This window comes from Tachyglossus aculeatus, chromosome 8 (genome assembly GCF_015852505.1).
Source record: "Tachyglossus aculeatus isolate mTacAcu1 chromosome 8, mTacAcu1.pri, whole genome shotgun sequence".
Classification (NCBI taxonomy): Eukaryota; Metazoa; Chordata; class Mammalia; order Monotremata; family Tachyglossidae; genus Tachyglossus; species Tachyglossus aculeatus.
The window spans coordinates 32,654,746-32,726,834 of NC_052073.1; positions in this window are offsets into that span (position 1 = coordinate 32,654,746).

A 72,089-nucleotide genomic window follows, 5' to 3' on the forward strand; every position below is an offset into this window, starting at 1 on the left:
TTTCCCCTAACCTAACCTGTCTGTCTCCCACTTCTAGACTGTGAGCCCGTTGTTGCGTAGGGACTGTCTCTATATGTTGCTAACTTGTACTTCCCAAGCACTTAGTACAGTGGCCCGCACACAGTATGTGCTCAATAAATACGATTGTTTGAATTATTGACCTGCTTTCCAGTCCAGTGTTGGATGTGATATAAGGGACCTCAGAACACCGATCTTGGCCTCAGTTTCTCCTTTTTTATAGCAGGGAGGATAGCAATAGCTGGAATGTAGCTCTCTCAGGCTTTTTGAGGTTAACAAAGGCAAACATGCCCAGTGAATTTTGAACCTGGTGTCAGGCCCAGACAAGAGATCACTTTGTTCTGGGTTTATCTCTCCTGCCTTACCTTATAGTGACTACAGATGGGACCTCTGGACTGGGTTGGCAGAGCAGGCAACTGAGGCGGTGACAATGGTAGCCAATGCAGCAGTTGCAAGAGGCAAAGCAGCAGCAGTCTTAGCCTCAATAGTAGAGCTCCCATTCACCCTGGGGGATTAGGTCTGCCCGAACGAGCTGGCCAAGGTCACACAAACCGAAACACCTCGGGTAATTTTCCCAATATATTCCACTTTTGCCATCTTATCTGCTAATTCCAGGCCCTGCAACTCATCAGGGAGATACGCTAGGCTTATTAAATGTGCTCATTCATGGCCAGGACCCACGGCTTTATTTTGGTTGAAAAACCACGATGTTAGGATTCCCTCTCAAATGCTTGCCCCTTGCCCTCTTTGAGTAGAAATGAGAGTAGGGTGAGGATGCTAAAGGGTGGCCTTTGATGGCACTAGGGAATGCTGGATATGCCTCAACTGACCTAGGAGCAGCAGCAGGTAGGCGTTCTTTTTTATGCATTTCTTGGGTTATTGAATGTAATGCTGTCATGAACCGATAAAGAGAGGTTTTGCTTTCACTGGGTCCAAAGCCTTCGCATTCCCCTCCTAGGACCCTCTGAATGTGACATCACAATTTATCAGCTGTGTGACTTTGGGACTTCTCTGTGCCTCAGTTACCTCATCTGTAAAATGGGGATTAAGACTGTGAGCCCCTCGTGGGACAACCTGATTCATTCATTAAGGCTTTGAAAGTAGGGAAAGTTGGTATTTTGTTAAGTGCTTACTTTGTGCCAGGCCAGGTAAACAGGTTGAACACAGTCCTTGTTCCTCATGGGGCTCACAGCCTTAAATCCGTATTTTATACGTGAGATAACTGATGCATAGAGAAGTCAGCACTTAGCACAGTGTTTGGCACATAGTAAGAACTTAACAAAACAAATATTATTATTATTATTATGGGACTTGTCCAAGGTCACATAGCAGACAAATGGCGGGATTGGGATTAGATAGAATTGCCTGTCGGGTATGAAAAGGGAGGGTGTTTAGCCCATAGGTCAGAGGTAGAGTAATAGTGGTAGTGATAGTAATAGTAGTAGCAGTAGTAGTAGAAGTAATAGTAGTAATAGTAGTGGTAGTAATGGTAATATTAGTAATAGTAGTAGTAGTAGTGAAAGTACAACAGACTAAGAAGACACATCCCCTGCCCAAAAGGAGCTAACACTTCTAAATTCACATCCCCACGACCACCATTTTCTCCCCAGTGACCACCCATTCTGACTGCAGGCCTGGGAAATAATAATGATGGCATTTATTAAGTGCTTACTATGTGCAAAGCACTGTTCTAAGCCCTGGATAATAATGGCATTTGTTAAGCACTTACTATGTGCAAAGCATTGTTTTAAGCTCTTGGGGGGGATACAAGGTAATCAGGTTGTCCCACATGGGGCTCACAGTCTTAATCCCCATTTTTACAGATGAGGTAACTGAGGCACAGAGAAGCTAAGTGACTTGCCCAAAGCCACACAGCTGAAAAGTGGCGGAGCCGGTATTAGAATCCATGACCTCTGACTCCCAAATCCGGTCTTTTTCCACTGAGCCAAAGGAACCAAGCCCCAAAATCTCATGTGCAAATTTTAGGAGAATTTCTATTTATTCCTTCTATTCACTCATGTGTTTGTTCATTTTTCATTTTTGTTTTTATTAGTTATATCTGGTGTTTATTCTCATTCCTACTCTATGAGTACTATTATCTTCCCGTGTCTTCCTTTCCCTGTGTATATGCCTTTCTCCCCCATTAGATTATATTAGATTCTCCCCTTCGTGAGGGCAGAGACCATGTCTTCTACTTTTATGGTATGCTCTCAGGGGGGTAGTACAGTTCTCTGCACCCAATAACTGCTCAGTGAATACTGATGATGATCATAATGATGATCAATCTATATAGCATACCTTGAGCATTGACTGTGTGCAGAACACTATGCTAAATACTGGGGAGAGTACAGTACAGTACAGTGGAGTACAATAGAGTACTATACAGTAGAGAAGAAGCATGGCTTTGCACATAGTAAGCACTTAATAAATGCCATCATTATTATTATTATTATAGAGCACGGTCTTGGGAGTCAGAAGTACCCGGGTTCTAATCCCAGCTTTGCCACTTGTCTTCTCTGTGACCTTGGACAAATCACTTAACTTCTCTGTGCCTCCGTTACCTCATCTATAAAATGAGGATTAAGACTGTGAGCCCCATGTGGGACTGGGACTGTGTCCAACCTGAAGCAGCTTGGTTCATTGGAAAAAGCCCGGGCTTGGGAGTCAGAGGTCATGGGTTTCTAGACTGTGAGCCTACTGTTGGGTAGTGACCATCTCTATATGTTGCCAACTTGTACTTCCCAAGTGCTTAATACAGTGCGCTACACACAGTAAGCGCTCAATAAATATGAATGAATGAATGGGTTCTAATCCTGACACCACCACTTGTCAGCTGTGTGACTTTGGGCAAGTCACTTTATTTCTCTGGGCCTCAGTTTCCTCAACTGTAAAATGGGGATTAAGACCGTGAGCCCCACATGGGACAACCTGATTTCCTTGTTTCCCCCTCAGTGCTTAGAACAGTGCTTGGCACGTAGTAAGCGCTTAACAAATATCACAATTATTATTATTATTATTATTTACCCCAGCACTTAGAACAGTGCTTGACACATTGTAAGTGCATAACAAATCTTATTATTATTATTATTGGCAGACATAATCCCTGCCCTCAAAGAGTTTACAATCTAGTTGGGAAGACAGATATTAAAATAAGTTTCAGATAGGGAAAGCAGCAGGACTTTCTGTGCTGTGTGTCTGGGGTAAGGTGAATATCAAAGAAGCAAGGCAGATAGGGAGAGGAATTGAAAGGCTAATCAAGAAAGGCCTATTGGAGGAGGTGCAATTTAGCTAGCAATAAGAATGGGGAAGGCATTCCAAGCCAGCACGAGGGTGTGACCAAGCAATCCTGCATGTGAGCAAAGCTTACATCCTGCCTCTGGCCTGGAACAATTACTTTCCCCACCTTTAAAACCTTATTAGTAGCATATCTCCCCCTTCCTCAAAAATCTCCAGTGGTTGTCTATCCACCACTGTTTTCAAACAAACCTCCTCCTTTAAAGCTCTCCCTCACCTCGCCCCCTCCTACCTCACCTTCTTATTCTCTTTCTACATCCCAGCCCGCACACTCTGCTGCTCCTCTGGTGCTGTGCCTCAATCTTGCCTGTCTCACCGATGACCCTTGGCCCAGGTCCTACCTTTGGCCTGGAATGCCCTCCCTCCTCAAATCCACCAAACAATCACTCTTCCCCCATTAACAGCCCTACTGAAGGTGCATCTCCTCTAAGAGGCCTTCCCAGATGGAGCCCCCTTTTCCACAGGTCCCACTCCCTTCCACGTCACCTCAACTTGCTCTCTTTGGTCTTCCCTGCCCTCCCGGCCCCGCAGCATTTATGTGTATATGTATAAATCTATAATTCTATTTATTTATATTGATGCCTGTTTACTTGTATTGGTACCCTTCTCTCCACCTCTAGACTGTGAGCCGGGTGTGAGCAAGTATTGTCTTTATTGCTGTATTGTACTTTCCAAGCGCTTAGTACAGTGCTCTGCATATGATTGAATGTATGAATGAGTGACTCTCTTCTAAGAGATCTTCCCTGACTAAGCTCTTATTTCCTCTTCTCCCATTCCCGCCTGCATCACTCTAGCACTTGGATTTTTACCCTTTATTCACCTCTCCCTCAACCCCACAGCATTTACATACATAGCCACAATGTATTTATTTATATTAATGTCTGTCTCCTCCCATCAAGACTGTAAGCTTGTTGTGGGCAGGGAACATGTCTATCAACTTTGTTATATGGTACTCTCCCGAGAGCTTAGTACTTTTTGCACACAGTAACAATGAATACGATTGAAATAGGGGTCAGCGCGGAGACAGATGAGGTAAAGGGATAGTGAGTAGGTTGGTGTTAGAGGAGTGAAGAATGTGGCTGGGTTGTAGTGGGAGACAAGTCAGCTTAGGTAGGAGGGGGAGAGCTGATTGAGTGGCTTAAATCGAATGAAAGGAGTTTTTGTTTAGTGTGGAGATGAATGAGAAACTGCTGGAGATTTTTCAGAAGTAGGGAGATGTACATAAAATGATTTTTTAGAAAAATGATCTGGGCAGCAGAGTAAAATATGGAATGGAGTGGGAGAGAGACTTGGAAGCAGGGTGATCAGCAAGGAGGCTGATTCAGTAGGCAAGGTGAGATATAATAAGTGATGGGGCTTTCAGCAAGGATTCTTTGTCCACAAAATCATGGAGCAGTCCTCTTCCCAGGGTTGCTTGTTGACAGTTATATGGCTTTCAGATTGTTTTTTCTCCTTGAATGACTCATGAATGGGAAAAGTGCTGAAATGGAAATTAAGGATATGGGGCTTTGGTGGCATTTTCCCAATCATGTCCAGAGCAGGGGCCGACGCCAGAGAGATAAGCCCCACTGGAGGTGGGGAACAGAACTGGCTGTCATGTGCAAGAGGATGACACGAGGAGGCCTTGAGTCTTCTTGGAACTCCAGGATGAACTCAGCAGTGAGAGATCTAGGGGGGCCTTTCCTCTGCCCTCTAGGGTGGCCTGAAATCCCCAAGGCAGGGAGAGTTTTGCTGCCCCTAATGTCCAAAAGGACATCACCCCATTGTGCTCTTGGGGTACACAGCTTTTCAGATGATGCCACCACATTATTCTACTGGTATGTGTGGTAACATGATGACTCCATGCTTCAGTCTGTTGGAATCCCCCATCCTTGGGCGACTCTCTGGAGCAATCCCCAGTGCGTTCCCCCAGAGAGGCATTGCTTGTACCTCGGGCTGGGTTCTCCCCAAGTTTAAAGCATGACAAGTCTTTGGTCGCCCCTCTGATGTGTGCCCTGAGGCAGCTGCATTGCCCATTCACTGACCATGTGGAAGTGGCCTTGTCCCAGCCTGTTGTTGAGGAGGAAGGGGAAGAAATTGTTAGGCTTTCAGAGAGGATAAGCATGATGCCTCCTTTAGCCAGCCTCCCACACAAATCTAGCAATCAGCTACCAGCATTTTTCTGCAATGCTCTCCTTGTGCCAGGCATAGAAATACCTGGCATGAAGGAGTAACACTGGGGTTAAATGCCATGATGATAATGGTGATGATGATGATACAACATGGCTAAAATCTGCCCTTTCCTCTCCATCCTAACTACTATCATGTCACTCATCCTGTCCCACCTGGTTTACTGCATCAGCCTCCTTGCTGACCTCCCAGCCTCCTGCCTCTCCCCACTCCAGTCCATATCTCTGCTGCCCAGATCATTTTTCTACAAAAATGTTCAGGACATGTCATCCCTCTCCTCAAAAAACTCCAGTGGTTGTCTATTCACCTCCATATCAAAAAAAACCTCCTCAACATTGACTTTAAAGTACTCCATCAATTTGCCCCCTCCTACCTCACCTCGCTTCTCTCCTACAAACCAGCCCACACATTTTGCTCCTCTAACATTTTCCCTGTGCCTTGATCTCTCCTGTCTCACTTAGCCACTGTCTGAATTGGCTATTGGAGCACTGCAAGACTCTGTCCTGCCTCTGGCCTGGAATGCTCTCCTTCCTCTAATCCAACAGACTAATCCAACTCTTCCCCCCTTCAAAGACTTATTGAAGGCACATCTCCTCCAAGAGGTCTTCCCAGACTGAGCCCCACTTTTCCTCACCTCCCACTCCCTTTTGCATCGCCCTGACTTGCTCCCTTTGCTCTTCCCCTCTCCCAGCCCCTCAGCTCTTATGTACGTATCTATGATTTTATTTATTTGTATTGATCTGTCTCCCCCCTCTAGACTGTAAGCTCACGAATGTCACTAGTTATTGCTGTATTGTACTTTCCCAAGCACTTAGTACAGTGCTTTGCACACAGTAAGCACTCACTAAATACGACTGAATGAATGAGGAGATCTGTGTGCCAAACACTCTACTAAACACTGGAGTAGATAGAAGATAATCAGGTTGGACACAGTCCTTGTGCGGCTCTCAGTCTAAGGGGGCGACTCTTCACAAGCACTTCCAGGCTCTGAGCCCCAGAGGTAACTCAGCATGCTGAGAGCCCGCTGTTCTCAGGTCCATTAATGACACTCATTCAGTCTAAAACACTAAAATGGGCTCTGAAACAATATCCTAAGCACACACTTTGTGCCAAGCACTGTGTTGAACATTAGGGTAGACACAATATAATTAGATCAGGTTCAGTTTCTTGAATCAGTCATTCAATCAGTGGAATTTATTGATCCTTAACTGTGTGCAGAGCACTATCTGAAGTCCTTGGGAGAACACTACATTGTTGCAGAAATTATTCCTGCCCCCAAGGAGCTTAGAATCAAGGTGGAAAAACAGACATTAGACTAAGTTACAGGTATGGGAAGTGACTAAGTGTATAGATTTGTATATAAGTACTCTGTGGGTGAGGAGTGGGGTGACTTCCTAAGTGCTTAGAGGGTATAGACAGCATGGCTCAGTGGAAAGAGCACAAGCTTTGGAGTCAGAGGTCATGGGTTCAAATCCCAGCTCTGCCAATTGTCAGCTGTGTGACTTTGGGCAAGTCACTTAACTTCTCTGTGCCTCAGTTACCTCATCTGTAAAATGGGGATTAAGACTGTGAGCACCCCTGTGGGACAACCTGATCACTTTGTAACCTCCCCAGCACTTAGAACTGTGCTTTGCACATAGTAAGCACTTAATAAATGCCATGATTATTATTATCACTATAGAATCAAGGGCATAGGTGATGCAGAAGAGAGTGAAAATGGGGTGAGGAGATGAGATATTAGTCAGATAATAATAATAATAATAATAATGTTAGTATTTGTTAAGTGCTTACTATGTCCCAAGCACTGTTCTAAGCCCGGGGCCGGGGGGGTGAGGGGGGGGATACAAGGTGATCAGGTTGTCCCACATGGGGCTCACAGTCTTAATCCCCATTTTACAGATGAGGGAACTGAGGCACAGAGAAGTTAAGTGACTTGCCCAAGGTCACACAGCTGATATGTGGCAGAGCCGGGATTAGAACCCATGACGTCTGACTCCCCAGCCTGGGCTCTTTCCACTGAGCCACGCTGCTTCTCAAAGTCATACAGCTGACATTTGGCAGAGCCGGGATTTGAACCCGTGACCTCTGACTCCAAAGCCCATGCTCTTTCCACTGAGCCATGCTGTCTATACCCTCTAAGCACTTACGAAGTCACCCCACCCCTCGCCCCCAGAGTACTTATATGCAAATGATGAGCGATTAGATTTCTGCAAATATGATTATATTAAAGATGAGAGAATAGTGGTCTGTTGGATGTGCCGGGGGAGGAAATTCCAGGAGGGGATGGGGAAGGTTGTGAAGAAGGGGTCAATGATGAGAGAAATGAGAGTGATGCATAGTGAGAAGGTTGGTGCTAGAGCAGTGAAGCGCATGGGTTGGGTCATAGTGGGAAAGGAAAGAGCGTAGATAGTGGGGAGAGAGCTGATTGAGTGCTTAGAACAGTGCTCAGCTTAGAACAGTGCTTTGCACATAATAAGCTCTTAATAAATGCCATTATTATTATTATTATTATTATTATTATTATTATCTTTCTGACCTCCTTTCTGACCTCCCAACCTCCCACCTCTCCCCAGTTTAGTCTATACTTCACTCTGCTGCCCGGATTATCTTTCTACTGAAACGTTCTGGGCATGTCAACCTCCTCCTCAAAAATCTCCAGTGGTTGCCTATTAACCTCTGTATCAGAGAAAAACTCCTCACTATTGGCTTCAGAGCTCTCCAGCACTTTGCCCCTTCTTACCTCACCTCCCTTCTCTCCTTCTACATCCCAGCCCACACACTCAGCTCTCTGGTGCTAAGCTTTTCTCTGTGCCTTGTTCTCGCCTGTCCCACCCTCAATCCCTGGCCTATGTCCGACCTTTGGACTGAAACGCTCTCCCTCCTCAAATCCACCAGTCACGCTTCCCCCGTTCAAAGCCCTACTTGAAGGCTCACCTCCTCAAAGAGGTCTTCCCAGACTTAAGCCCCACTTTCCTTCAGCTCCTCCTCCCCTCCGCACTGCCCTGACCCCTCTCTTTGCTCTACCTACCTCTCCCTGCTCCTCAGCACTTGTGTATATATGTACATATCTATAATTCAATTAATATATATTGATGCCTGTTTACTTGTTTTGATATCTCTCTCCCCCACTTCTAGACTGTAAGCCCTGTGTGGGCAGAGCTTCTTTCTCTTTATTGCTGAATTGTATTTTCCAAGTGCTTCATACAGTACACTGCACACAGTAAGTGCTCAATAAATACGATTGAATGAATGAATGAATGAATGAATGAATGAATATCTTGAAGTCAGTGGTCAGGTGTTTCCATTTGATACAGAAATAGATCATTATTCCATATCAGGCTCGCAAACTAAGAGGGTCCAAGAACAGGTATCTTAATGCCATTCTACAGATCAGGAAACCAAGGAACATAGAGGTTAAGCAACTTTTTGTTTACTTGTTTTGATGTCTCTCTCCCCCCTTCTAGACTGTAAGCCCAGTGTGGGCAGAGCTTCTTTCTCTTTATTGCTGAATTGTATTTTCCAAGCACTTAATACAGTACGCTGCACACAGTAAGAGCTCAATAAATACGATTGAATGAATGAATGTCTTAAAGTCAGTGGTCAGGTGTTTCCATTTGATACAGAAATAGATCATTATTCCATATCAGGCTCGCAAACTAAGAGGGTCCAAGAACAGGTATCTTAATACCATTCTACAGATCAGGAAACTGAGGAACATGGAGGTTAAGCAACTTCCTCAAGGTCACACAGCCATAGGTGGTAGATCTAAAACTGGAACCTGAGTCTTCTGCTTGCTAGTCCCATGCTCTTTCCACTAGGCCACATTGCCTCCTGCCGTCTCTATGACCATAATGAATGTCCCTTGTTAGAATTTACACTCTCATCCATCATCATTTGGAATGGTAGATATTAAAATCCCAGCCCACGGTGGCCAACGGGTGTGGACAGATAACAATTAGTTTATGAGATTTTGTTTTGCTGGAGAGTGAATTCAGTTACGGGGTATTTGTCAAAATGGAATTACTGCAGGGCGAGCTTACAATTTTCCAAAGGACACTGTGATGGGAGGACAAAGCAGGCCCTGTCCATCACAGTGAATTTGTTGTCATCTCCTAGACAGAAGAGCAGGTGGAATTTAATTATTTATCAAAATGATTAGACAAAAGCATCTGTCAGAAAGTCAAAATTCAGCAAGCAGGGAAAATGGCAGAAAAACATTCATTTATGCAAACCTCAATGCCCTCAGGCTTCAATTCCCTCCAATGCAGAAAACTTCCCCTTTTGGGGGAGGTGAACTAAAAATATACCTTTATGGGCCCCTCTCTTTCCATTTCATAATTTATCTGAAGATTTTTGAGTCAGGCTAGGATGATAAATCAGCAATTTTAAGAGGAGCCTTGTTCAGTGGTGTATCTAGAGCCATTTATCAATTATTATTTTATTTCTGGGTCCTTGCTCTTAAAGCATACTGGAACTTTCTCCCAGATAAAAGTGCTGTCCTTCCTTAGCCTGCTTTTTTTTTCAATGGTATTTGCTAAGCGCTTACTATATGCCAGGAACTGGACTAAGCACTGAGGTAGATGTAAGATAATCAGGTTCGACAGTCCCTGTCCCAGATGGGGGTTGACAGACTTAATCTCCATTTTACAGATGAGGTAACTGAGGCACAGAGAACTTTAGTGATTCATCCAAGGACACACAGCAGATGAGTAGAGCAACTGGGATTAGAACCCAGGTCTTCCTACTCCCAGGCCTGAGCTCTTTCTACATGTCCAGGCTGCTTCCCTAGGCAAGCTTTTTCCTTCTGCTGCCTGCTGAATTTCCCAGTAAATTGTGTCAAAACAATGAGGCAACAGTTTTATCATTTCATCAGATGATCAGGGGAGTTATAAACGGTGAGCCTTTCGAGGGCAGGGAGCTTGGGTTTTGCTTCTTCTGTGATGAGTTCAGGGCTCTGCTTACAGTAGGAATTCAATGCTCAATTCCATTGATTGATTGGTAGATTGTAGCCACCCAGGGATTGTTTACTGAATGCCTAGGAGCCAGCTTCAACCAAGGAGCAATCAATCAATCAATCAATCAATCGTATTTATTGAGCGTTTACTGTTTGCAGAGCACTGTACTAAGCCCTTGGGAACTACAAGTTGGCAACATCTAGAGACAGTCCCTACCCAACAGTGGGCTCACATTCTAGAAGGGGGAGACAGAGAACAAAACCAAACATATTAACAAAATAAAATAAATAGAATAGATATGTACAAGTAAAATAAATAAATAAATAAATAAATAGAGTAATAAATATGTACAAACATAAATACATATATACAGGTGCTGTGGGGAAGGGAAGGAGGTAAGATGGGGGGGATGGAGAGGGGGACGAGGGGGAAAGGAAGGAGGGGGCTCAGTCTGGGAAGGCCTCCTGGAGGAGGTGAGCTCTCAGTAGGGCCTTGAAGGGAGGAAGAGAGCTAGCTTGGCAGATGTTGGTAGGGAGGGCATTCCAGGCCAGGGGGATGATGTGGGCCAGGGGTTGATGGCAGGACAGGCGAGAATGAGGCACGGTGAGGAGATTAGCTGCAGAGGAGCGGAGGGTGCGGGCTGGGTTGTAGAAGGAGAGAAGGGAGGTGAGATAGGAGGGGGCGAGGTAATGGACAGCCTAGAAGCCGAGGGTGAGGAGTTTCTGCCTGATGCGCAGATTAATTGGTAGCCACTGGAGATTTTTGAGGAGGGGAGTAACATGCCCAGAGCGTTTCTGGACAAAGACAATCCGGGCAGCGGCGTGACGTATGGATTGAAGTGGGGAGAGACACGAGGATGGGAGATCAGAGAGGAGGCTGATACAGTAGTCCAAACGGGATAGGATGAGAGCTTGAACTAGCAGGGTAGCAGTTTGGATGGAGAGGAAAGGGCGGATCTTGGCAATGTTGTGGAGCTGCGACCAGCAGGTTTTGGTGATGGCTTGGATGTGAGGGGTAAATGAGAGAGCGGAGTCGAGGATGACACCAATTTTGCGGGCTTGTGAGATGGGAAGGATGGTAGTGCCGTCAACAGTGATGGGAAAGTCAGGGAGAGGGCAGGGTTTGGGAGGGAAGACTAGGAGTTCAGTCTTGGACATGTTGAGTTTTAGGTGGCGGGCTGACATCCAGATGGAGATGTCCTGAAGGCAGGAGGAGATGCGAGCCTGGAGGGAGGGGGAGAGAGCAGGGGCAGAGATGTAGATTTGAGTGTCATCAGCGTAGAGATGATAGTTGAAGCTGTGGGAGCAAATGAGGTCACCAAGGGAGTGAGTGTAGATCGAGAACAGAAGGGGACCGAGAACTGAACCTTGGGGAACCCCCACAGTAAGGGGATGGGAGGGGGAGGAGGAGCCTGCAAATGAGACTGAGAATGAACAACCGGAGAGATAAGAGGAGAACCAGGAGAGGACGGAGCCTGTGAAGCCAAGGTTGGCTAGCGTGTTGAGGAGAAGGTGGTGGTCCACAGTGTCGAAGGCAGTTGAGAGGTCGAGGAGGATGAGGATAGAGTATGAGCCGTTGGATTTGGCGAGCAGGAGGTCATTGGTGACCTTTGAGAGGGCAGTTTCCATGGAATGTAGGGGACGGAAGCCAGACTGGAGGGGGTCGAGGAGAGAGTTGGTGTTGAGGAATTCGAGGCAGCGCGTGTAGACGACTCGTTCAAGGAGTTTGGAAAGGAATGGTAGGAGGGAGATGGGGCGATAACTAGAAGGTGATGTGGGGTCAAGAGAGGGTTTTTTTTAGGATGGCAGAGACATGAGCATGTTTGAAGGCAGAGGGGAAGGAACCAGTGGAGAGTGAGTGGTTGAAGATGGAAGTTAAGGAGAGGAGAAGGGATGGAGCGAGAGATTTCATGAGATGAGAGGGAACGGGGTCAGAAGCACAGGTGGCTGGAGTAGCACTGGAGAGGAGGGAGGAGAGCTCCTCTGAGGATACTGCTGGGAAGGATGGGAGAGTAGCAGAGAGTATTGAGAGCCGGGGGGTTGGAGAAGGTGGGGGGCATGACATTGGGGAGGTTGGACCTGATGGATTTAATTTTATTAAGAAGTACGAGACCAGATCGTTGGGGTGAGGGAAGGAGGCAGTGGCCTGAGAAGGGAGTTGAATGTATGGAAGAGCTGACGGGGATGATGGGCATGGGTGTCAATAAGGGAGGAGAAATAGTTTTGTCTGGCAGAGGAGAGGGCTGAGTTAAGGCAGGAAAAGATAAACTTGAAGTGAACGAGGTTGGCATGGTGTTTAGACTTTTGCCAGCAGCGTTTGGAAGCTCGAGCATAGGAGCAAAGGAGGCGGACAGTGGCAGTGATCCAGGGCTGTGGTTTAGTGGTACGAGAGCGGCGAAGGGAAAGGGGAGCGAGTGAGTCTAGCTGAGTAGAAAGGGTAGAGTTGAGCACAGTAATCTCATCATCAAGATTGGGTAGAGAGGAGAGGGAGGCGAGGTGGGGTGTGAGGCGCTCAGAAAGATGGATGGGGTCAAGAGAGCGGAGATCTCTGTGAGGGAGTAATATGGATTTACAGGAGAAAGGAGTGTGAGTGAGGAGGTAGGTGAGAAGATTATGATCAGAGAGAGGGATTTCAGAGTTAGTGAGGGTGGACACAGTGCAGCGGTAGGAGATGATGAGGTCGAGGGTATGACCAAGTTGGTGAGTGGGTGAGGTAGGGTGGAGCAAGAGGTTGGCAGCGTCAAGGAGAGATAGAAGGCGGACGGCAGAGGAGTCATCAGGGATAACCATGTGGATGTTGAAATCCCCGAGGATCAGAGTGGGCATGGAGAAGGAGAGAAGGAAGATGAGGAAGGGGTCAAAATCGTTAAAGAAGTTGGAGGTGGGGCTGGGGGAGCGGTAGATGATGGCTACAAGAATCTGGAGGGGGTGGTAGAGGCGAATAATGTGGGCTTCAAAGGAAGAGAAGGAAAGGGAAGGCGAAGGAGGGATAGTGCGAAAGCGACGTTTGGGGGCGAGCACATTGTGGGGTGTCGGCAGTCCTGGCTGCTTTTCCTCCACTTTCATGATGGGAGCGAGATCTGCCAGAGAAAACGATTTTGGGGAATGGAGGTTCTCTGTTATAACAAATTGAGGAAGAAAAGATGAACGAAACAAATTCCATTGCCCCTCACCCAGCTGACCACCAAGCAACCTGTCCTGTCCCTCCAAGCCAGGCAGCGACCACCTTCCCCCCATCCCCACCACTCCATTCCTCCCTGACCCCTTGACATATTAAGAAATGTTAAAAATGTTCAGAAAGCAGTATTTGAAGGCTGCAACAATGAGCCCTACTGAGAGCTCACCTCCTCCAAGAGGCCTTCCCAGACTGAGCCCCCTTTTTCCTCTCCTTCTCTCCATCCCCACCAACCTCCTTCCTCTCCCACAACACCTGCATATATGTTTGTACAGGTTTATTACTCTATTTATTTTACTTGTACATATTTACTGTTCTATTTATTTTGTTATGATGTAAATGATGTGCATTTAGCTTTAATTCTGTTTACTCTGATGACTTGACACATGTCCACATGTTTTGTTTTGTTGTCTGTCTCCCCCTTCTAGACTGTGAGCCCACTGTTGGGTAGGGACCTTCTCTATATGTTGCCAATTTGTCCTTACCAAGCACTTAGTACAGTGCTGTGCACACAGTAAGCGCTTAATAAATACGATTGAATGAATGAATCAATGAATGAATGATGGTCTGCTTCTCCCTCCCCAAGCCACCTGTCTCATCCCTGTTATTATTCCTGCTTCCTCTCCAAGCCCTTCCTCCTTCTCGCACATTGCCCTATTCTTTTTGCTGCCCTTACTTTTCTCTTCCCCAACTGCCCTCTCCTCCACTGAGGGCTGTAGAATACCTGCTAAGTCAAGGGCAAATACCTCTTCTTCTTTGACCTATTTCTGGCTCTCAGGTCATCAAAATAAATAAAAATAAAGCTAGGTGCATATTATTAACAAAATAAATAGAATAGTAAATATGTACAAGTAAAATAAGTAGAGTAATAAGTCTGTACAAACATATATACAGGTGCTGTGGGGAGGGGAAGGAGGTAGGGTGGGGGGATGGGGAGGAGGAGAGGAAAAAGGGGGCTCAGTCTGGGAAGGCCTCCTGGAGGAGGTGAGCTCCCAGTTGGGCTTTGAAGGGAGGAAGAGAGCTAGCTTGGCGGATGTGTGGAGGGAGGGCATTCCACGCCAAGGGGAGGATGTAGGCAGGGGGTCGACGGCAGGACAGGCGAGACTCACTGAGTCTTTATTGTTACTGCAGCAGATAGCCCACTGTTGGGTAGGGACTGTCTCTATATGTTGCCAACTTGTACTTCCCAAACGCTTAGTACAGTGCTCTGCACACAGTAAGCACTCAATAAATATGATTGATTGATTGATTGATACCTCCTTGTGGGGGGGCCCTCGTCTCCCACATTCCCTGAGGAGGGGGTGGAGTTGTCCTGCTCTGCTCCTCCCAATGTCACTTTCATTCTACTTTGCCCCCAACATCTCTCTCACTGAATCCCACCTCATTTGTCTTTAGCACTCTCTGCAGAGAAGCAACATAGCCTAGTACTAATAATAATAATAATGGCATTTATTAAGTGCTTACTATGTGCAAAGCACTGTTCTAAGCGCTGGGGAGGTTACAAGGCGATCAGGTTGTCCCATGGGGGGCTCACAGTCTTCATTCCCATTTTACAGATGAGGTAACTGAGGCACAGAGAAGTTAAGTGACTTGCTCAAAGTCACACAGCTGAAAATTGGCAGAGCCGTGATTTGAACCCATGAACTCTGACTCCAAAGCCCGTGCTCTTTCCAGTGAGCCACGCTGCTTCTCTAGGAAAAGCACGGGCCTGGGGGCCAGGAGCTCATGGATTCTAATCTCATCTCTGCCACGTGACTGCTGTGTGACCTTGGGCAAGTCACTTCACTTCTCTGTGCCTCAGTTACCTCATCTGTAAAATGAAGATAAAGGCTGTGAGCCCAATGTGGAACAGGGACTGTGCCCAACCCACTTACCTTGTATCTACCCCAGTGCTTAGCACAGTGCCTGGCACATAAGAAGTGCTTAACGAATACCAAAATTATTATTATCATTACTAATTGCTGCTATTTACCACCCTCCTGGTCCAACCTCCACATTTCTTGCTAATTTCAAGGCTTTTCTCACCTTCCTCCTGTCATTTTCTTTTCACACTCTGAACCTTAGGGGCTTCAACCTTCATATTCAAGCTCCAGTGCCATCTTTCTTTTGTTCCTCAACCCCATTGACATCTTGCTGCGTCACACTTCAGCTCACTATCCAGCACTGGATATACTCTTGAACTAATCATCTCCAAACAATGCCATGTTTATAGCTTCATCATCTCCAACTTACCAGTTAAATAATAAAATCTGTTGCATTTGTTAAGTGCTTACTATATGCCAAGCATGGTTCTAAGTGCTGGGGTAAATACAATCTAATCAGGCAGGCACAGTTCTTGTCCCATGTTGGGAATCATATTCTAAAAAAAAGATGAATGAACAGCTATTGAATCCCCATTTTCCAAATGAGGGAATTGAGGCCTAGAGAAGTTTAATGATTTGCCCAAGGCCATGCTGCATAATAATAATGACCATAATAATTGTAAGCAACATGGCTCAGTGGAAAGAGCATGGGTTTTGGAATCAGAGGTCATGGGTTTGAATCCCAGCTCCGCCACATGTCTGCTGTGTGACCTTGGGCAAATCACTTAACTTCTCTGAGCCTCAGTTCCCTCATCTGTAAACTGGGGATTAAGACTGTGAGCCCCCCCATGGAACAACCTGATCACCTTGTACCCCCCAGTGCTTAGAACAGTGCTTTGCACATAGTAAGTGCTTAACAAATACCATCATTATTATTATTATTATATGTGCCAGGCACACACTAAGCACTGGAGTGGATAGGAGCAAAAGGGGTTGGACACAGTCCCTGTCCCACATGGAGCTCACGGTCTTAATCCCCATTTTACAGGTGAGGTAATTGAGTTACAGAGAAGTGAAATGATTTTCCCAAGGTTACACAGCAGACACGTGGAAGAGCTGGGAGTTAGAATCCATGACCTTCTGATTCCCAGTCCCATGCTCAATCCACTAAATCATGCTGCTTCTCAACTTTCTACCTCACAATTCTGTGGTCAGGATTTCCTGACTTCCAGACAGGTCCAGCAGAGGAATCTAACCTTCCACCTCACCATACCCCTGTCCCTCAAATTCAGTCCTCACCCCCTTATGTCCACGCACTATATCCACCTATTCCAGGCTCTTCCAGCCCTTCTGGACACCCCACCAGACTCCCAACCCCCCACATCTACAACTCCGCCATCCACACACCACAACTCCCTTGCTCCTGTTTCCCTTTATCGTGGCACCTCCAGGCCCCAGCCCTGGGGAACTCTGCCAGTCAGCTTCCTCAGTTCCTGCCACTGTGCAGCTCAATGCAGCTAGTGGAAATCTAGCCTTATTATTAATAATAATAATGACAATGATAAGAATAATTGTAGTATTTGTTAAGTAGTTACTATGTGCCAGGCACTAAGTGTTAGGGTGGATATAAGTAAATCGGATTGGACACAGTCCCTGACCTACGTGGGATGCACAGTCTTAATCCCCATTTTACAACTTGTACTTCCCAAGCGCTTAGTACAGTGCTCTGCACACAGTAAGCGCTCAATAAATATGAATGAATGAATGAATTTTACAGATGAGGTAACTGAGGCAAAGAAGAAGTGAAGTGAATGGCTCAAGGTCACACAGCAGACTTGTAGCAGAGCCAGGATTATAACCCAGGCTCTTTTGACTCCCAGGCCTGTGGTCTAACCACTAGACCAGGCTGCTTCCCCATCTCAGCTGACGTCTGCCTCACTGCCATGCTCCAGCTCAGCACTATTTCCTGTTGGTCAGATCTACTCTTCTTCCCCCCTTGATTCACACACCCACAGCCCCCACCAACTTTTTCAAATCATCACCTCCCTTCCTAAGCTCCCAGTACCTCTCATAACCCTAACCTACCTCCTTCCAACCCCCATGACCTTGCCAACTCCCTCGTTGGTCAAACAGAAGCCACCAGACATGGGCCTTGCTGAAGCCCTGCAGCGTGGCTGAGTGGAAAGAGCATGGGCTTGGGAATTGGAGGTCGTGAGTTCTATTCCCAGCCCCACCACTTGTCAGCTATGTGACTTTTGGCAAGTCACTTAACTTCTCTGTGCCTCAGTTACCTCATCTGTAAAATGGGGATTGAGACCGTGAGCCCCATGTGGGACAACCTGATTACCTTGTGTCTAGTAGTAGTAATAGTAATGGCATTTATTAAGCAATTACTATGTGCAAAGCACTGTTTTAAGTGCTGGGGGTATACAAGGTGATCAAGTTGTCCCACGTGGGGCTCACAGTCTTCATCCCCATTTGGTTAGTGTTCTAACCACTTCCACCCCAGTGGTAAAAACAGTGAAGGAAAGAATACCACCCAGACTACAAGCTTCACAGCCACTGAGCTCAGGCAGCTCTCTAAGGAGTTTTTCCGGGACCCTGGGGAAATGGTGATAGGCTGGCTGGCCAGGGTATGAAGGGAGCAGCCACACAGGTGGACCTCAGCCCAAATGAAAGCAGCTGCCTTGATTTGGGCCCGGGGTGGATGTGACCCACACTCACACTCAAAGTCGTACCCTCTGGACCCTCGTGGTACACTGGACTCGGACAGTCCCCTGGAGTGAACAGGGAAGGGCTGGCACGCTCCGGTAGACCGATTAATCTATATTAAACCAGCATCTCCTGGTGCTTGGAATTGAACAACTCCTGGATGAGAGGGAGAAAACTCAGGGACCTAGCCCCTGGTCCCTCCTCACCCAAGAGGGCCTACTTCGTGAGGTAGTAATGGGTGCACCCCCAGGGCTGGCCCACTGTTTGAGGGATAGGGCCACTGGGGTACAAACCTAGAGCACTTTGGCCAACGTGGTTAACGGTGACTGGTCCCTATTCCACTCCCCTGAGGTGCAGATTACCCGGCGTGTAGCAGTCATGATTAGGAAAGGCCTGGGGTTCAGGAGGACAAAGCCAGTTCCAATGAATAGTAAAAGGGACCCCCACCGACCCCCACAGCGGGTTGGTTCAGGAAGATTGGACCCAGGAGAACGGGTGGCCATATGGTGGGAGTTAAGGGAGCAGGGCTTTCCTATGGATGAGCTGGATGGGCTGCCCACACAGAGAAGCAGCGTGGCTCAGTGGAAAAGAGCATGGGCTTTGAAGGCAGAGGTCACGGGTTCAAATCCCGGCTCTGCCAATTGTCAGCTGTGTGACTTTGGGCAAGTCACTTAACTTCTCTGGGCCTCAGTTTTCTCAACCATAAAATGGGAATTAAGACTTGTGTGCCCCTCGTGGGACAACCTGATCACCTTGTAATCTCCCCAGCGCTTAGAACAGTGCTTTGCACATAGTAAGCGTTTAATAAATGCTATTATTATTATATCGTGAAGCTGCTCACTCAGAAAGGTAGACCAACGGCCCCAACCACCACGGGGCAGGGAAACTACAAAACTACAAGGGGGATCCGGCGGGCCCCGGCCCTCTTACAACCCGGGTGCTCCCCGCATATGACCGTCCTAGTAAATGATCGTCAGGAAGTCTCCTTCCTGGTAAACACCAGGGTCCAGATATCTATGATTGGGAAGCATGCTCGGCAAGGGGGCTAACCATCGATTTCGGGAAATGTTGCCATAATTGGGGTCACTGGGAAACGGGGGACCGTCCCCATCACCCGAGCACCAAGCTACTCACAAGAAATTTGCAAGCTAAGGCTTGGGGGGAGGAAACTTAACCACTTTGCCTTCAGGGCGAGAGCTATCAGTTTGGGAGATCAAAAGGTAATTCCTTTGAGAGAAGGCACCTCCCACCAACAAAGGGTTGCCTCCCCCTCGAATGAATGGTTGCCTTCCTCAATCTAAGGCACCTTCCCCTAGAAACTACAATGGCTGTAATTAGGAGTGAATTGGGAGTGAACTTGCCATTGTTCTCCCAGCCTTAGGAACGTAATCCATTATCTCTGAAATGCTACTACCTTAAGCTTCGCTAAATTGGTATCAGATGCAGAAGCAAATCAAATACAAGACATCTTGAAATATTTGGGATGATAAATGAATCTGACTGGGCAAACCTGTGCAGCTAATACCGATGAGGGCTGCCCACTAACTTTGGTAGAGGCTTGAAGATCCCCTAAGACCTTCTCTTGTGCAGACACCACGCCAGGGAAAGGGGGAATGACGACACATAGCTCTATGAAGCAGTGTTGCTCAGTGGAAAGAGAGCGGGCTTGGGAGTCAGAGGTCATGGGTTCTAATCCCTACACCTCCACTTATCAGCTGCGTGACTTTGGGCAAGTCACTTCTCTGTGCCTCAGTTACCTCATCTGGAAAATGGGGAGCCCCACGTGGGACAGCGTGATCACCTTGCAACCTCCCCAGCGCTTAGAACAGTGCTTTGCACATAGTAACCGCTTAATAAATGCTATCATTATTATTATTCTCTGTGCCTCAGTTACCTCATCTGGAAAATGGGCATTAAGACTGTGAGCCCCATGTGGGACAACTTGATTACCTTGTATCTCCCCCAGTGCTTAAAACACTGCTCGGCACAGAGTAAGCGCTTAACAAATACCAAAATTATTATTATTATTACTATGAAACTGCTTGGCCTGCTCATCACTGAACATGTTAAATATTATTAGGAAAAAGCTACTATTTCAAACTTAATCGTATCTGGCTGTATGATGCTTCTGGGCATCACAATTCTGCGGTCAGGATTTCCTGACTTCCAGACTGGTCCAGCAAAGGAATCATCACTGAACTGCCTCCCAGAGAGTCTGTCTCCAGTCTTAGCTATGAATCATGGAAGGGAACCTGTTTCTACGAGACTACCCATTTCAACATGACTGGTGCTCCTCGCCCCTTGATTCCAGTGATTCGGGACAATTGGACATGATGATCTTTGGCAATGTACCATGCAGCTAATGAGGAGTCCACATCACCAGATAAGTTTGGGAATGGTCCATAGAACATAGACTTGTGAGGGGGGAAGCTCACTATTCCATGGGTTGCTCCTGGCAGGGGATAAGTGGGAGGATGGTGGTTACTAAATTGCTGTTGCTCGGCCTTATTCACACCGTTGCCGACAAACACTACAGTCGCCCCCGGCTCTCTGTGCTAGTGTGCTAGAGAAGAAGCGTGGCTCAGTGGAAAGATCCTGGGCTTTGGAGTCAGAGGTCATGGGTTCAAATCCCAGCTCCGCCACTTGTCAGCTGTGTGACTTTGGGGAAGTCACTTAACTTCTCTGTGCCTCAGTTACCTCATCTCTAAAGTGGGGATTAAAACTGTCTCAGCAGCTTCCCGGGGGAAAGGTGGAGGACTCCCTGGAGGCGCCCCCCCCCCCAGTCCCCACCGCGGGGCTGCAGAATAACCGCAGTTATTCTGCGGCTCAGTTGTTGCCGACTTGTACTTCCCAAGCACTTACTACAGTGCTCTGTACACAGTAAGTGCTCAATAATGTATATATGTTCATATTTATTACTCTATTTATTTTACTTGTACATATTTATTCTACTTATTTTATTTTGTTAATATGTTTTGTTTTGTTTTGTTGTCTGTCTCCCCCTTCTAGACTGTGAGCCCGCTGTTGGGTAGGGACCGTCTCTATATGTTACCAACTTATACTTCCCAAGCGCTTAGTACAGTGCTCTGCACACAGTAAGCGCTCAATAAATACGATTGAATGAATGAAAAATGCTGCTTGACTGAGGGAGGGGTGAATGAAGAGTGCGTGGGCTCCTGGCTACAGCCCAGTCCTGAGAGTCAAAAGGACCTGGGTTCTAATCCTGACTCTGCCACTTGTGTGCTGTGCTACCTTGGGCAAGTTACTTCACTTCTCTGGGCCTCAGTTCCTTCATCTGTAAAATGGGGATTAAGTTTGTGAGCCCCACCTGGGACAACCTGATCAACTGTACCCTCCCCAGCACTTAGAACAGTTCTTTGCACATAGTAAGCGCTTAACAAATACCAAAATTATTATTATTATTATTGTACTTCCCAAGTGCTTAGTACAGTGCTCTGCACACAGTAAGCGCTCAATAAATACGATTGAATGAATGAATGAATGAATGACTGTGAGCCCCACATGGGACAACCTGATCACCTTGTAACCTCCCCAGTGCTTAGAACAGTGCTTTGCACATAGTTAGCGCTTAATAAATGCCATCATTATTTTATTATTTATTTATTATGTATTATTATCTGTCCCACTGCTGCACCACTCTGCGTGCAGTGGATGCTTCAACCATCCCTGGCCCCTTACTTCAATGCAGTGCCTCAAAAACCATGGCGGGCCACCAACCACCCTCCATACCTCCTACTTGCAGGCCTTAAGGGGGGTGTCGCCTTCTGTTGCCCCTGGACATGGCACAGGAACCGTCCTCTGCCCCAACCCATGGATCTGCTTTCCTGGTTCCCGTGGAAAGCCAGGGAGGTTATCAGCCCATGCGGTCAGGGGAGGGACGGCGCCAGAAGGCACGGCTTCCAGTGCAACCCCACCACCATGCGGCCCTGAGGGGACACAGGAGGCAGTGGGGTCAGTTGGGCACGGATGGCGAGGGCCAAGGGGTGGTATGTCCCAAGGTGGCCCTGGGATACAGGCCATCTCCAGGTCAAATGCTATCTCGTGACCACCTGAGCCAGCAGGCGGAACTCGGAAGTGAGGGTGGGATACCGCCCCCCACAACCAAATCTGCTAGATTGACAGCCCAAACGAGGAATACAGAAGGCGTCCCTTGCCCCCGTGCCAATCAAATTAGGTATGGAGGAAGGGGGACGACAGAGATTGGATAAACTGAGGGCAGAAGCTGGAATGGCCTAGGAGCACAGGTGATAAATACTTGTCGCCTCTGACCTTCGGGGGCAGAACAGCGAGACACGCAGCAGCAGCGGACCATGTGTCTCTCTCTGCCCAGAAGGTCAGATGCCCGCTCTGCAACCAGAACCAACACACTGAGGCAAGGGCCATGGGATGGGTGAGTGTCTCATGGGTGGGACCCAGGTGCCCCACTGAGGATGGGGATCATAAGTGGATTCCTCCCATGTAGGGAGAGCACATGGTGAGAGCTAGCCGCCTACCATGTGTGCAGGTAATGTAATGGATTCGTCCTGTGTGGGAAAGTAAGTGGATTCTTCCCATGTGGGAAAGTAAGTGGATTCTTTCCGTGTAGGAAAGTAAGTGTATTCGTCCCGAGTGGGAAGTGCACATGGGTGAGAGAGAGCTAACAGCCTCACCCACACACGATTAACATATGATTGTGTTCCTCCTGTTAGGGAAGCTCGGATATTGCTAATTGATTACATTCCTCCTGAAAGGGAAGCTCAATCCATTGTGCCTGAACAATTAAAAAATTCAATTTCCCTCACGGAATAAATTTTATAGAAAACTCAGGTTTTCCATCCCTGGCGGGCCCCCTCCACCCCCACTTCTCTGTCCTTGCCGATTACTTAAAGAACCCATCCCCGGACGACGGGTGACACCTCCCCAGAGTACTTGTATATATTTGTACAGATTTATTACTCTATTTATTTTACTTGTACATATTTACTATACTATTCTATTTATTTTGTTAATGATGTGCACATAGCTATAATTCTATTTGTTCTGACAGTTTTGACACCTGTCTACATGTTTTATTTTGTTGTCTGTCTCCCCCTTCTAGACTGTGAGCCCATCGTTGGGTAGGGACCGTCTCTTTATGTTGCCGACTTATACTTCCCAAGTGCTTAGTACAGTGCTCTGCACACAGTAGGCGCTCAATAAATATGAATGAATGAGTGTGAGCCCACTGTTGGGTAGGGACTGTCTCTATATGTTGCCAATTTGTACTTCCCAAGCGCTTAGTACAGTGCTCTGCACATAGTAAGCGCTCAATAAATACGATTGATTGATTGATTGAATGAACAGTGCTTGGCACATAGTAAGCGCTTAACAAATACCATCATTATTATTATTATTCTCACCCCATCACCCCTTCAACTCTCCTCTGCTTCCTTGACTTCCTCCTGCTTTCCAGTTACATCTCAAAATGTCTCTCACCTGTTCTCTAATTGATCCTCCTTCCTGATCCTCTACTCCTATTCCACTCACCTCCTAAAATCACTGGTTCCAACTATCCTCCTTTCCATCATTGCCTTGTTTTCATAGCGTGATGACTCCTTCCCTCTCCCTTCAAACATGCTCTAGTTTTCCCCCTTCTAAAGTATCCCTTTCTCCACTACAAGGTCCCCTCCAGATATCTTCCCATCTTCCTGCTTCCACGCTTTGATACACGCTGTCTTGCCTTGTTTTATGCCGTCAAGTCGTCTTTGGCCCATAGCGATGTCATGGACACATCTCTCCCAGAATGTCCCACCTCCATCTGCAATCATTCTGGTAGTGTATCCAAAGAGTTTTCTTGGTAAAAATACAGAAGTGGTTTTCCAGTGCATTTTTCCACGCAGTAACCTTGAGTCATCACCCTTGATTCTCTCCCATGCCACTGCTGCCAGAACAGGTAAATCTTGACTTGTAGCAGATGGCCTTCCACTCGCTAGCCACTGCCCAAGCTAGGAATGGAATGGATATGCCTCTTCCTGACTCTTCCTCCTGTGGTTGAGACTGGTACAGTACTGGGAACTCTCCAGGTGTGACCCTGAGATGGGGATACAATAATAATAATAATAATAATGATGGCATTTGTTAAGCGCTTACTATGTGCCAAGCACTGTTCTAAGCTCTGGGATAGATACAAGGTCATCAGGTTGTCCCATGTGGGGCTCACAGTCTTCACCCCCATTTTACAGATGAGGTAACTGAGGCACAGAGAAGTCAAGTGATTTGCCCAAAGTCACAAATCAAACGTGGTGGAGCTGGGATTCAAACCCATGACCTCTGACTCCAAAGCCCGTGCTCTTTCCACTGAGCCATGCTGATACAAGCTATATATACCCACTATCTTCACTTCCTCTCCACACACCTTCTTCGCAGTGCATTACAATCTGTCTTTCAACCAGTTGACTCCCACTAGACCACTTTCGACCACTTAACTCCCCAGACTGGCTACCTAAGGTCAGCAATGACCTCCTTCTAGTCAAGTCCATAGGGTGATACTCCATCCTGATCCAACTCAATCTCTCAGCTGCTTTGTACATTCTCTACAAAAGACAGTCTGCCTTTGGTTTTGCAGACACTACTAACTTGGTTTTCCTCCTCCCATTATGATGGTTCTTCTCATTTTCATTAGCTGCCCTTCTGCCTTGCATCCTCTGACTGAGGTACCTCACATTCAGGGACTCTAGTCTCGATCTACACTCACCCCTTCAGGAAATTTATCTATTCATGGGGTTCGGGCCTCTAATTCTTTCTGGATGACTCCCAAATATCAATCAAGTCCTCACCTCTGACCCACAATCTTCTCTTACCTCTAAGCGTCTCCACTTGGATGCCTAAAACTCGATTTGTCTTTGAAGATAACTGATCATCTTTCCCTTTGATCCACTATTCCTCCTTCTAACATTTTCATCTCTGTCAATATTCATTCATTCATTCAACCGTATTTATTGAGTGCTTTCTGTGTGTGGAGCATTGTACTAAGTGCTTGGGAAGTACAAGTCGGCAACATATAGAGATGGTCCCCACCCAACAACAGGCTCACAGTCTAGGAGGGGGAGACAGACAACAAAACAAAACATATAGCCAGGATGTAGACAGTAGCACAACCTACCTTCTTTTCCCAGAAACCCACATCCTCACCATAATCCTTGACTCCTCACTGTCTATCAATTCCCACTTCCACATTCAATCTACTGACAAATACTGCCAGATCTTTTGGATATCCTGCTTCCTCTCCGCCCAGCGGTTTCCCACCCTGGTACAAGCTTTTGGTATGTTGTTGCTAGATTATTGCTTATTCATATTAATGTCTGTCTCCCCTGCTAGATTGTAATCTCGTTACAGACAGGGAATATGTCTGCTAATTCTGTTGTACTGTACTCTCCTAAGTGCTTAGTACAGTGCTCTGCACATAGTAAGTGCTCAATGAATACCATTATTTACACTCTATTAAATGTGGGAGTAGATACAAGATCATCAGGTCTCAAATTGGAGGAAGGAGAGAGTACAGGTATTGAATCCCCATTTTGCAAATGAGGGAAATTTAGTGAGTTGCCCAAGATCACACAGCGGACAAGTGGCAGAGCTGGGATTAGAATCCACAAGGCCACGTTGCTTCCCACTTTGCTACTCCTCCATTGTGAAGCGGTGAAGGAGGCATGGGTTTGACCAGAATGCAGAGTGAACAATCTTAACTCCAGGGTAGAAAAAGAGGATTTAGAAATGGTTCCAAATCATTCAGAGTCTGGGAAAAATAACAACACATCTGCCAAGCTTATTTCTTTAGTATCTACTGATCCATCCTTAACAGTGAACCTAAATTCTTCCAAGGATGTCTAGGGTCTGGCTCGCCAAAGGATAGCTCTATTCCCTAGTTTTTATGTGCCTCCATGGCTACCCAAATGAGAATGAGCCCAGTTTTCCTATGATGCAGGGAGCTTCCTTCTGGCAGGACCCTCAATTAAGGAAAACTGATTTTTTGTGTTACTCTGATATTTTGCAACACACCATGCTCTATTCAGACAATGTGCATTGTCACAAGAACCTTCTCTAATTCCACCATAGTGTTCTAGTCAAAACGTGCCATGGAAACACTCTGTCTGGCAGGATGGAATGTACTTACGGAAGGGCCGGAGACATCTCTGCTGTCTCTGCCGCCCCTGGGGAAGCACAGAAAACCCTACTGTTAATGAATCTTGGTCATCCCAGGGGGAGATTGATATTTGCTCATAGCTCCATGCTGAAATAACATTTCAGAGTGTATTAGAAACCTTTGTAAAGAAGGCTGGAGGCATTAAAAATGGTTGGTGCTCTTGGGCATTAATATTTGATTCAATATTTCATAGTTGTGTGTGGCATATTTTGATGGAAGAGGCACACAGTCATATAAATATAAATTGGACAGGAGTTGGGTCTGGTGCTACCTTGCTGAAAGACTTTCAGCTGGATGTAAGGCTTTTTATGGTATTTGTTAAGCTCTTACTTTGTGTCATGCACTGTTCTTACCACAAGAGTAGATGTTGGACACAGTCCTTGTCGCACTTGGGGCTCACGGTCCTAATCCCCATTTTAAAGATGGGACCAAGCAGGCTTGTCATATAGTTAAGCACTTAAAAAATACCTCCAGAATATCAGCATGGATGGCCCTATCACTCAACTAGCTTTCTCACATTTTCATGCTGTTGGCTATAAGAGATTCTGATAAGTGTGTGGGCATATCATTACCTTATTTATTAAGTGGTTCCTAGATATAAAATAATCAGACCAGGTACACCTCCTATCCCCCACAGTCGCAAGTCTAAGAAGGGTGGAGAGCAGGTATCTTAGCCCCATTTTACAGAGGAGGAAACAGGTTCAGAGTGGTTAAATGGGAGCAGAGAGCAAGGTTGGAACCCAGAACCCAGGTTTCCTGGTTCCTGGATTCATAATCTTTCTACTAGACCACAGTATTGTAAGGTACTCTTGCAAATGCTTAGTACAGTGCTCTGCACACAGTAAGCACTCAATAAACATGATTGAATGAATGAATGAGTGAATGGCAAATGGCTCAGAGGGACCCACTTCGGATGCTTGAATAGAAAACATGTTCTATTGATGGTGGGAGGGCCCTTTGTGTCCGTAACAAGAAGGAGGTTAATAATAATGGTATTTGTTAAGCGGTTACTGTGTACCAAGCACTGTTCTAAGCACTGGGGTAGATACAAGGTAATCAGGTTGTCCCACATGGGGCTCACAGTCTTAATCCCCATTTTAAAGATGAGGTAACAGACACAGAGAAGTTAAGTGACTTGCCCAAAGTCACACAGCTGACAAGTGGTGGAGTCTGGATTAGAACCCAGGACCTCTAACTTCAAGCTGTGCTCTTTCCACTAAGCCACGTGGGTTCTCCTCTTATCTCTCTGGTCATTAATTCTCCTTCTCCTTCTCAGGCTCCTCCTCTGCCTCCCATCCTTTAACTGTGGGTGTCCCTCAAGGTTCAGTTCTGAGTCCCCGTCTATTCTCCATCTTCACCCAATCCCTTGGAGAACTCATTCACTCACCTGGCTTCAACCACCACATCTATGTGCTCGGCACACAGTAAGCATTCAATGAATATGATCAAATGAATTCCCCAAACTACATCTCCAGACCTGATCTCTCTTTCTCTCTCTTTCTCTCTCTCTCTCTCTCTCTCTCTCTCTCTCTCTCCCTCTCTCCCTCTCTCTCTCCCTCTCTCTCTCCTCACATTTCCTCCTGCCTTCAAAACATCTCTACCTGGATGTCCCACCATCAGCTCAAACTAAATATGTCTCAAACCGAACTCCTTATCTTCCCACTCAAGCCCTGTCCTTCCCCTGACTTTCCCATCACTGTAAAAGGCACAACCATCCTTCATGTCCTACAGGCCCATAACCTTGGCATTATCCTTAACTCCTCTCTCTCACTCAACCTACATATTCAATTCATCATAAATCCTACCGGTCTGACCTTCTCGACATTGCTAAAATCCTCCCTTTCCTCTCCATCCAAACAACTACCACATTAATCCAAGCATTTGTCCTATCCCATCTTGATTACTGTATCAGCCTATTTGCTGACCTCCCTGTCTCCTGTGTCCCTCCACTCCAGTCCATATTTCATTCTGTGGCCCAGATCCTTTTTCAAAAAAAAGTTCAGGCCACGTTTCCCCACTCCTCAAGAACCTCCAATGGTTTCTCATCCACCTCTGCATCAAACAGAAACTCCTCACTGTTGGCTTTAAAGCACTTAATCATCTTGCCCCCTTCTACCTCACCTCACTACTCTTCTACTACAACCCATCCTGCATAAGTTGCTCCTCTAATGCTACTGCTAACCTTCTCACTGTTCCTCAGTCTCATCTATCACACCCATATCCTGCCTCTGGCCTGGCATGCCCTCCCTCTTCATACCCAAAAGACAATAACTCTCCCCACTTGAAAGCCTTGTTGAAGACACATTTCCTCCATGAGGCCTTCCCTGACTAAGCCCTCCTTTCCTTTTCTTCCACTCCCTTCTGCATCACCCTGACTTGCTCCCTTTATTCATCCCCCCTCCCAGCCCCACAGCACTTGTGTACATACCTGTAATTTATTTATATTAATGTCTGTCTCTCCCTCTAGGCTATAAGCTCATTGTTGTCAGGGAATGAATCTGTTATATTGTAGGCTCCCAAGCGTTTAGTCCAGTGTTGTGACCAGAATAAGCGATCAATAAATAAAACTGACTAACTAAATGGTGTGGATTATATTCTTTGGTTTCTATCTGCTTGCCTTTCCCATTGATTCTAACCTCTCTGAATACCTCCAAAGGGCCAAGTAGAATGTTCAATGTCCAACACTGTAGGCCTTCAGTAAACAGTCTGGAAGTGATATGTTCATATAGGTTTATATGAGAGAGAGAGAAAGAGCTGGGGGAGAAAGATGGGGAAGAAAAGGTGGGGGGGACATTGGGAGAGAGAATGTTAAAAATATTTAGTAGTTGTAAGAATAAATTTAATCCAGAACACTGGAAAAATAAATTTACTGACCTTGGCCCAAGTAATGATATGAGTTATGTTAAATGAGAACAGGTTTAAAAACCTCCATCATCTTGAAAGCACCTTTTCCAATCATATTCACATCTACCAACTCTGTTGTATTGTAATTTCCCAAACCTTTAATTCAGAGCTCTTCACGCAATAAGCGCTCAATAAATAAGAATGATTGCTGGATTGAAAATGTCCAGAAAGAGGACTTTTGTGATGGGGGTGAGGAGTTGGGTAGGAGTGGGAAGAGACTTCTTCTTTCTGGACATTTTATTCCCCATCTTTCTTCCCCAGCTCTTTCTCTCTCTCAGGGCTAGGCTTTGCGGGGAATCACTCGGATGTGGAAATTGCTCTTCCATGAGTCGATCCCTGTAACTGGAACTGTCAATGAAAGCGTTTTGGGAATAGCTTCTCTTTCCTGAGGTGGAAACATGGTCAGTGGGTGGTTGTTACTTCCTTGGGAGATGGAGGAATTTCATGGGAAGAGAAAAAGTTAATTGCTCCTTTTGAAATTTGGAAGTCTCTGAACAAACAGAGGTAGGTGGTTAGGGCACTGAGAGGTGGAGCCTGAGGTCAGGGGGCGGGGCATAAAATATGAAGCCATACATAAAAACATAAACTACATTTCCTGCCTTTGACCACTTAATTCTTTCCCTTGGGAAGTTTTTACTGGTATTTTATCTTGCCGTGAGCCCTGGCACTTCCTGTTATGAACTGGTTAAGAAGATAATTATAACAGAGTTACGGGAAATGGGAAAAGAGGATAATGAAATGTCCTTTGCTGCTCAGAAAACATATCTCATTCAGGAGGGGCAACAAGAACAGTCCCATCTGATTGGGTATATTCTAGGATACGGTTCATCACCTCCCCATCCCTGCCGCACCAAAATGGGGCAGCTTCAAAGGAGAGATCTCATGCTGTGGCTACTGGAAAAGCAGTTTGCCTGCAAGATTGCTATTGCACAGAGGGTGAGGGATGTTGGAAATAGGAAAGTCCATAATGTGCCCTAGGGAAAACCTGACTCTGCCAGCCCTAATGCCTGAACTAGAAGACCAGAGTCACCTTCTGGCTTTTGGCAGCCCCCTTCCCTTTGGTATGTAATGCCACTGTGTTCTGCTATATGTGCATTCATTCATTCATTCATATTGATTGAGCACTTACTATATGCAGAGCATTCCACTAAGCACTTGGGAGAATACAATATAACAATAAACAGACACATTCCCTGCCTGCAATAATAATCATCAATGGATCATTTGTTAAACGTTTACTACGTGCCAAACAATCTACTGAGCACTGGTGTGGATACAAGACAACTAGGTCAGACAGAGTCCCTGTCACGGAGAGAGAAGCGTCATTGAATCCCGATTTTACAGATGAAACAGAGTCACAGATGGCTTGTCCTGATGCCTTTTTCTTGAACCATTAGGTTCTTAGTCCTGGCAAATTCAAATTCTGCTTCTGACCATGGGCCCTTGCAGACAGAGGTGGCTACCTCACTCATGGTCCAAAGCTGGAGAAGGATATGCTTCCCCCTCTCCCCCTCACTGTGTCCACTTTCACTCCCTCTCCCCGACCCCTCTACTAGCCTCCTAGTGAAGACATCGAAGTAACAATCTCCCACTGATTGAATTTTAACTTAATTTCATTTCATTTCTTTGGGAATCACAGATGGTGCCACCCAGCAGCTAGAGGCTAAAAAGGGGCACTTCACAAACTGAATGAAAACTTATTAAGTTATAACAAGCAGCCAAAGCAAATGGAGGTGAAAATTTTACCGTAAACAACCTGTAGCTGTCTGATTGCATTGTGTAGCATCTGCATAATTTGGATCTCTGCTTATCAGCTCTGTGTGCCATGTACTCATTTGAAAAGCAGGTGTCTTCTAGACAGGAGTAGGGCTGGCCCTTATGAAAACAGGGTTTAAGACCCTATTCTTAGTTGGCAGAGAATGAAATTCTAGGGCATGATCTTATATCAGGGTGGAATTAAAATGAATTTGAACACAACCAGTGAGAAGGTTTAATATTAGGCGTGTTCTAAAGAGGCTGAAATTGCTTAGCCAATTGTGTAATCTAACCTCACTAATCTCTTACTACAACCCAACCTGCACATTCGTTCATTCAGTTGTATTTATTGAGCACTTACTGTGTGCAGAGCACTGTACTAAGCACATTCTGGTCCTCTAACACCACTCTGCTCTCTGTGACTCCACCTCACTTATCTTGGCCACCAAGCCTTATCCCATATTCTCCTTTGGGCCTGGAATTCCCACTCCCTTCATACGTGGGCAGGGATTATCTCTATTGGTGAACTGTACTTTCCAAGCACTTAATACAGTGCTCTGCACACAGTAAGCGCTCAATAAATGCAACTGAATGAATCTGACAGTCCACCCCTCTCCCCACCTTCAGAACTCTCTAAGAGGCCTTCCCAGACTGAGGCCTTTATTTTCTCATCTGCCCTTCCCTCTGCATCAACTATGAAGTTGGTTATGTACCCCATTAAGAACTTGGACACTCACCCCAGCCCCACTGTACTTATGTAAATAGTGTTATATTCTACCATTTCTCCTATCCCTAATCTATTTTAATGGCCATCTCCCCCAAGAGGCTGTTATCTCCTTCTGGGAAGGGATTGTATCTTCAAATTCAGTTGTATTGACCTTTTCCAACCCCTTAGTTCTGTGCTCTGCACACAATAAGTGCTCAATAAATACCACTGAGTGATTGGGTAATCATATGTGAAGATCTAAAACTGTTCTGTGGGAATGAAACCCAACTCTCCTTCCAGTTGTGTCCCTTTAAGGCAATGGGTTAACTGGCCTAACCCAGGTGAATTCTCCTGAGGAGTTAGATGTCTTTCTCCATCTTTCTGCAAGTGCCACCTCCAGCACCACATTCCCCAAATCACCTTCAAACCTCCAAAAAGACCCAGTGGCTGGAAAACATAGTCCCAGGAGTCCTGTGAGAATGTAGACACCAGTGGAAATGTTGGGTGACACTTTAAATGTACAACAATGTGAAAGTAAATGGCTTTGAATAATTGCATCTGGGTTGAAAAAGGAATAGGTAGGAGGGAGCCTCTGTGCAGGTGATTGCCACACCCTCCCCATTAGATAGCTGGGATCTCATTAGAGCAAAATATTGACTTGGAAAGGAGTTATCTATTGTCTACAGAATGTGTTCTTTGGGGTGAGAAAAGAAAATATTTGGATCAGAGCCTGAATCTTTTCATTTGGCTTAGTGCTATTAAGAAGGAAATTTCCAAGAGAAAAAGAGGGGACAGATGAAAATAACAAAAATGTTTAGTGGAAGATGAGAGTTTCCACCTAGCCTCTGTGACCTTAAACATCATGCAAACTGAAGCGGCAGGGGGTTGTGGCGGGGAGAGAAGGGGAGTAGATTTTAAATCTCCTGATTACTCCTGGTTGCAGATGTGTTATTTATTCACCCAGTTAACAGCCATATCCTGTAATCAGTAAAACCTGATCAATCTGCCTTAATGAGGATGGAGCCAAGAGGCTCCTGGTTGGGAATGAGTGTCTGTGTCTCTTCTAATCTGCAGGCATAACTGATTAAGGGAGGGAATTATTCTATCCCCTTGGGCTATACAATAACACCGAGGTCCAGGTTGGGTGAAGAACTTTCTCCTGACTGAGTCTGGGCCAGTCAAGCCTAGGCTCCAGTGTTTTTCCCTAGTTTTGAAGAGGTAGATTTGGGAGTTCTCCAAGGAATGAGTTCTCCAAGGGAGTGGGTGTAGATGGAGTCTAGAAGTGGGCCCACAGGATGGAAGGCAGAAGCAAAGGCAGAGGAAGAGCCACTGAAAGAGACCAACTCTGGAATCCTACTATTTTACCACAACCCTTTTACCTGCCTATTCTCCTCTACACCTCCTCCCCACAAACCTGTCCTGTTCCCCCACAGAGTCCTCTGGTCTCTTGATTCCTCCTGCTTAGATCAGGCCATCATACTCCATTTAGTCTCTCAACCCAACCTATCCTTTCTTGATGCAGAACGTCAACTCCGCCTTCTCTGCTGAACTCTTGCCCCCCAGTCCCTCAGTCAATTTCACACCACCAACCTCCAGCCTTGATCACCTCCACAGTAAGCCTTCCCCCACTCATGTGCTCACCCCACAGATCAGTGTGGGAGGAAATCCAAAGACTAGCTCAACGTCATCTGTTTCAAATTCATTCATTCATTCACGAAGCAGCAGGGCTCAGCAGAAAGAGCACGGGCTTGGGATTGGGAGTCAGAGGTCATGGGTTCAAATTCCACTCCGCCAATTGTCAGCTGTGTGACTTTGTCAAGTCACTTAACTTCTCTGTGCCTCAGTTACCTCATCTGTAAAATGGGGATTAAGACTGTGAGCCCCAAGTGGGACAACTTGATCACCTTGTATCCTCCCCAGTGCTTAGGACAGTGCTTTGCACATAGTAAGCGCTTAACAAATGCCATCATTATTTATTCTCTCTGCCCTCTCCTATATTCATCCACACTAGTTCTCCTCCCTCAGTGACTCCCATGGTCACTCCCCACACCAAATATTCCACACTTTTAATTTCCTTTTTAAAGGCCTAGGGTCCCCATTTCCCTCCCTCTCAACCCCAATGATCATGCCAACTACTCTGTTAACAAAATTGAAATCTTCAGGCATGAACTCCTCAAAATCTCCCCCTTCACCTCTCCATCTCCCTCCCACCCCAACATCTGTATCCGTCCCTCCCAATCATTTTTCAAGAAGAGTTCTTACCTGCTTTCAAAATCTATGTCCTCCATCTATGTCACTAACTTCATGCTTTCTCCCTTCACTGACCGCTGTCTTCAACCATTCAATCTCTGATCACTCCTTCCCCTCTGCTTTCAAATAGCCAAGATTTCTCCTAGCCTACAAAAATCATTTTGACTCCACTCCATCAGTCAATTATTGCCTTTTCTCTTTCCCACTATTCTTATCCAAACCCCTCCAACAGGTCATTTACACCTGCTGCCTGGCTTCCAATCAGTCAATCAATCAATCGTATTTATTGAGCGCTTACTGTGTGCAGAGCACTGTACTAAGCGCTTGGGAAGTACAAGTTGGCAACATCTAGAGACAGTCCCTACCCAACAGTGGGCTCACAGTCTAGAAGGGGGAGAGAGAGAACAAAACCAAACATATTAACAAAATGAAATAAATAGAATAGATATGTACAAGTAATATAAATAAATAGAGTAATAAATATGTACAAACTTATATACATATATACAGGTGCTGTGGGGAAGGGAAGGAGGTAAGATGGGGGGATGGAGAGGGGGGTGAGGGGGAGAGGAAGGAAGGGGTTCAGTCTGGGAAGACCTCCTGGAGGAGGTGAGCTCTCAGTAGGGCCTTGAAGGGAGGAAGAGAGCTAGCTTGGCGGATGGGCAGAGAGAGGGCATTCCAGGCCTGGGGGATGACGTGGGCCAGAGGGTGCGGGCTGGGCTGTAGAAGGAGAGAAGGGAGGTGAGGTGGGGGGGCGGCGAGGTGATGGAGAGCCTTGAAGCCGAGGGTGAGGAGTTTCTACCTGATGCGCAGATTGATTGGTAGCCACTGGAGATTTTTGAGGAGGGGAGTAACATGCCCAGAGCGTTTCTGGACAAAGACAATCCGGGCAGCAGCATGAAGTATGGATTGAAGTGGGGAGAGACACGAGGATGGGAGATCAGAGAGAAGGCTGATGCAGTAGTCCAGACGGGATAGGATGAGAGTGTGCAGAGCACTGTACTATGCACTTGGGAGAGTGGAGTATTACATGGATGTCCATTTCTCCAAAGCAGAACTCATCTATTCTCCCAAATCCTCTCCTCTTCTTGAAATTCCCATCACTATTCTTTTATGGTACCTGTTTTGTGGAACTTCCCCTTTAAACTCACTTTGGGCAGAGACTATGTCTATCAACTCTGTATTATTGTGCTTACCCAAGTACTTATTACAGTGTTGTGAACACAGTTAATACTCATTAAATACCACTGACTGAGTATTGATTGATTGTTGAGTGCTTATACGGGCCGAATGCTGTACTAAGTGCTGCCGACTTGTACTTCCCAAGCGCTTAGTACAGTGCTCTGCACACTGTAAGCGCTCAATAAATACGATTGAATGAATACAAGATAGTCAGGTTGGAAACAATCCCTATCCCACATGGAGGACAAGTAGGATGGAGTAGGATTTCATCTCCATTTTACAGATGAGGGAACTGAGGCACAGAGAAGTTGTGACTTATCCAAGTTCAAACAGCAGACAAGTGGAAGATCTAGGATTAGAACCAAGGTCTTACTCCCAGGGCTATACTCTTTTCACTAGGCCATGCTGCTTCAGTATCGATAACATTATATTTCTCCCCATCTCTCAAGCCATCAACCTTGGCATTTTTCATAACTCCCCTCTCTGTCTTTCAACACCCATATTCAGTCTGTTACCAAATTCTGTAGGTTCTGTATTCACAACTTCTCTAGAATCTACCCCTTTCTCTCTGTCTAAGCTGTCACCATGCTGATCCAAGCACATCTAATATTTCTGGATTCAAGGGCTTGCATCACCCTCTTCACTGATCTTTCTGCCTCCAGCCCCTTGCCTCTCCAGTCCACACTTCACTAAGTTGCCTGGATCCTTTAGTAAAACACTTTTTTGCACCGATCTGCCCACTCTTCAAAAACCTGCACTGTTTGCCTATTTCTCTGTGCATCAAATGGAAACTTTTGACAATGTGTTAAGGTACTCAATCCACTCTCTCCCTTCTGTTTATCCTTACTTCTCTTCCACTATTTCCCAACCTTCATTCTTGGCTAATTTCAGGCCAACCACTCAGTATACCTCCTTCTTTTCTCTTTCAACCCCAATCTCTTAATCATGTCCTCCCTTAGGCTGGAACTACCTGCTCCTTCAACTTGGATGGTCCTCTCCTCTCCTACTACCTCTTCAGCATTTCCATGTTACTCAAGCAATTGGGTACTCATATCTCCTCCCTTCCAAATAACTTATATTTATATCTTTAAACTTTATTGCTTCCCCATACCTGGAATTTATTTTAGTGCCTGTCTCCCTCACTAGACTGTAAACCCCTTGAGGACAGGAATCATTTCTGCTAACTGTTGTACTCTGCCAAGGACTTAGTACAGTTCTCTGTGCAGAGGAAATACTTTTTTAAAGTGGTATTTGTTCAACACTTACTATGTGTCAGGCACTGTATTAAGCACTGGGTTAGATACAAGTTGATGATAATAATAATAATAATAATGGCATTTGTTAAGAGCTTACTATGTGCAGAACACTGTTCTAAGCACTGGGGAGGATGCAAGGTGATCAGGTTGTCCCAAATGGGGCTCACAGTCTTCATCCCCATTTTACAGATGAGGTAACTGAGGCACAGAGAAGTTAAGTGACTTGCCCAAAGTCACGCAGCTGACAATTGGCATAGCTGGGATTTGAACTCATGGCCTCTGACTCCCAAGCCCGTGCTCTTTCCACTGAGCCATACACAGTTCATGTCCCTCAAGGAGGTCATGGGCTTAATCTCCATGTTACAGATGAGCTGACTGAGGCCTATAGAAGTTAAGTGACTTGCCCAGGGTCACACAGCAGACAAGTGGCAGAGCTGGGGTTAGAACCCAGGTCCTTCTGACTCTCAGGCCCATGCTCTAGCCATCAAGCCACACTTCTTCTCTACTCAGTATGTGCTGTTGATTGATTGACTGGGCCCCAAGCTCTAGAAGTCCTTTCAGACAGCTGCAGTCCATCTCCTGTTCCCTGTGAGAAGGGACTGTGGTTGTATTCTGGCTCAGTGGTCCACTTCTTGTCCTGGCTTGCATTGCAACTGCAGTTGCTATTCAGAGGAAGAGCCACTATGAAATCTCACTCTCCCACCATCTCCTTACCTGCCTTCTCTCCCATTCACTCATTCATTCATTCAATCGTATTTATTGAGCACTTACTGTACAGAGAATCATACTAAGTGCTTGAAAAAGTACAATATAACAATAAACAGTAACTCCCTGCCCACAGCAACTCCCTGCCTACAGCAAGCTTACAGCCTAGATGGAGGGAGACAGAGATCAATACAAATAAATAAAATTACAGATATGTACTTAAAGGCTATAGGACTGGGAGTCGGGAAGAGCAAAGGTAGCAAGTCAGCAGAAGGGAGTGGGAGATGAGGAAAAGTGGGGTTTGGTCTGGGAAGGCCTCTTGGAGGGGATGTGCCTTCAATAAGGTTTTGAAGTGGGGAAGAGTATTTGTCTGTAGGATTGGAGGAGGGAGGGCATTCCAGGTCAGAGGCAGGACGTGGGCCGGGGGTCAGCTGTGAGACAGGTGAGATTGAGGCACAGTGAGAAGATTTGCACTAGAGGAGCAAAGTGTGCAGGAAGGAGAGAAGTGAGGTGAGGTAGGAAGGGGCAAGGTGATGGAATACTTTAAAGCCACTGGTGAGGAGTTTTTGTTTGATATAGAGGTGGGTGGGCAACCGCTGGAGTATTTGGAGGAAGAAGGTGATATGTCCTGAAAGTTTCTGTAGAAAAATGATCTTGGCAGCAGAGTGAATTATGGACTGGAGTGGACAGGACAGGAGGCTGGAAGGTCAGCAAGGAGGCTGATGTGGTAGTCCAGACAGGATAGGATAAGTGATTGTATTAATCTGGTAGGAGTTAGGATGGTGAGGAAAGGGCACATTTTAGTGATGTTGTGAAGGTGTGACCGACAAGATTCGGTGACAGATTGAATATGTGTGTTGAATGACAGAGAGGAGTCAAGGACGACGCAAAGGCTTGTGAGACAGGAAGGATGGTGGTGCCATCTATAGTAATGGGAAAGTCAGAGGGAGGACAGGGTTTGGGTGGGAAGATAAAGAGCTCTGTTTTGGACACGTTAAGTTTGAGGTGGCGGGAGGACATCCAAGATGAAATGTCTTGAAGGCAGGAAGACTGGAGAGACTGGAAAGAGATCAGGGCTGGAGATGTAGATTTGGGTATCATCCACCTAGAGGTGGTATTGAAGCTGTGGGAGGGAGGGAGTTCTCCAAGGGAGTGGGTGTAGATGGAGAATTGGAGATCCAGAACTGAACCTTGAGGGACCCTCACAATTAGGGAGGCAGAGGAGGAGCCCATGAAGGAGCCTGAGAATGAAGGCCAGAGAAATAAGAGAACCAGGAGAGGACAGAGTCACTGAAGCCAAGGTTGTATAACATTTCTAGGAGAAGGGGGTGGTTGACAGTGTCACAGGCAGCTGAGCGGTCGAGAAGGATTAGGATGGTGTAGAGGCTGTTGGATTTGGCAAGAAAGAGATCACTGGTGACCTTTGAGAGGGTGGTTTCTGTGGAATGAAGGGGACAGAAACCAGATTGGAGGGGGTTCAAGGAGACAATTGGAGGAGAGGAATTTGAGATAGCAGGAATAGACAGCTGGCTCAAGGAGTCTGGAAAGAAATGATAGGAGGGAGATGGGGCGATACATATACCCCCATACACTTCCTCCCCACACATCTGTTCTGTTGCCCACAGGGGCACAACATGAGGCAGCTTGGAAAGTCATAAGAGAGGAGGCAAAGACCCTTTGGGCGCTTATCCTCCAGACCAGATTTTGAGCCTTGTGAACCAGAAGACCCCTTGGGGACTGGGGCATGGAGGACCCCAGGATTAGACCTGGGTTCTAATTCTAGCTCCACCATTTGCCTGCTGTGTAACCTTGGGCAAGTCATTTTATTTCTCTGTGCCTCAGTTTCCTCATCTAAAATATGGGGATTCAATACCTATTCTCCCTTCAATTTAGATTGTGATCTCCATAAGGGAAGGGACTGTGTCTGACCTGCTTAACTTGTATTTACCCCAGCACTTAAAACAATGCTGATGCATAGTAAGTGATTAGCAATTATTATGAATTATTATTTAATATTATTTATTAAACATATAATATATAATAATATAATTATTAATTATTAAACAATTATTATTAGAGAAACAGCATGGCTTAGTGGACAAGAGCACGCACTTTGGAGTCAGAAGACATAGGTTCAAATCCCGACTCCACCAATTGTCAGCTGTGTGACAACTTACTGTGAGCCCCACCATGGGACAACCCCTGTGTAACCTCCCCAGCACTTAGAACAGTGCTTTGCACATAGTAAGCACTTAAAAAATGCCATCATTATTATTATTATTCTCTGTGCCTGTTACCTTATCTGTAAAATGGGGATTAAGACTGTGAGCCCCACGTGGGACAACTTGATCACCTTGTAACCTCCCCATTGCTTAGAACAGTGCTTTGAACACAGTAAGCGCTTAATAAATTCCATTATTATTATTATGAATAACAATAATATATTTGTCCCAGGCTTTCTGTTCAGTGAGAGTTCTGGAAAAGAGGGGAGATGGCTAACCAGGCAAGTGGCTTTGAGGTTCAGTTATTTTTCAGATAACACCAGGTCCTGGGACAAATCAGGATGGTGTGTCCTTAAAGGGGCAGTTATTTTGGTTCCGAATGTGAAGGCTTGGGGCTAGGGTTCCAGGATGCCAAAGATCCTCCTCTACTGGCTTCTTATTTAGCCAGTGCCCAGCTCCCCAAGCATCTTTTCATGGGGCCCCTGGGCTTCTTCCCACCCCCAATCTCTCCCTTCTCCAAGAGGGGAAATCAACCTTTTGGGGCATCTGTAAGAAAGGCATTGGTCAAACTGGTCACTGGAGCCTCCCATCTGGCTGTGCAAGTGATTCAGCCCAACAGAAGAGCAGCTGCAGTTGCAATGCAAGCCAGGGCTATGCCGTTTCATTAGGAATTTGCCAGCTCAGAGATATCAGGCAGAATGATTGATGCATCCCTGACTCATATTCGAACATCTTCCTCAATGTGCACAGCCAATCCCCAGAATTTCTGAGTCAGAGACTCTCAAACCGATTTCTCCTCTGGTCCCGATGAAATTCCACATGAGAAATCACAAAATCCTGCAGGATTTTGCTTGTTTGCCCATGAATTTTGAGAAGGCCTTGAAGCAGTTGGAAGTACAAACACAATTAGATTGAAAAATGATTCAAGAATCATTTTAACGGTCCCTCGAGATTCCTCTGTTAGCCCAAATGGATTTCTGCTCCCACTCAGAATCCACCCGTTTATGGGAAGCTTTGATTACGAGGCAGACTCTGGGACACCTGTCCTCCATGCAGGCTCTCTTCCTGACCCAAACTGTAACATGCTCGCAGCTGGTGCCACTGGGTTTTGAGATAATGAAAAGGGTATTTGTGGTTTTCTTAAAAAAATCTCAAATGCAGAGCTATTTGCCATCTTATTTTCTTTGCTTTGTGGATGACTCTCATCTTCCTATTAAAAATGCAGATTCCAGGGCCAATCTAAGCTCTCCCTGCTCCGGGTCTCTTTTGCAGAGATTCTTCCTCCCCCGGCCTCTTCCAGGCTGTCAATATTGGTCTCAGCTCTCGCCGTGGTGACAGAGGGCAGGGGGTTAATTCTCTTAGAGATGAGAAATACCCGTTGGCCAGAGGAGGCAGGGTGGAAATCTGACCTCCCACTTCTGTCCGTCCTTGTCCTGACCAGTGCCTGCAGAAGCAGACAATAGACGATCCACCTTGGGTTAAGTTGCAATGCAAGGGGTTTAGAGTTCATATTTGCTTTTAAAAAGCTGCCTCTCCATGTTATACAAAGATGGATACAAAGACTGCCAAGATAAACAGAAACATTCGTTCATCTTTGCCACCTGGTTATTTGCAATGTTTAAAACCGCAGGCCTGAAGAGGCAGAAATGATCAATTTGCAGTTTTCATCACAGATTTCTGCTTTCTTCTGCCAATCTGATTTACAGACTCTGAGCCATACATATCCACTACTTCCCATTGAATAATAATAATAATAATTATGGTATTTGTTAAGTATTTACTATGTGCCAGGCACTGTACTAAGTGCTGGGGGTACAAGGAAATTGGACTGGACCCAATCCCTGTCTCAAATGGGGCTCACAGTCTTAATCCCCATTTTACAATGAGGGAACTGTAGCACAGAGAAGTGAAGTGACTTGCATATGGTCACACAGCAGACAAGTGGCAGACCTGGGATTAGAACCCAGGTCCCTCTGACTCAGGCCTGTGCTCTACCCAATACGCAATGTTGCTTCTCTATGACTACTACTACTAGTCAAGAGAGTCTCCAGACATCCAGGGACAGTATAGAGTGTGGGGAGTGAGGGGCAGACCCCTTGAATTCATTAATATCTTGAATTCATTTAGTGATTTTATTTTCCAAAGAGCTTTCACATTACAGTCAGTTCTTCTATCTCCTGGGAATTATGTTCCGGGAGAAACTCACGATGTGGAAAAAATTGCATTGTACTCTCAGTATTCATGCCAGTGTATCAGGGCAGATATGTGTTGTTGGAAGAACATTCCCTAATTCATTAGAAGCTTCCATCCAAAATGCCCAATGAAAACATACATCATAGCAGAGAGGGGGGTACTTTTCTTGTTTTTTTTGTCCTCCTGATATCTCTGGGAAGCAGGAAAGGATAGGTACTATGATTCCCCCTTTATATATCTGGAACCCAAGCTCCAGAGCGATTGAATGACTTGTCCGAGATTACAAAGCGGGCTAGCATCAGAGCAGGGACAAAAGCCAGTCAGTCAGTCAACTGTTTTTACCGAGTGCAGCATGGCTCAGTGGAAAGAGCACGGGCTTTGTAGTCAGATGTCATGGGTTCAAATCCCGGCGCCACCAACTGTCAGCAGTGTGACTTTGGGCAAGTCACTTCACTTCTCTGTGCCTCAGTTCCCTCATCTGTAAAATGGGGATTAAGACTGTGAGCCCCCAGTGTGATAACCTGATCACCTGGTAACCTCCCCAGTGCTTAGAACAGTGCTTTGCACATAGTAAGTGCTTAATAAATGCCATTATTATTATTATTATTATTACTGTGCAGTCTTGTATTGTATCAAGTGCTTGGTAGAGTATAATATAGCAATATAAAAGACACCTTCCCAGCCCCCAGTGAACTTACAGTCTAGAGGGGCAGACAGACATTAATATAAATAAATAAATAAATTAGGTATGTACAAACACAATGGGGGAAGCAGCGTGACTTAGTAATAATAATAATCATAGTCATAAAGGCATTTATTAAGCACTTACCATGTGCAAAGCACTGTTCTAAGCACTGGGGAGGTTACAAGGTGATCAGGTTGTCCCACGCGGGGCTCACAGTCTTAATCCCCATTTGACGGATGAGTTAACTGAGGCATAGAGAAGTTAGGTGACTTGCCCAAAGTCACACAGCTGACAATTGGTGGAGCCGAGATTTCAACCCATAACCTCTGACTCCAAAGCCCGGGCTCTTTCCACTGAGCCACACTGGCTTGGGAGTCAGAGGTCATGGGTTCTAATCCTAGCTCCGCCACTTGTCAGCTGTGTGACTTTGGGCAAGTGACCTCACTTCTCTGGGCCTCAGTTACCTCATCTGTAAAATGGGGATGAAGACTGTGAGCCCCACGTGGGGCAATCTGATAACCTTGTATCTATCCCAGAGCCTAGAACAGTGTTTGGCACATAGTAAGCACTTAACAAATACCATCATCTTCATCATCAGAAGTGTTTTGGGGCTGGGAGGGGGGCTGAATAAAAGGAGCGAGTCAGGGAGATGCAGAAGGGAGCTGCAGAAAAGAAAAAGAAGGCTTAGACAGGGAAGGCCTCTTGGAGGAGATGTACCTTCAATAAGGCCTTAAAGTGGGGGAAGAGTAATTGTCAGGACCCATGATTCACATGCCTGGACTCTCAGCAGCACACCTAGCTATGGTTGGTGAAACTCAGAGCCAGTGTTGGAGCTTTTTGTGGGCAGGGAATGTGCCTGTTTGCTGATGTACTGTACTCTCCCAAGCATTTAGTACAGTGCTTTGCACCCAATAAGCTCTCAGTAAATGATTGAATGAATAAATGCCTGTGGCACAGCTGGGTTTTAGATGCTGCTTGCTGGTTTCGGGGGGGCTGCTGAGCCCAGGTAAATAGAGTAAATAGGAGGCTGGAGAGGAGACAAAAACCAGTCAAAGGCAAAGATGTCCTTCCCTCTAACCCCCCGCCCCCTCCAGCTTTTGGCCATTTAAATCATAAGCTTCTTGTGGGCAGGGAGTGTGTCTACCAATTCTATTGTATTGTTCTCTCCCAAGTGCTTAGTATAGTGCTTTGCACGAGGTAAATGGTCAAAAAATACTTTCACTGATTGATTTGCATCGACATCAGGCCACTGGAACAGACTATCTTGTGGCAGACATGATGACAATCTAGGTGAAGCTGATGCAAAAAAAAAAAAAAAAAAGGAAACACAGGGCTTTAGCCTAGAGAAACCTAGCTGACATTATGATACTGGAAATAGAGGAAGAGATATTTCACCACTTCAAATCCATGCATGGGAAACACTGAGCTATATGCCAGTTTACATACTCACAATGCCTATACAAATGTGCCAAAAAAATATGCAAAGTTATTAGGGGCCTGAAACTGTTGACCAAACAGACACACAGAGGAAAGAAAAGAGTACAAATAATAATAATAATAATAATAATAATAATAATGGCATTTATTAAGTGCTTACTATGTGCAAAGCACTGTGTAAGGGGTTGGAAAGTTAAAGAAGAATCTACAAAATTCCTAGGGATGCATTTTTAGGGAAACAGAAGGTTGGGGAGAGAGGCTGAAAATAGAGGGGAGATAGAAATGAAAGCCCTGGGAAATGTAGAAGTTCTGTTGCTCCCCTTGGAACGGAGTCTGCCTCAATAAGAGTCTGGCCTCTTCATCCCTTTGAAAGTTTTGTTTAGAGAGCTTCAGCTGGATAATAATAATAATGATGGCATTTGTTAAGCACTTACTATGTGCAGAGCACTGTTCTAAGCACTGGGGGGATACAAGGTGATCAAGTTGTCCCACGTGGGGCTCACAGTCTTAATCCCCATTTTACAGATGAGGTAACTGAGGCCCAGAGAAGTGAAGTGACTTTCCCAAGGTTTCTTCTGAGATTGATTTTCACTGCTCTGTGGAACAATGAGGCAGAACGTCTGGCAAGTTTTGGGCTGATGGCATGTAGAAAGCAGGTCTCTGGGCTAGGGAGGATATGGAGGAATATAGTGGTAATGAAGGGTAAGAAAGCATCTTAGACCAATGATGGGCAGGCACAGGGCAGGCAGAGGAGAGAAGTTGTGGATACCCATAGCCCTGTAAAGGATGTGGACAGGTGGCCCTGGGAGTATAAGGGGAAAAAAAGTAAATTGAGGCTGTTGAAATAGAGAATATTTCAGAAATTAGAAAGACAGTATTCAGAAATAGGCCTTGGATTGAGAGCTCACTCAAGAGCTATGGTCATCATGGAAAATCTCCGTTAAGGGTAAGGAGTTGAAAAATAGGAAGAGGAGGAAGTGAGGAGGGAAAGAGGAGAGGAACAAGGATACCAAGTTTTGCCAAAGTAAGTGTTTTCTCTATGCACTTTGTCTAGGATACAATTGGGGATCAGGGAACGTTCTTCCGATAAGCCTCGATAGATTTGGTTTACCATGTTATAAAAAATCAATCAATTAGTGGTATTTATTGAGCCCTAGCTAAGTGCAGATCACTGCAGTGAACCTGGGGTAGATACTATCTAATCAGTTTTGACACAGTCCATGTTCCTCTTGGAGCTCACAGTCTTAATCCCCATTTGACAGATAAGATAATTGTGGCACAGAGAAGTCAAGTTACTTGCCCAAGGTCACACAGCAGACATGTGACAGAGCCAGAATCAGAGCCCAGGTCCTTTTGATTACCAGGCCTGTGCTCTTTCCTCTAGGATATGCAAAATTTCTATTGCCTTTACCTCATTCTCAGTGGCAGATATGGGTAAGGGTGACAGGGCAAGATTTCCTTAGTGTGGGGCTTTTGTGAAAGCATGGCCATCGTGCTCTAGGGAAAGTGAGGATATGTGCAGCATGATACAGTGGAAAGACCACAGGCTCGGGAGTCAGAGGACCTAGATTCTAATCCTAGCTTCACCACTTGTCTGCTGGGTGACCTTGGGAAGGTCACTTAACTTCTCCATGCCTCAGTTTTCTCATCTATAAAGTGGGGATTCAATACCATTCTTCCTTTCATGTGGACTTTGAGCCCAATGTGAGACCGGAACTGTGCATACATGTGTATATGTTTGTACGTATTTATTACTCTATTTATTTATTTTATTTGTACATATTTATTCTATTTATTTTATTTTGTTAATATGTTTTGTTTTGTTCCCTGTCTCCTCTTCTAGACTGTGAGCCCACTGTTGGGTAGGGACCGTCTCTATATGTTGCCAACTTGTACTTCCCAAGCGCTCTGCTCAATAAATACGATCGAATGAATGAATGAAAGTGTCCAACCTGATTAAATCACATCTAACTCAGTGCTTAGAACAGCGCTTGAAAAATAATAAATGCTAACAAATATCATTATTTTCATTATGACTACTACTATTAATAATAATTAATATTATGCTCATTCCACATTCCTCTTTCTGAAAGAGTATATAAAATCACTCAATTGTATTTATTGAGGGATTATTGTATGCAGGCCATATGTACAAAGCATATTCTCCTTTACTGGTTCTCCTGGTTCTCCTCATCTCTCCGGCCATTCATTCTCAGTCTCCTTTGCGGGCTCCTCCTCCCCCTCCCATCCCCTTACTGTAGGAGTTTCTCTAGGGTCAGTTCTTGGTCCCCTTCTGTTCTCTATCTACACTCACTCCCTTGGTGAACTCATTCGCTCCCATAGCTTCAACTATCATCTCTATGCTGATGACACCCGAATCTATATCTCTGCCCCTGCTCTCTCTCCCTCCCTTCAGGCTCGGGTCTCCTCCTGCCTTCAGGACATCTCCATCTGGATATCTGCTGCCATCTAAAACTCAATATGTCCAAGACTGAACTCCTTATCTTCCCTCCCAAACCCTGCCCTCTCCCTGACTTTCCCATCACTGTAGACGGCACTACCATCTTTCCCATCTCACAAGCCCGTAACCTTGGTGTCATCCTCAACTCTGCTCTCTCGTTCACCCCTCACATCCAATCCGTCACCAAAACCTGCCGGTCTCACCTCTGCAATCTCCAGTGGCTACCAATCAATCTGCGCATCAGGCAGAAACTCCTCACCCTGGGCTTCAAGGCTCTCCATCACCTTGCCCCCTCCTACCTCACCTCCCTTCTCTCCTTCTACAGCCCACTCCGCACCCTCCACTCCTCTGCCGCTAAGCTCCTCACCATGCCTCGTTCTCGCCTGTCCCGCCATCGACCCCCGGCCCACGTCATCCCCCTGGCCTGGTATGCCCTCCCTCTGCCCATCCGCCAAGCTAGCTCTCTTCCTCCCTTCAAGGCCCTACTGAGAGCTCACCTCCTCCAGGAGGCTTTCCCAGACTGAGCCCCTTCCTTCCTCTCCCCCTCACCCCCCTTTCCATCCCCCCCATCTTACCTCCTTCCCTTCCCCACAGCACCTGTATATATGTATATATGTTTGTACATATTTATTACTCTATTTATTTATTTATTTATTTTACTTGTACATATCTATTTATTTTATTTTGTTAGTATGTTTGGTTTTGTTCTCTGTCTCCCCCTTTTAGACTGTGAGCCCACTGTTGGGTAGGGACTGTCTCTATATGTTGCCAACTTGTACTTCCCAAGCGCTTAGTACAGTGCTCTGCACACAGTAAGCACTCAATAAATATGATTGATTGATTGATTGATTGCAACATCACCAAGATCCACTCTTTCCTCTCCATCCAAACCGTTACCTTGCTGGTTCAATCTCTCATCCTTTCCCAACTGGATTGCTGCATCAGCCTCCTCTCTAATCTCCCATCCTCCTGTTTCTCCCCACTTCAATCTATACTTCATGCTGTTGCCCAGATCACCTCTGTGCAGAAACGCTCTGGGCATGTTACTCCCCTCCTCAAAAATCTCCAGTGGCTACCAGTTAACCTACGCATCAAGCAAAAACTACTCACTCTCAGCTTCAAGGCTCTCTATCACCTTGCTCCCTCCTACCTCACCTCCCTTCTCTCCTTCTACAGCCCAGCCTGCATCCTCCACTCCTCTGCCACTAACCTCCTCACTGTGCCTCGTTTTCGCCTGCCCCGCCATCGACCCCCGGCCCACGTCAAACCCCTGGCCTGGAATGCCCTCCCTCCACACATCCACCAAGCTAGCTCTCTTCCTCCCTTCAAATCCCTACTGAGAGCTCACCTCCTCATTCATTCATTCATTCATTCATTCATTCATTCAATCGTATTTATTGAGCGCTTACTGTGTGCAGAGCACTGTACTAAGTGCTTGGGAAGTACAAGTTGGCAACATATAGAGACGGTCCCTACCCAACAGCGGGCTCATAGTCAGGAGCAGCAAGGCCCTCCAGGAGGCCTTCCCAGACTGAGCCCCCTTTTTCCTCTCCCCCTCCCCATCCCCCCACCCTACCTCCTTCCCCTCAGCACCTGTATATATGTTTGTACAGATTTATTACCCTATTTTACCTGTACATATTTATTGTTCTATTTATTTTGTTAATGATGTGCATCTAGCTTTACTTCTATTTATTCTGATGACTTGACACCTGTCCACGTGTTTTGTTTTGTTGTCTGTCTCCCCCTTCTAGACTGTGAGCCCATTGTTGGGTAGGGACTGTCTCTATATGTTGCCAATTTGTACTTCCCAAGTGCTTAGTACAGTGCTCTGTACACAGTAAGCACTCAATAAATAGGATTGAATGAATGAATGAATGAATTTGGAGAGTCCAGTTCAATAGAATTGATTGAAATGATCCCTCCCCACAAGGATCTTATGGTCTAGAATAATAATAATAATGATAATGATAGTATTTGTTGAGCACTTCCTATGTGCCAAACATTGTTCTAAGCGCTGGGGTAGATACAAGTTTACCAGGTTGTTCCACTTGGGTCTCACAATCTTAATCCCCATTTCACAGAGGAGGTAACTGAGGCACAGAGAAGTTAAGTGACTTGCCCAAAGTCACACTGCTGACAAGTGGCAGAGATGGGATTAGAACCCATGGCCTCTGACTCCCAAGCCCATGCTCTTTCCACAAAGCCACGCTGCTTCTGAATAGGAGACAGACATTAAACTAATTAGATAGGGAAAATAGCAGAGTGTAAGGATATGTACATATGTACTGTGGGTAAGATGAATAACAAGTTCTTAAGGCGTACAGAAAGGGAAATGAGGGCTCTGTCAGCGAAGGCCCCTTGGATGAGATGTGATTTTTAGGAAGGCTTTGAAGATGGGGAGAGTGGTGGTCTGTCACATATGTAGGGAGAGGAAGATCCAGGCTAGAGGGAGGATCTGGGCAAGGGATTGGTGGCAAGATAGATGAAATGGAGTTACAGTGAGTAGATGGGTAAGAATGACAAGAATCTGATAGGAAAAGGTAAGGATGCATGAACTGGTCATTTGGATGGAGGAGTGGATTTCTGTAAGCAATGTCATTTTAAATTTTTGTAGGTAACTTCCTTTCTATATATAGCTACTGAAAAAAATGTTTTCATTCATTCAATCATATTTATTGAGTGTTTACTGTGTGCAGAGCACTGTACCTTAGCGCTTAGGAAGTACAAATCATATTTAGTAAAAAAAACTCTTGAAAATAAATGAGCTAAAACCTGTGAACTGATTCAGTCTCCCCAGAAAACAAAAGTACTTTCTTCAGGGCAGATTTTGTTTCCATCTTGGATGACATCTTTTGACATTGGGCTGGTGAGAGCAGGCACATGACAAACTTACATCTCTCTGCCAACCACATTTGAGGAGTTGATTTTTCTCAGGACTCATTCCTTATAGAGCCTGCTTTGCTGAGGGGAGGATCATCTTAACTAGATTTTTTTTACTTTGGAATGTGTTAACTGAGGGCCACAATAGATCACTAGAAGGAATGTTATGGCTGTTGGATGGTTCATCAATACCCATTAGGATGGATACCAAGGTGGGCAACCATCACATGGTTGAGAAGCAGCGTGGCTCAGTGGAAAGATCCTGGGCTTGGGAGTCAGAGGTCATGGGTTCTAATTCCTACTCCACGACTTGTCAGCTGTGTGATTTTGGGCAAGTCATTTCACTTCTCTGTGCCTCAGTTACCTCATCTGTAAAATGGGGATTAAGACTGTGAGCCCCATGTGGGACAACCTGATCACCTTGTATCCCCCATAGTAAGCGCTTAGTAAGCACTTAACATATACCATCATTATTATTATGGTCCCTACTGGGAGTCAGAGGACCTGGGTTCTAATCCCAACTCCACCACTTTCCTGTTGTGTGTCAGTTTCCTCATCTGCAAAATGGGGATTCAATACCTGTTCTTCTTCTGACTTAGACTGCAAGCCCTACATGGGATAGGGACTATGTCTAACATGGTTATTTAATATCTACCCCAGTGCTTGGCACATAGTAAACACAACAAAAAAATATTCTTGGAAACAGAATCCTGGACTGGATGGACCTCTGCCCTACTAGAGGATTGGTGTTGCAAATAGTCTTATGTTCTAAAAGCCTGTAGTAATTAACTTCCACTGCTATACTGAAAGCTTGTTGTGGGCAAGGAATGTTATAATATTATATTGTACTCTCCCAAGTGCTTAGTTCAGTGTTCTTCACACAGGAAGTGCTCAATAAATATGATTGACTGACTGACTGACTAAATAATAGCTTCCACAGAACCTCACACACATACACAGCCCATGGCACAGCTCAGGAGATGACCGAACATTAATTAACAGGGTGGGCAATTGATCACTCAGTCCTAAGTAAACACGAAGGCAAACAAATCCTTTCCTCTACTAGAACAATTTGTAGTCCTGGGAAAGAATCAGTATCTTCTAAAGGTTTTTTTTTATAAAATCCCTTCTCTCTGAAGCAGGGTGGTTCAGTGGAAAGAGGACAGGCTTTGGAGTCAGAGGTCAGGGGTTCAAATCCCAGCTCTGCCAATTGTCAGCTGTGTGACTTTGGGCAAGTCACTTAACTTCTCTGTGCCTCAGTTACCTCATCTGTAAAATGGGGATTAAGACTGTGAGCCCTACATGGGACAACCTGATCACCTTGTAACCTCCCCCACGCTTAAAGCAGTGCTTTGCATGTAGTAAGCACTTAAAAAATGCCATGATTGTGATTATTATTATTATTGTTCTGTAGACTTGTTGTGCTTGATTTTTTCCCATATCCTCACAGTTGGAAACTCCAACAGGAGTGGGAGGCATTCCTTGGAAACTCCTACAGGAATGTGAGGCATTCCCCAGTCAGTGGATTATTTCTTAGGCACCAGCATTTAGTGGATGCAAAATATCAATTTCAAGCATCAGGTTGATTCCACTGGAGGGGACCTAAGACTCCCCTGGGGACAAGCTTGAATCTGAACAGTGCCTTGGGGATATGCTGTACTCGTCCTGGGTAATGGATCCAGGATGGGCCACACTATTACATGCATAAAAATAAGCATAATGGATATTTGTTTGGATGGCTTCCTACTGTTGCCTTGGCATTTACTGGAAGAGAGACCTTGTTGTGATGCTTCCTGTTCTCATTACAAGATACTGGATCAAAGCCATAAAATCGAGGCAGAAGATTTCTAGCCCATCCCCTTGGCCAGTCAGAATAGCTCAGTGTCTGGTGAATCTGGAATCAGACTCCAGAAATTCAGAGGGTTTGGATAAGTAATGGCTCTAACAGCCCAGGAACTGGTTTACTTCAACAGGAGCTCAGTTTAATAGATTCTTCACACAAAGTCCCTCAAGTAGAGACTGTTAGCTTTCTGCATCGGCCTCAATTGGAGGGTGGATGTAGTCTGGGTCAAGACAGGGAAATGTAACTTGAGTCAGGATGTTCCGTCACCATCTGGGAGAGTCAAAGGAACGAGGGAGGGATGAACGGGCCTGTTGGCCTAGGGGTCTCAGCTGGGGTCGGGGGAGAGGGTGGGGAGGGCATTGCTGGCTGAAAAGGAAGGAGCTGTAGGACATTCTCCATCCCAGAGCAGTGCTGTGGCTTGCCCAGAGACACCCCCCGCCCCCATGGGCTACTAGAGTCAGAGCCAGGAATTTACCCACTGCCCGACCTCTTCCTCAGCTGAGCCTTCTCTGGCCCAGAGGAATGTTCTCCTGAACTCTTCCCTGTGAAGCTCCCCATGTGCTGTCTCTCCGAGGGGCCAGGCTCTGTGGGTCCTTCCTGAAAAAAGAGACCCGAGTGGCCAGGCACAACTCTGATACTTCTGGGCCAGTGAGAGGGAGGTCTAGGCTGGGTACAGAGGTGCAGAGTAGCTATTTTCCTGCTCATTCATTCATTCATTCATTCACTCATTCAATCATATTTTTTGAGTACTTACTGAGTGCAAAGCACAGCCCTTCTAAAAGCCCCCATCCCTCTGTCCCAACTCACCAGTCAGTGGTGTTGACTGAGCATCTTCCGAGTGGTTGGCACTGTTCTAAGCACTAAGGAAAAAATAGGAGTTGCAAGATGCATATTTCCTGACCTCAAGCAACTTAGAGTTTAATGGAGACAGATTCAGAAAGTGGAGGTTGGTGTATATTATTTCCCCAATGTGGAAGGGCAACAGAGGAGCAGGGGAGTCAGTGGGAATCAGGCCATGTGAGGATAGAATGGTCTTGGGAGAGGTAACCACCTGCCACAAAGCTCACATTTGCAACTTCCCAGGGGCTCTAGATGTATGAGATTAGGAGTGACCTATGGAAAAGCCGCCAGCTCTGGCTCTGGTTCTGGACTCTGCCTTTGATCCCCCAGTTTTGGTCTTTTCCTTTTCCGAGTTGCATACGGTGGTGGATCCTCTCAAAAAATCCTGGACAGATTTTCACAAGATTTTCACAAGATCTGCCAGCCTAGGCAGCCCTCCCCCACCTCAGAATTTACGGCAGGACAGTCTGAGTGAGAGAGGTCAGCGGGTCCTTCGCCTGGCCCTGGATCCTGCTTGGCTGGCCTCCTCCTTTGATAGTCTCCCAATCTCCTACGTTCTTCATTGACATATGAGGTACTTGACCTATGACTGAGATTTAATTAAATCCACTTCCTCCCTGTCCTTCCGCGGGCTTGCACCAGCATTGGCGAGGGTGGAAGGAATGGAATATTTAAATGCCAGGACAGGGACTACTTGGGTAGCAAGGTGAATGAGTTTGCATTTTCTCCCAAGTTAGCAAATTAATGTGATGATCAAGATTAGAAAGGAATTAACGGCTGACAGATTCCAGTTTTACACCCAGAGGCTCAAACTTCAGAAGCCTCTACAGTGTTGTCCTTTTACTTTGGGTTTACCTGTATATATTTAATAAATAGCCAGTGTTTTATATGCAGTAGAGCTCATCCACATTTTAAGGGATTTTTCTCCCAAAGAGTTAGACTTTGTTAAATATTGTAAAATATTGTAAAAATTGAGCTGGAAACTTTAGGAAGAGTAGCCTGCAGAAGATATCTTGGAAAATATTTGGGGCCAATATGTAAATATTATTCAGGTGAGATTTCTTGCTTCCTGACTCATTTGAGGAAAAAATGGCCAAAAATAGTTTCACTTTATGAGTTACTTGAGGTCAACTCTCATAATTATGACAGTGACTTTGTCTCTGACCACTTTGCCCTAATGCCTATATTTTGTCTTGTCCTACTAATGAATCCCAGATAGAGTTTTCTAGACAGCAAAGAGCTGGTAATCAGAGAGTTACTCTCAGTTGGCTTTGAAGCTTAATGTTATTTTTCTGTCAGTTTTGCTAAAGGCATGGTGGTCTTCTTGATCTGATTTTCTATGTCTTTATTTATTGGTGCCCAGTTGGTCTCTGTGCTTCCCGGGCAGCAGAGATCAGTGACTGTTTTCAGTTCTGTACACTGATGAAAATCTATGATTGTGCCTAGAAATGTCTGGGTGCGGGGTGAAGCACAATACTACAATTGTTTATTTATTATTTTATTTATTTATGGTATGTGGTAAGCACTTACTATGTGGCAGGCACTGTTCTAATCGCTGGGGTAAATAAAAGTTGATCAGGTTGCACAGAATCCCTGTCCCACATGGGGCTCACAGTCTTAAACCCCATTTTACAGATGAGGTAACTGAAGCATAGAGATATGAAGTGACTTGCCCAAGCTCACACATCAGACAAATGTCTTAGTGGAAAGAGCATGGGCTTGGGAGTCAGAGGTCGTGGGTTCTAATCCCAGCTCAGCCACTTATCAGCTGTGTGACTTTGGTCCAGTCACTTAATTTCTCTGTGCCTCAGTTACCTCATCTGTAAAATGGGGATTTAGTCTGTGAGCCCCACTTGGTACAACCTGATTACCTTGTATCTACCCCAGTATTTAGAACAGTGCTTGGCACATAGGAAGTGCTTAACAAATATTTATTATTATTATTATTATTATTGTTGTTATTATTATTATTATTATTATTATTATTATTATTATGTGGCAGAGCTTGGACTAGAACCCAGAGCCCTCTGACTCCCAAGACCGTGCTTTATCCATTAGGCCATGCTGCTTTCTCTGGGTGCTTGGGAAAATGCCACAGAAAGCAGTGATATGTTACTTGCCCTCAAGGAGTGCACAGTCTAATGGGGAGCAAAAGAAACACCTTCAGAGGCTCCCTGAAGCACAAGCTCAATTGATATAACAAAATCACTGGCTGCTGAGAAATAACTACAGTAGACAGATTAGTCTGGAGTGTGGCAATTGGGGATTAGGGAGTTCTATTAGCGATTCTCCAGTTAATTTGTCAGGTTTCCAGGGTGAGGTGCTGGATTCCCTGAAAAATCTGTTAGGCTACTGCCTAAGAAGCCACAGATCAAAACAGTTAGACTATTGTGGGGGCTTCTTTGCCATGGATTGTCTGAAGTGATGTGGTTAATTATCTATGGCTTGTATGAAATATTTACTGGATGCCAAGCACAGTACAGATCACTTACTGTCATCTTCCCTCATGGGGTTCACAATCAAAGTACATTTGGATGGTGCATTCAGAAGAACGCGAATCAGCCTTGAAGGGGAAAATGTTGGATTTTTGACTGAACTTGAGACCTTTCAGTCTTTTGATATTTTGCTGATAATGTGGTAGAACCTCCCTTTCCCCCTAAAAAGTAATCTGGAAAAAGAAACTTTGGTAGCCATTACTTCTAATTAATGGGCCATCAGTCAATCAATCCATTGCAATTATTGAGTGTTTACTGTGTGAAGAGCACTGTACTAAGCACTCGGAAGAGTACAGTACAATATGACAGACTCATTCCCTGCCTACAATGAGCTTACATTTTATAGGGGGAGACACACATTAATAAAATAAATAAATTATGGTTATGTACATAAGTGTTGTGGGGCTGAGGGGGGGATGAATAAAGGGAGGAGTCAGGGCAATATGAAAGGGAGTGTAAGAAAAGGAAAAGAGGGCTAAACTAGGGAAGGCCTCTTGGAGGTGTTCCTTCATTAAGGCTTTGAAGGTGGGGAGAGTAATTATCAGTTATGTAGAGTATATCTCCTATTACAACTCAACATGCATGCTCCATTCTTCTTATGCTAGTTTACTCTCTGTACCTCAATCTTGTTTATCTTGCCCAGCACTTAGAACAGTGTTTTGCACATAGTAAGTGCTTAACAAATACCATCATTATTATTATTATTGTCACTGAACCCTAAACCACATCTTCCCTGGGGCCTGGTACTCCCTCAATCAATCAATCAATGGTATTTATTGAGCACTTTCTATGTGCAGAGCACTGTACTAAGCACTTGAGAGGGTACAGTACAATAGAATTAGCAGACACATTCCCTCCCCGTAACAAGCTTCATAACTGACAGTCCATACTCTCCCACCCTTAAAAAAAACCTTCTAAAATCACATCTCTGCCAAGAGGCTTTCCCAAACTAAAAGCTTTATTTCTCCCTTCTGCACTCTGTGTTGTCTGTGTACCTCTTAAGTACTTTGATATTCAAGCAAATATTCTTTTACTCTAATAATAATGATGGCATTTGTTAAGCGCTTCCTATGTGCAAAGCACTGTTCTAAGCACTGGGGGGGATACTAGGTGATCATGTTGTCCCATGTAGGGCTCACAGTTTTAATCTCCATTTTACAGATGAGGAAACTGAGGTTCAGAGAAGTGAAGTGACTTGCCCAAGGTCACACAGCAGCATGCCCCCTCCTTCCTCTCCCACTCCTCCCGCTCCCCATCCCCCCCCGCTTACCTCCCCCCCGCACAGCACCTGTATATATGTATATGTTTGTACATATTTATTACTCTATTTATTAATTTTATTTGTACATATTTATTCTGTTTATTTTATTTTGTTAATATGTTTTGCTTTGTTCTCTGTCTCCCCCTTCTAGACTGTGAGCCCATTGTTGGGTAGGGACCATCTCTATATGTTGCCAACTTGTACTTCCCAAGCGCTTAGTACAGTGCTCTGCACACAGTAAGCGCTCTATAAATACGATTGAATGAATGAATGAATGTGGCAGAGCCGGGTTTAGAACCCATGACCTCGGGCTCCCAAGCCCGGGCTCTTTCCACTGAGCCATATTGTCTGTCTCCCTTTGTATACTGTAAGCTCCTTGTTGTCAGGAGCTTAGCAACTACCAACTCTATTGTATTGTACTTAGTACAGCACTTAGTAGGATAGTCAGCCCACAATAGGCACTCAGTAAATACCATTGATTGATACTAATTTAGTAGGAGTTGGATGAGTCCTCAATGAAGAATGGTTAGAGGTTTGCAGTTTTGATCACTGCCTATTTTCAGTGAACTTCAGGGTGAGACTTCTACACATGTTGATCACTGCCTATTTACAGTGAACTTCAGGGTGAGACTTCTACACATTCAATCAGTAGTTGCTGAGCCCACACAGAGTACACACTAAGTGCTTGGGAGCGTACCACATAGTTGGAAGATCCACTCTTGTATTTAATAATAATAATAATAATAATAATAATGATAGCATTTACTAAGTGCTTACTATGTGCAAAGCACTGTTCTAAGTGCTGGGGAGGTTACAAGGTGATCAGGTTGTCCCACAGGGGGCTCACAGTCTTAATCTCCATTTTACAGATGAAATAACTGAGGAACAGAGAAGTTGTCACACAGCTGACAATTGGCAGTCGGGATTTGAACCCATGACCTCTGACTCCAAAGCCCATACTCTTTCCACTGAGCCACGCTGCTTCTTTATGGGGAAAATATCCAATATCCTACAGGATGCCTCTTTAAACCTATTGTAAACCCGGCCCAGTGCTATCCAGGGCCAATCTGCAGCATTTTGGTCTTTATTTATCAGGCTGCATAATCTAATTATCTCTCATTAGTCCAAAGCTGATTATTTCATTTATCTTTGTAAATGTGACAACAAAAGCCTCTCTTTAATTAAGCAGATCCACAATTAGCTGCTGTTTTATAGGCAGTTTTAAACATCCCTGAACTAATAGCAAGCAGCATGACTGTAATCAGGAGCACAGGGTGGATTGGTAGAACAGGACATTTTGATTTAAAGCTCCATTTAGCTACAAGCTATCCTCCAGAAAGGGGAACTCCCAAGATAAAGTCAAGTTCGGGAGCCAGAAAGCTGGAAACATTGCCTTTCTGGAATCTCGCTCCTGACATGTCTCCTGCCTAATATTTGCTGTCTGTCTCCCCTCTAGACTTTAAGGTCTTTGTGAGCAGGGAAAGTGTCTGCTAATTCTGTTGTATTGTACTCTCCCAAGTGCTTAGTAAAGTGCTCTGCTCACAGAAAGCGCTCAATAAGTACCATTGATTTATTGATGAGTGAGATGGGTGAGGATTGTCCCTGGGGTAGCCATTGATGACATTTGTGGACTCATCAAGATAATAATAATAGTATTTATTAAGCACTTACTATGTGCAAAGCACTGTTCTAAGTGCTGGGGAGGTTACAAGGTGATCAGGTTGTCCCACGGGGAGGTTCACAGTTTTAATCCCCATTTTCCATATGAGGTAACTGAGGCCCAGAGAAGTGAAGTGACTTGCCCAAAGTCACACAGCTGACAGTTGGTGGAGCCAGGATTTGAACCCATGACCTCTGACTCCAAAGCCCGGGCTCTTTCCACTGAGCCATGCTGCTTCTCCTGACCAAGATGCATGTGCTGCTTCATAGGTATGCTAGGCACACAGTGTAATGTAATGTTGTCACACACACACACCACTCTGATATAATAATATCACATTACATAACTATGACTTAATGATGTCATTGTCTGGAGCTACCCAAACCTAGATTCATTCATTCATTCATTCAATCGTATTTATTGAGCACTTACTGTGTGCAGAGCACTGTACTAAGCACTTGGGAAGTACAAGTTGGCAACATATAGAGACGGTCCCTACCCAACAGTGGGCTCACAGTCTAGAAGGGGGAGACAGAGAACAAAACAAAACATATTAACAAAATAAAATAAGTAGAATAAATATGTACAAATAAATACGTAAAATAAATAAATAGAGTAATAAATAAATACATACAAACATATATACATATATACAGGTGCTGTGGGGAAGGGAAGAAGGTAAGGTGGGGGGAATGGAGGAGGCAGGGAGGGGGAGAGGAAGGGGGGGCTCAGTCTGGGAAGGCCTCCTGGAGGAGGAGGTGAGCTCTTAGTAGGGCCTTGAAGGGAGGAAGAGAGCTAGCTTGGCGGATGTGGGGAGGGAGGGCATTCCAGGCCAGGGGGATGATGTGGGCCGGGAGTCGAAGGTGGGACAGGGGAGAATGAGGCACGGTGAGGAGATTAGCAGCAGAGGAGCGGAGGGTGCGGGCTGGCCTGTAGAAGGAGAAAAGGGAGGTGAGGTAGGAGAGGGCGATGTGATGGAGAGCCTTGAAGCCAAGTGTGAGATCAATCTGTAGGAGAGCCCTGGCCCCCCCCATCATTTTTTCTCCAGAGGCTTTAGATCCCCGTGTGTATCTGAGGACTTTCCTCATCTTTGCTAGTGATTTTCAGCTTCATAGTGTCCACCAGGACCGCCCTGTCTCATTGCATTATTAGAGAAGCAGCGTGGCTCTTAGTGGGAAGAGCCCGGGTTTGGGAGTCAGAGGTCGTGGTTTCTAATCCCAGCTCTGCCACTTGTCAGCTGTGTGACTTTGGGCAAGTCACTTCACTTCTCTGTGCCTCAGTTCCCTCATCTGGAAGTGGGGATTAAGACTGTGAGCCCCGCATGGGACAATGGGATCACCTTATATCCCCCCGAGTGCTTTGAACGATCCTTTGCACATAGTAAGCGCTTAACAAATACTATCATTGTTATTGTAGCCTATGAGCGAAAGATAAGTACATATTCTTGGCACTGAGGAAATAAATGGTCTCATCCATCGCAAGGTTGATTTGAAGGCTCAGGCTTGGACTGAAAGCCGGGGGAAAAAGAAGCAGTGAACAGTCATGTGAAGTACAGGCCCCTAGTTCTGGGTGGATGTGGAGGGTGAAGGATCGCTCTAAGCCTCCATTCCGAACCCTTATGGGGATGGAAACAACGATATGGTAGGGAAGCAGCATGGCACAGTGGAAAGAGCACGGGCTTTGGAGTCAGAGGTCATGGGTTCAAATCCTGGCTCCACCACTTAGCTGTGTGACTTTGGGCAAGTCACTTAACTTCTCTGGGCCTCAGTTACCTCATCTGTAAAATGGGGATTAAAACTGTGAGCCCCCCGTGGGACAACCTGATCACCCTGTAACCTCTCCAGTGCTTAGAACAGTGCTTTGCACATAGTAAGCACTTAACAAATACCATTATTATTATTATTATTATTAACTGGTCATTAGGCTGAGAACCCTGCTGGGGTGCTTCCTCTTGTCTTCCCATGAGAGTTGCAAGTAGCCCCCGGACATGGAAACTCCTGTTTCTGTTTATTGTTGTACTGTATTATCCCAAGTGCACAGTAAGTGCTCAATAAATCCGATTGAATACATGAATGAACCTGGGGCTTTCGACCTAAGCTTTGCTTTCCCTTACGAAGATCCTTTGTATTTTAAAGTGATTCTGCTGACCTGGCTTGGGCATTAGAATAGGTGGACCAATAATGACACTTGCATATGTCAGACCCTCCCTTGATGATCTGGAAGTGGCAGACATCTGCTTCATCATGTGTGTTATGCTGGTTAGGCAATGTAAAGTATTGGCCTCAGATGGAATCTTTCTGGAAATCTGTGGAAACTTAGAGGATTTCAACAGGAGGGTTCCTACCTCCCTCACTCCAGAAAAGCAACGTGGAGAAGCAGCGTGGTTCAGTGGAAAGAGCCCAGGCTTTGGAGTCAGGGGTCATGGGTTCAAATCCCGGCTCTGCCACTTGTCAGCTGTGTGACTTTGGGCAAGTCACTTAATTTCTCTTCGCCTCAGGTACCTCATCTGTAAAATGGGGATTAAGACTGTGAGCCTCCTGTGGGGCAACCTGATCACCTTGTAACCTTCCCAGTGCTTAGAACAGTGCTTTGCACATAAGAAGTGCTTAATAAATGCTATTATTATTATTATTAATGTGGCCTACTGGAAAGATCTCAGGCCTGGAAGTCAAAGTACCTGGGTTCTTCTTCCAACTCTACCACTTGTCTGCTATGTGATCTTGGGTAAGTCACTGGGAGCAGACACAAACTCTTGAACCAGGCTAAAGACAGACCAGCTGAACACCTGAGTGCCCGTTTGAAATCCAGACACATGGCCACCCTCTCAAGGACATTTGCTATTTCCTTTCCCTGCTAAGGGGTAGAGAGTGAAGTATCCTTTACAGAGGTATGAATTATGATGTCCTAAAGGACGGCCCTGGATGCTTGAAATCGATGGTTCACATTCGAGACAGGAGGGAAAGGCTCCGGCTCTTGCTAAAGCCCACAAAAGCTCACAGTCTCTCTTTGCTCACAAAACAGAGATCTCACCCCTTAGGGCTCCACATTTGCAAATGGCAAGGATAATCAGCTCTGAGCAGTGTGGCTAAATTATTAGGCTGCTTACCTGCTAGTAACTGACAATTAAGCTTAATATAAGGGGCTAACAGGAAATTGCTGTTTGGCTTGAGAAATAAGGGCTAAAATCTCATTTGAGCAAACTGAAGATGTCTGCAGAGCTCCCTGAAGTGATTCAAGGACAGACTGAATTTTCTCGAGGGCAGAAATGTTGAGAATCCTGATGTATGAAAAATTATAGGGCTGTTTATTTTCAGATTTCCATAGTTGTATGTTTGTGGGCTGGTGGGGAGGGGAGATGTGCTCTGGCTCTTTGGGAGAGGAGGAAAGGAGGAGAGGAGGAAGAGAGGAAGGTAGTTAGTTCATCAAAAAGGCAGGGAAAAAATGGCTTCTACTCTCCTTCCCCGCCACTCAGTTTGCAGCCAGGAACCCAGAGAAAAAGCATTAGTGATGAAGATGAGAATGACCTTCTGACAGCTCTCCAGGTCTAAAGTAAATGTGGTCAGTTGTCCTATGCCTTCCTGGGTCTGAAAGTGCAAAGATAAAGGAGAGAAGGTTGTACACTTTTGAAAACACTGACCTTGATTTTCCTTCTTTTTAAGATTATCATTAAACCAGTAGAACATTTCAGACAAGTTTGTTTCAGAGGAATCTGTTGTAAAAGTATTGAATGAGTAGAGTATAGAACTAAGGGCTGGGGGAACATACAGGAGGAGTGTCAGACAGACGAGGGGAAAGAGAAGCTGTTCCAGGGACACAGAAAAATATGGACAAATGGCAGGTTGGCAAAGGAAGTCATGGACTCAGAACTGCCATTGGACTTGACAGTAACACCCCAGGTGGTGGAAATTTGTCTGTGGTCAAATATGGCTTAAAATAGAATCTATTCCTCACTGATATGTTGAATTGGCTTTCAGTGGGCTTACAGTAAGCCCAAAACTGAGCTGTTGGATATGAGAGAGGTTTAGATTGGACCCAATCCCCATTTTACAGATGGAGAAACTGAGGCAAAGTGCCTTGGTCAAGGGCACACAGCGGGCTTTAGCAGAGTTGGAAATAAAGAGTCTGGGTTTTTTGACTCCTTGTTCCCTGTACTATCCACCTACTTTACCTGCCTTTCTAGCACTCTTCATAAGCCCTTGGTCAAGATGGCAGGGAATTTCTAAATGAGACAGCCCAGTATTGAGGGAGCTTCTGAAGGAGGCCCCCTGACTCTTCAGCAACTTCAAAGCCAACATGGGGCCAACGGCCTCATCTAGAGTTCATTTATCCATTCAGTTGAACAGCTCTGAGGCCTCTAGTTTCATCTGAATCAGTTTGCCGGCATCTTTTTGCTTTTCAAATGGGTTGGATCATAGTTGATGGAATAGAAATAGTTTGCTCTAGGAGTGAGAGCAGGATTTGATGTACTACTATCCAGTGCTTATGTTAGGAGCAAAAGTCTGCATAACAATGCATCAGTTTTCCTATCTGCAAAATGGGGACAATGAAACCACCAGATTAAGCTGATATTCCTGCTGACAACCTCTCTTATAAGTCTTCAATTTCTCTGACCTCACCACGTCCACTCAGTCCCTTCCCTAAAATCAATCCAGCCCTGTCCTTCCTTCCCAGCACCCCCTTCCATCCCCCTCCTTATAACCCCTTCCCATCTCTCAAGACACTCTTCCCCCTCCCATTCCTTGCCTCATCCCAGAGCTGCCCCACATCCCCCTCTCACTGAACCAGTCCCTTTCAACTCACTCTGAACCAATTCCTCATCACTCCTCACACAGTCTCCTTCCCCTGACTCCCGCCTGACAGCCTCAGCCACATGTGGCCTGTGGAACCCCCACTCCTTCATGGGAAAGCTTCCCTTCATCTTTGACCTGTTCCTGAGCCAGCCACTGCTCCTCACCAACGTTGAAACCTAGCTCTCCGCAGATGACTCTATCTCCCTAGTCACTCTTTCCAGAGGGGGCCTTGTCTTCTCCCATACCCCAAACCTCAACAGAAAAACGGGAGGGGTTGGCTTTCTTTTTACACCCCAGTGCCTCTTTCACACCATTCCACCTTCCTCGATCCTCTGTTTCCCTTCCTCTGAAGCCCATATCATATGCCTTTACCACCCATTCCAGTTACTAGTTATGGTTATCTTAAGCCCCCAGGGCACCTGCAACTTTCTGAACCACTGACCACTCACCAACTTGGACACAAGTTCAATCTCATCATCTCTAATCCCCGTCCAATCTCTATCCTCATGAATGCTTCCACTATTTGATCTCAACCTCCTCACCTGCCTTTTCTCCCACAAACCTCTTCCCTGCAAATCTGTTCAGTTCCCCCAAAGAGAACCCCAGTCTTCTGGCTTTTGCTTTCAAACATGCTCATGTAGCCCCTGTTGTTAAAAAAGAAACCCTATCATGACTCATGGATCCCTCCAGTTATAGACCCATCTCCCTCCTACCTCTCCAAACTCCTTAAGCAAGTTGCTCACACCTACTGTCTCAACTTCTACTCCTCTAATTTTCTCCTTGACGCCCTCCAATCTGGTTTCCTCCTGCTTCACTCCACTGAACCCGCCCTCTCAAAGGTCACCAATGATCTCTTTGCCAAATCCAATGGTCTCTAGTTTATCCTAATTTGGGGTTAGAAACGTTATCTATCTAACCTTGGCTTCAGTGATGATGTCATCTCCTGGTTCTCCTCCTATCTCTCTGGCTGTTCCTTTTAATTCTCCTTTGTGGGCTCCTCCTCTGCCTCCCACCCTCTACCTGTGGAAGTTCCTCAAGGTTCAGTTCTTGGTCCCCTTCCATTCTCCATCTACGCTCACTGCCTTGGAGAACTCGTTCACATCCAAGGCTTGAACTACCATCTCTTTCATTTTTCCTGGCAATAAATACTTACTCTGTGCCAGGCATTTGTAGTATGTGGTGGGGGTAGATATAGGATAATCAGGTTGGCCATCATTCCTCTTCCATGTGGGGCTCAAAGTCTTCACCCCCACTTTACAGATTAGATAACTGAGGTACAGAGAAGTTAAATGACTTGCCCAAGGTCACACAGCAAATGGTGGAGCTGGGATTAGAACCCAGGCCCTCCGACTCTCAGGCCCATGATCTTTTCATTATGCCTTGCTGCTTCTCTAAGCAGATGATTGCCAAATCTACATCACCAGCCCTAACCTATCTCCTACTCTGTTGTCTCTCATTTCCTCCTGCCTTCAGGACATCTCTACTTGGATGTCCCACCAACACCTTAAACTTAACATGTTCAAAATAGAGCTCCTCGTCTTCATCCCCAAACCCTGTCCTCCCTGTGTTTTTCCTATCTCTGTAAGACAACATCAATATCCTCCCAGAACCTTGGCATTATTCTTGACACATCTCTCATATTCAACTCACATAGTCAATCTGTCACCAAATCCCGTACGTTTTCGCTTTGCAACATTGCTAAAATCCACCTTTTCCTCTTCTTCTAAAGTGCTACTACACTGATTCAAGTACTTATCCCACCTTGACCACCGCATCAGCCTCCTTGCTGACCTCTCTGCCTTCTATCTCTTTGGATTCCAATCTTTACTTCAGTTTGCTGCCCTGAGCATTTTACTAAGGAACCATTCAGTCCACATAAAATAATGATAATGATTGTATTTGTTAAGCACTTACTATGTGCCAAACCCTGTTCTAAGTGCTGGAAAAGATGCAAGGTAATCAGGTTGTCTCACATGGGGTTCACAGTCTTAATCCCCATTTTACAGATGAGGTAACTGAGGCACAGAGAAATTAAGTGGCTTGCCCAAGGTAACACAGCAGATGAGTGGCAGAGCCAGGATCAGAACTCATGTCCTCTGATTCCCAAGCCCATACTTTTTCCACAAAGCCACACATCTCTCCACTCTTCCAGAACCTCTAGTTGCTGCCCAACCACCTCTGCATCAAACAGAAACTCCTTACAATTACTTTCCACCTCTTTCACAGCCTTATTGAAGGCACATCTCCTTGTAGCGGCCTTAGTCCTCTTTTCCTCTATTCCTCCCCCCTCCCAGCTCCACAGCACTTATTTACATGTCTGTAATTTATTTCTATTAATATCAGTCTCTCTAGACTGCAAGCTTGTTATAAGCAGGGACTGTGATTGTTATATTATTATATTGTACTATCCCAAGCACTTAGTACAGTGCTGTGCACAAAGTAAGTGCTCAATAAGCACAATTGACTGGCTGAACGATTGAGGTCTTCTCTGACTTAGCCCTCATTTTCCATACACTCTCTTCCTTTTAAATCACTATGCACCTGGATCTGTCCTCTTTAACCACTTCATATTCACTCCAACCTCTGCCCCTCGGGATTTATGAGCATATATATATATAATGTATTTTAATGTCTGTCAATCAATCAATCAATCATATTTATTGAGCACTTACTGTGTGCAGAGCACTGTACTAAGCGCTTGGGAAGTACAAGTTGGCAACATATAGAGACAGTCCCTACCCAACAGTGGGCTCACAGTCTAGAAGGGAGAGACAGAGAACACCACTCTAGACTTGTGGGTGGGGAACATGTCTAAGTCTGTTGTATTGTGCTCTCCCAAGTCCTTAGGTATAGGGCTCTGCACACAGTAAACACTCAATAAATACCATTGATTGATTGATTGATAGACTGACAAAATATTTCCCCAGTCCATGCATCACTTTCTAATATCATGACAGGAGTGTGAAACAGCAATAATCTGGGCTGAGGGACACATTTATAATGAGTTCAAAATTCTCAGTTATTGGGAGGAAATAAAAGCACAGTATCCCCAGTCACAGCAAAGATGCTGGGGACTAGCCACCCTTAGGTTAGAAAAAGATGGGAGCTAGAACACTGCCTTGCATCTGTTCCTCTCTCCTTCCCTCTTCCATTCAACTGCCTAAAGCTATTCCCTATTGGCAGTTTTATTTTGGAAAAAAATAAATTAGCAGGGCTTTTCCCAAGGATATGTGTGACTTTAGTGCAACAATAGCCCTTCACTTTATTTCAGTGTATCAATCAATTAATCAATCATATTTAGAGCTTACTGTGTGCAGGACACTGTACTAAGTGCTCGTGTGAGTACAACACAACAATATAGCAGACACATTCCCTGCCCACAATGAGCTTATAATTTGGACAGTCATAGAGAAGAGACGTTTTATTTTGGTGAGAATGGCCCCCTTAGTAGTGATTTGCTGCACTCAAGGACTTCTGCTTTTGTTAATGGAGTATCTTCCAACGAGCGATTAAGTGATTTGCCTAACTAGGGTCACACAGCAGCCCAGAGGCATTGCTGGAGCTAAAATACTGGTCCTCTGACAGCCAGGGTCGTGCTCTTCCTTTACATCCCATGCTGTTGATTAATCAAATGCAAAGGGCAGTATTTCAGTGAATTTGCTCCTGGAAACATTTGACAAATAAATCTCTGCAACAGAAAATAAAAAAAGGTTTTCCGTGGACTAACTGTGCTCGTCTTAGACCAAAATGACGCTAGCAAAGTGAAGAATTGAAGAAATTGCCTATGTAATTTGTACTGAAATGATTTTACCCATTTCCCCTGATATTCCAAGAAAAAGTGAGTTTTTGGATATGTTATCCAGAGAATTGCCACAATTCTCCATTACAGTATAAACTTAACATTTTACTAATGAATTCATGATCCTGTGGCCTTCTGAGGGCTTGGACCTGGAAATCAGAGGACCTGGTTTCTATTTCAGACTCCTCCACTTGGCTAGTGACCTCGGCCAAGTCACATAACTTTTCTGTCCCTTAGTTTCCTCAACTTCAAAATGTGAATTCAATATTTGTTCTTCCTCCTGTTTGGACAGTGAGCCCCATGTGCGACAGAGACTGTGTCTAACCTGATTAACTTGTATCTGCCCCAAAGCTTAGAACAGAGCTTGACATATAATAAGTGCTTACCAAATACCATTAAAAAACCCCAGAAAACATAAATATGTCTTTTCTGAGCAAACGTTGTGTTTGAAATGAATTCTTCTCAAGAAAAAATTGGTCTTATCATATATCTGGATGATAACCTCATCATTTTCCTGGCTAGGCCCTCCTTTCCTCTTCTCCCACTCCCTTCTGTGACTTTGTGACTACTCCTTTTATTTAATTTATCTGTAATTTATAAATATTAATGTCTGTCTCCCCCTCTAGACTATAAGCTCAATGTGCAGAGGGAAGGCATCTGTTTATTGTTATTTTGTACTCTCCCTAGCACTTAGTACAGCGTGCCGTGCACAGTAAATGTTCAGTAAATATGATTGGCTGACAGATTGACTGCTGGAGTAGTGTAGATCAAATAAAAGTTTCTGAAGCCACAAACCCCAGTTCTTTCTCTGAATCAAGGTCCTCAAGGTATCTGGTGGGCAGAGCATCTCAGCCATTTGTCACATGTAGTTAGTGACTAATTAGGCACCTAAATGAGGGAGCCGCTTACTGCAATCCTGCTTCGTCTTCTCCAGCCCGGCTGCATAGGGTGCAACTGTGACAGAGTTCTACCTGTCAAACCTGGCATCAGTCACCAGCTAAATGGGAAAATAAGTCCCATTCAGCAATGGGTGGACAGACCTTATCCACCTCCTCAGGTTCGCCTCAGGGAGACCAGGGCCAGATATATTGACTCAACCCCCTTCGGAATCCACAGGTTTCTGAGGATGCTAATCTTTGTGCTAGGACCGGAAAGTTTTATAACCTTACATTTTCCTTATCAAACTGCAATAAAGGGGGTAAGAAAGCTAAGCCATGTCCCAGATGACATGACTTCCGCTCCAAACGGGTCCCCCTCCCAGGAGGTGGTCCCCGGACTGGGGCAATGAATTTTTAAGTTGCCATATGAATTTTTGATAAAATAAAGATTTTTTTTCTGGAAATCATGTGACTGAAATGTTGTAATTGACCCTCCGGATATTGATTTTTCCTCCCTGTGACTCTAAGCAGAGCAACATGGTTTCAGCCATGTAATCGCTTTAAAAAAAAATCAGTTTCTTCCATTTATCATCATTCAGGAGGAAAATGAAGATCCAGGGTAGGAGGTCTGGATAATGATATAATTTTCTAAATGAGTTGAAAAATGCTTGTCCCTGCCGTAAAGTTGAGTATTAACATCAGTTAAACGGGCAGAAGAAAGGTTCGACTTCCACCTGCTCCATTTCCCATTTCCCTTCTACAATCTCCCCATCCAGGGAAGATGACAGCTACCAGTTATCAAGGGGATCTAAGCTGGGTGGGCAAATAATTCAGGATGAAAATAAAAGTCTGCTGACTCTCTAGATTCGGCCGATGCTTGTGTTCAACTTCACTGAGAGGCTTGTTGCTACAGGGAGCAAATTGATGACAGGCTGAAAAAGGTTCCAAGCTCCTTCTTGCTTCATCACCTGATAAATGTGGACTGATTTGTTATCTGGCTCTCTCCCCAAGACCTGGGCCCTTGATCCGTTGGAAAACAAGTAGGGCCTGAAGGTGCTTTGTGGGACCCATGGAGGTGGATAAGAATTACAGTGAGAGCACCCTCTCCATCCTGCTTCCTGATTGGCTATGCGTGACGGGAAGCTGGGCCTGCCTGATGGCCACTGAGGTGAGCTGTCAATCAGCTGAGGTGCTGATGTCAGGAGGGTCTAGAGGGTCAGAGCTCATATTATGGGGTCAATTATGAGAGTATAATAGAATCAAGGCTACCTGTCCACATGCAACTTAGAATCTAATGGGAAAGTTAGATAAAGAAACATTTTTGCATAGTGGGAGCAAGAGGAAGAGCAAGGTGGCAGCTAGTAGCAGCATGAGTGTGTCAGGATGAAAGAACACAATAAATAATTGAATACAGCAAGAATTGTACTTCTATCAGTAAATGCTGAGAGTGGGAATAAAATATGAGTCCTAAGGGTGGCTGATAGGCCGAGGGGACTAAGGTGTTGTGAATTAATTGGGGAGGGTTTCCTGGGGTGGGATTTTAGGTGGGCTTTGGAGATAGGGAGTGCCGTGATGGGGAGACGAGTCCATGGGGGCCATTTGCCCTTTGGATTTCCAGCTTTGTCCGTGAAGGCGTTTTTAGCTCCAAAAGTTTTTCAGCTGGATTCTCAGCCTCCAGATCTCTGGTGATAGTGGAGCCCTTCTGAGCTGGTCTGAGAAAGGCCCAAGTTGGAGTTTTCATTATCCGCAGGCTCTCTGAAGCTGGCTGGCCATTTTCAACTCTCATCTGCACCCAGTTACTGCACACAGTAACAGTCCTGCCCCAACCCCGCACTCCAAACCTAGTTCCCATGGGACTTTGTGATCTTATGGTTCCAAACGTGAATAGTCCCTGCTTTACCCAGGTAGATCCCACAGGAACTTCTGGCAGGGGTTTTTTGGGTGGAGATGAAGTGGGGGAAAGAAGGTTTCTTTGGGAGACTCTCCAGGAAACAATAATAATAATAATAATAACAATAATGATAATATTTGTGGTATTTGTTAAGCACTTACTATGTGCCAGGAACTGTACTAAACTCCGGGGAGGAATACAAACAAATCAGGTTGGACACAGTCCTTGTTCCACATCAGGCTCACAGTCTTAAGATCCATGGTTTTACCTCACCTATCAGTTGAGGTAACTGAGCTCCAGAGAAGTGAAGTGACTTGCCCAAGATCACACAGCAGATAACCCTTCCTCAGGCACATAGAGCCAGTGGCAGAGTCATCTACATGTAGACAATGGTTCTGTCATCTAAGCCCTCTTCTCTGAACTGGCCCTTTCCCCCGAGTGACTCCGAGTGCTGTAGCCATTGCTAAGAAGGGGACACAGATCCCTGGGTGGGACTTCAGGAGCAGTGGCCCAAAGCAGCAGTTGCTTCCACTATCAGCCTGAAGCATTCCTGACACCGTTCCCTGGCCTGGGATCTGGGGAGCGAGGGAGGCAAGGAGCAGTGGTGGGTTTTCTAGGCCCCCACTGCAACAAGCCTGCTCTAACTGCGGCTGCTCCACTCCCTCTCTCCACCCCCAGCTCCCTCGAGTCTCACCAGAGTCACTGCTGACACCTCAGCTTCCGTGATCTGGGTGGTCTCGAGTGGCTCCAGGGGAGGCTCCCTGCTTGGAGTCTAACTGTCCCAGATGATGCAGGATGAAGGCTCCTCAAGGCAAAAAGCCTTTTGGAGCCTCTAGATTGCAAAATCATTATGGGCAGAGAGTTTATCTACCAACTCTGTTATAGTTCTCACAAGCGCTTAATACAGTTGATTGATTGAGCAGATTGATACTGTTCCACAGATGCAAGGTAGGGTGTGTGATTATCTGGAAATTTGGGCACGCCAACTGCCAATTAGGATGATTCAGGTTTGAGTGAATTTGGTTTACCTGAGCTTTCCCTGAAAAAAAGAATATTGAGTTGGAGATTGAAAGTTTGAGGGGTCGGGGGGCAGGGTGATCTAGAGAATGGGACTGGGGAATCAGAAGGCCTGGGTTCCAATTCCAGCTCTGCCACTGACTTTCTGTATGACCTTGAGCAAATCACTTAATCTCCCCAAGCCTCACTTTCCTTGTTTGTAAAATGGGGCTAATAATACCTGCTTCTCTCTGGCTCACAGGAATGTCATGAGGATAAAATGAGGAAAGAATATGAAAGTGTTTTAGAAAAAAATGAAAGGGCTTCATAGATTCGAGGTATTAGGATTATTGTGCTATAAAATCGAGCAGTAGAAAGTTTTTCCTGGATACCAAAAAAATCTTGTTCATTCAAAACCAGTACTTCAACTTTGCGTTTCCACCTCTGTCAGAAGTTGGGAAGCAGCGTGGCTTAGTAGAAAGAACACGGGCCTGGGAATCGGAAGAGCTGGGTTCTAATCCCAGCTCTGCCACTCGCCTGCTGTAAGACTTTGGACAAGTCACTTGCATTCTCTCTGCCTCCATTCCCTCACCTGCAAAATGAGGATTCCATTTCTGTGCTCCCTCCTATTTAGCCTGTGAGCCCCATGTGGGATCTGATTATCTTGTATCTACCTCAGTGCTGGTATATACCCCAATACAGTGCTTGACACATAGTAAGAACTTAACAAAACCTATTAATAGTGGAGAGCACTTCTCTCTCCTTGGCTGCGGTGGGAATTAAATTGTTGCATGCTTTCAAACTCCCACATGTAAAAGACTAAGAAAAGGAAAAAGGCAGTGGAGTGTCCAAAAATCAAAACTCCAAAGATTGACAGAAACGACTGTCATTTTAGAATTTTTCAAAGACATTTCTAGTGAAAGCCTCAGCATGGGGAAACAAACTGGTATATCAGGGCAGCAAGCATTAGCAATGCAGTTTTAATCCTATGCGATCAATGAGTGAGCAAAATATTCTTTTCCTTCAAACTCTGATGACAATATTGCAAATGGCTTGTAAACTTCCATTTTTAAAATGAAACAAGCTTTTCATGGGATTATAACATAGAAATAGAAGAATGAGAGAGATGGCAAAACCCTAACAGATCTGTCAGCCCATCTCCCTGGCCTGGAATGAATTCCAGGGTTGAAACCAGTCCAGTTTACATAGATGTAACTTTTATTGAGGGAGTTGGAAAGAGGCAGCCGTTGTTTTATTCAAATGAAAAAGTGTCAACTCCAAGGCTAAATATGCTAATTAACCAATCAGTAATATTTATTGAAAAATGACTATGTACAGAGAACTGAACTAGTGCTTGGATTAATACAACTGAGTCAGCAGACATGGTCCTTATCCTCAAGAAACTTACAATCTAGCAGGGTTGTGATGATATCCTTTTCTCAAATAATTCAGTGCATTGAATGATCTCATCCTGGAAAAAAAAAGAATGGAACCAGAGGGCAATTGGTCTATGTTTCACCCCAAGGTTTATGGAAATTGTTATATCCTGCCTTAAATCTCTCAAGCACAGCACTTGTAATTCAGACCCTTCAAATCAGCCCCCCAAATTCTACTGTCTGATTGGTGAGTATTAGCATTAACTGTGGCTGGTGCTTCTTTCCCTCGAAAAGTATGCTTTACATATCTGTTTTCAAAACATAATACCTCCAGAGAAGAATAGATTTGAATGTCATTTGATCCACGATGTGCTTCCTTGCATGGAATAAAATAAAAAGAGCGGCCACCAATGTTAGTCATTTTTCACTTCTGGACTTCACTTTAATACAAATGACGAAAGGGATCCCAAGATAGCTCAGGGGAAGAAGCCCAGAACTAGAAATCAGATGATCCCATTTCAGCTTGCTAACCTACAGCTCCCAAAGCAAACAGTTTTTGTTGTTCTGATTCTTCCAACTGAAACACAGGTTTATGATCAGACCCTCCCACTCATTCCCTTGATAAGCCTAATGGAAAATGGTTAATCTTTGGTGAATTCACCAAATGGAAGGATCTTTGCCTATAAAGTTGGAAAGGTTTCATAGTATCCCATGACATATTTGCTATCCTCATGAAACATACACTCTAAGGGGAGAGGCATATGTAAAAATATTTATAACTTGAGAGGTTAAAAAAATATGGACACACAATTGTATTTAATATATACATATACATTGTATACATACAATATATTTATTGAGCATCCATTCTTGGCAGAGCACTGTAGTAAGTGTTTGGGAGAATACAATAAAGTTAATAGACATGATATCTGCCCTCCAGGAACTTAGTCTATTGTGTGCAGAGCACAAATCTACTAACCTTATTGTACTTTCCCAAACATTTTCTAGAGTAGAAATAGAAAGAACTTGTACACAATAGAGCTTGTAGTGGAGAAGCAGTGTGGCTCAGTGGAAAGAGCACGGGCTTTGGAGTCAGAGGTCACAGGTTCAAATCCTGGCTCCCCCACTTGTCAGCTTTGTGACTTTGGGCAAGTCACTTCACTTCTCTGGCCATCAGTTCCCTCATCTGTAAAATGAGGATGAAGACTGTGAGCCCCATGTGGGACAAACTGATTACCTTGTATCTACCCCAGCGCTTAGAACAGTGCTTGGCACATAGTAAGCGCTTAACAAATACCAACATTATTATTATTAT